Raw genomic sequence first — 72,089 nt, 5'->3', positions numbered from 1 at the left:
TGTAATGACCGTGGGTAAGTGTTAGCCTGTAAACTCAGATGTGTGCTACGAAAATGTCCCATCCAGGTCATATGAAAAGGTGGCAACCCTACCAATGGTCAGAGCATTCGCCCAATATCTGCCCATTCGTGGTCCTAGTTGTCCTTGCCAGGATGGCCCATAGATGAATGAGTATTACCCGGGTCTACCTACCATGTCATGAAAGATAAGTATTTGAGAGTACCTACGTGCATGAAATACAGCATGTGGATGACCTGAAATGTAAGTGTAGACCTCACAACCATATTGGTCCCAGAGATATGTAGTGTACGCAATGTGTTCTGTTGACTGTGCCACAGGCCATCAACTAGAGAAGGGATTAATGTTGTTTGTGGAATATGGGGGTGGGGGGTGGGGGGTAATGTAATAATTCGCCAAGGGGAGACTGGGTTGGATGCACAATAGGTGAACTGGAGTTCTACGAGGGAGCAGTGGGTGAATCAGGAAGATAACCAAAGAACAAATATACACATCAGCAATACAATCCCACAAACATGTGAACATTAAAATGTGCAATACACATGTACAGAAACGTTACCGGCACATACCCACATAATGGTCTGGCATGAACTGAGCCATCCAACCCTAACACACCTGGATACATAATTGAATACCCATCATCCCCTTCACAGCACACCACCCCCCCTTCCTGAACGTCCACCAAAACCAGCCATACTCTGGCTGCTAGATAGGCGCGGCCATATCTGCACATAGTGACTCCTACCCATATCTAGTAGGCAGTCTCACCCTAGGCATTCTCAGGGTTGCAAACTATGTATCCCTTGCATGTATAACCCTACCTTACAGCCGTAAAGCAAAGATGGTCATCGGTCCCCACAATTTTTGGATATCCCTCATGGGATATGTATCTGTTCTAAACATTAGACTTGGTGTCACGAAATGATGTCCAGTCCTGTATACAACTGGACACAAGTTGTATGAGCAGTAGTTGTCCACAAGACTGCTCAGCCTCCAGCCGGTCCTGCAGAACCTATGACCCGGGATTAAACACCTGACAGTGATGCACGTCTCCCCATGTGCATTATCGGGAATATATACCTTACACATTCACATAGTGGCAGTCAGATATAGGGTGCTTAAGGCACTGTAAAGCAGACATAAGTAGGATTACCACCTGCCCCACCTTGTGAGGGACAGTCCCTTTTTGGGTAGTTGTGTCCAGACCAAATATAATGCAATGGCAAATGTCCTGTGATTGTAGGAAATATGTCCCATATTTCATGTAACAGTGGCATAAAACAGTTATTTATGTAAAATACTCAAAGTTACAAGAAACAGATGAAGCAAACAAACCGCTACAAGAATAAGCGATCATTTAGGCAAATAAGTAAAGTTCTAACCTTTGTAATGACCATGGGTATGTGTCGGCCTGTGAAGTCTGATGTGTGTCCCGAAAATGCTCTGCTTTGGCCATATGAAAAGGTGGCAACCCGAGACGTAAGCGGGTATGCAAGCATCAACGGTATGTGAAATGTAAATGAACATGTAGGTGTATATGCATGTGTATGTATAGACTGATACACACACACACACACACACACACACACACACACACACACATATATGTATATATATATATATATATATATATATATATATATATATATATATATATATATATATATATATATATATATAAATATATGTAGATATGAAGAATGAACATGGTCACAATATAGGAAATCCCTGTAATAGTTAGTGCTGTTATATATACCAGGATGGCCATAGGTGAGCACACCTCTGCATCCCCAACCACAGGTAGGACACTAAAAGTGGAACGAACAATCTCCCCTTGCTAAGTCTGACTTTCAACTAAGTACAGGGCAGTCCTGGTCCCCAGTCGGACAAGCCTAAACCCAGAAGACCATATGAACACGCTGACAATTAAACACATGTATGTGCCAGGACTATAGGCTGTAGAGGTCTGAATATCCTCGGAGTGAGTCAACATGCAGCACGAGTCCAGAGCAATAATGAATAGGGAATGTTGCATGTGTGGTAGTGCATTTTTCCCAACAGGTAAATGGATGCCTGCTGTGTAAGTGAAGTGATGAGGTGTGTGTTCGGGTACTATGCACCATGGGTATACATATAAATGAAGCAGAACACCAATAGTGTAGTGGTTAGAGCATCCACCTAATGAAAAGGCATTCACGGTTCAAGGTCGACAATAGCACATATCATTTTCCTTGTGGAATGAATGTTGCTCTGCTGTAAAGCCGACATTTTAACATGTAAAGGTGAACGTGTGTATCGCATGGGACTATTAACCAGATCCTTTCAATCAAAGTGGTACTGTCATAATGTATAAGACACAAATAAGCATAAATAAGTGAGAGTAAACATATGTAACGCACAGTAAGCATAGGTGAGTGCGCCTGCGCAGGTGTAAGCAGCTCCTAGCATAGGAAATGTATGTTTGTATGTACAGATGTAATATATATACACACGCATATAAATATATATATATATGTATATATATATATATATATATATCTATATATATATATACATATATATATATATATATATATATATATATATATATATATATATATATATATATATATATATATATATATATATATATATATATATATATATACACACACATATCTACACGCACACACACATGTGTGTGTATAGATATATATCTACATACATGAGAAATATATATATATATATATATATATATATATATATATATATATATATATAAATATCTATAAAGAATGGATGTTGTAACAGTAAAGCATACACAAGGGATGTGAAGCAAATCAAGAGCAATGTAGCTATTATAAAGTGCTTTCAGCGTATGTCATAAAAAGCTGCCCAGGAGTGAGCAGAGCACCGCTACTCACACCACAGGCAAGGTATTACCAGTGGGAGTAACATTGTTGAAATACTAGGTCTACTTTACACACAGACAGAATGTAGTCCCATGCTGGGACCTCCAAAAATTGAAACCGCAAATGGCCGTATTCCATAACCCCAGGAAAGACACATATGTGCAAATATACATGGCGGGAAACCCTGTGAATACACAAGGTGGGACAGAATGTGTGTAGGGCCCCAAAAGCTCTGGAGAGGGAAATGTGTAAAGGTGTGTCATGGCTGCGATAACAAGTGGATAATGGATGTCACGCATGTGAATTTAACACGGGTGGGGTGGAGGAACTATGGGTATGCAATTATGGATCCAGGCGTGCCAGGGTTGGATGGGCCGGTTCTAATGGACCCCCCTGTGGAAGTCAGCTAGGTCGTAATATTTATATATGCATACTCACATGCAGACAACAATATAAGTTGAAATACAAATTCTGTAACACTTGTATTCCATTTGTTGACATAAATGATAGGAATGTGCCCATACAAACATCGACAGTACATGGAATAATAGGCTGTGCAGAAGAGGGACGGGTCGAATCACACTATCACATTCCAGTTACCATCGGTAATCCGTTCATGAACATATAGCGACATCTGTCCGCTGTATAACGTGCTACATACCGATTACAAGATAACTGGAGTGTGTCAGCGTTATAATGAATAAGGCACTAGTATGCTGGTGAAGCTTATAAACACCATTACGCATGTGTAAGTGCATATGAGCGGGGAATGTATTGACACACTGATGTACGTATATATAATCATATATATATATATATATATATATATATATATATATATATATATATATATACATACATATATATATATATATATATATATATATATATATACATAAAACAGCAAGAAATGAATATACATGTATGAATACATATGCAGATATGTCTGTATATATTAATGTAAATATATATATATATATATATATATATATATATATATATATATATATATATATATATATATGTTACAGTGAAATACACATGTATATACCTAGATTATGTTACAGCAGTTACGGGTAATATGTTCAAACGTGGCATATGTTAGTGGGAGGTCCACTCAACAAACGTCTACTTACCACCCCCCCCAGCTAAGCCGGTGAGACATACAGACACGCAATAAAGGTAAATACAACACTGGTTCCAAGACCACCGGCAGGAAACTACCAGTGGGAGAGATCTACTAGGTCTACACTTTAAACATGGACAGCGACGCCCCTTGCGGGACACCAAAAATTTGGTGCCTTCAGCCAATGGGAGTAACACAGTTAAGACCAGGATGTAGCTGTACCTGATAACACATGAATTGACACAACATACGACATGTGTCCCGACACGGGGAAAGTGGGCAGTGTGTAGGATTGTGTTCATATCCCACCTGCATCCACCTGCGTCCACAGTAAGGATGAGTGCTGTAGAGTAGTGGCAGGTGGGGGAACTATGGGTATGCAATTATGGATCCAGGCTTACCAGGGTTGGATGGGCCGGTTCTAATGGACCATCCCGTGGAGGTCAGCTAGGTCATAATAGGTATATATGCATACTCACATGCAGACAACAATATATGTTGAAGTATAAATTCTGTAACACATGCATTCCATTTGTTGACATAAATAATAGGAATGTGCCCATACAAACATCAACAGTACATGGAATAATAGGCTGTGCAGAAGAGGGACGGGTCGAATCACACTATCACATTCCAATTACCATCGGTAATCCGTACATGAACATATAGCAACATCTGTCCACTGTATAACGTGCTACATACCAATTACAAGATAACTGGAGTGTGTCGGCATTATACTGAATAAGGCACTAGTATGCTGGTGAAGCTTATAAACATCATTACGCATGTGTAAGTGCGTATGAGCGGGGAATGTACTGACACACTGATGTACATATATGTAATTTTATATATATATATATATATATATATATATATATACATACACACACACACACACACACACACACACACACACACACACACACATATATATATATATATATATATATATATATATATATAACAGCAAGATATGAATATACATGTATGAATACATATGTAGATATGTCTGTATATATTAATGTAAATATATATATATATATATATATATATATATATATATATATATATATATATATATATATATATATATATATATATATATACATATGTTACAGTAAATATACACATGTATATACCTAGGTTATGTTACAGCAGTGACAGGTACCATGTTTAGACCGGGCATATGTTGGTGGGAGGTCCACTCAACAAACGTCTACTTATCACCCCCCCCAGCTAGGCCGGTGAGACATACAGACAAGCAATAAAGGTAAATACAACACTTCTTCCCAGACCACCGGCAGGAAACTACCAGTGGGAGAGATCTACAAGGTCTACACTTTAAACATGGACAGCGACGTCCCTTGCGGGACACCAAAAATTTGGTACCTTCATCCAATGGGGGAACACTATTACGACCAGGATGTAGCTGTACACAGAACAGTAGGTTGTGCAAGCCTGATAACACATGGGTTGACACCACATACGATATGTGTCCCAACACGGGGAGAGTGGGCAGTGTGTAGGGGTGTGTTCATATCCCACCTGCGTCCACCTGCGCCCACAGTAAGGATGAGTGCTGTAGAGTAATGGCAGGTGGGGGAACTATGGGTGTGCGATTATGGTGCTAGGCGTGCAGATGTTGGCTGGCAGACACGTATTAGGACCGCCCCGTGGGTGTAAGTAATATTCCGATGTGGGTATAGCAGATGCCCATACCTCCCAAACTGTAAGAGCACATCTACTGGACAGTCTGTAAACCATTGTGGGAATACATAGGGACCATATCATTGAACTGTCCCCGATTACCAGGGACGTCCGTGATTACGAATCAGAATCTTAACACAGTCTCAACTAAACCATCCTAGAACTAGTGATATTAGGAGGAAAGGTGGCGGAATACACCTAATGAATAATGACAACATGTAAGAGTCATAAATTGCATGCACCTCAGACAATGTGTATGAATACATATGTGCTCTGTGTCCGTCAATGTGTCAGGTTAATAGCACCTACCTTCTAAATGTGTCCCTGAGGTCATTATGCAGTGTCCCTGATTCAGTGTTTATTCTTCCCCATTCGTATGAGAGGTCTGATAGTGAGAGAAAGAACATGTTCCGCCGACTACCTTATAAGGTTGATAGAATAATAGGTTTGGGGTTACCACCTGTCCACCTTTGTGAGGGACACTCCCCTGTGGGCAGTTGTGTCCTGCATAATAACTGTAATTAAGACAAATGTCCTGTGATTTAGGGCAAAGACTACCTATATTGTCTGTAGTAGTAGCATAAAACAATTATGTTCCTTTGAAACACCTAAATGTTATAGGTAACAGTATAAGCAACTATAATGCTACAAGAGTAACCTTTTACTTAGGCGAAACAGTGAAGTCCACCCCTTTCTACTGGCTGTGGGTGTGTTGCCCTGCAAAATCTGATGTCTCTACATACAGGTCCTATAGGGTTGCCACCTTTCCAAATGGCCAGAGTGGGACATATTCTGCAGAAATGTCAGACATTCCAGGAATAAACATACCTACAGCCGTGCATAGTACAGGATTTCACTTATCTGCACAAATAAAAGCTTAATCTAGTTGCATTTGAATTGCTTATGCTACTTCACATAACATATAGAAGTGTCATATATAAAATAACTGCTGTATGCAATTATTAATGAAACGTAGAATATAATAATGTCCTGTAATCTGGACATGTGCTATGTCTTGATTATTTTGGCACTGTCCCTCGCAAAGTGGGACAGGTGGTAACCCTAAAGTCCTACCTTGGCCAATTGAGAAGGTGGCAAACCTATAATAGGTATGTGGTAGCATGACCCATCTGACGGATGTGGCTACCACAACCCAACTACTCATTTGTAATGCAGGGTCTTGGTTCCCATGTATCAGCCAGATGGGAGCAGAGTGTATGCAGAGCACACAAATATGATTAATTCACTGGATAGGCGGCTGATTCCGTACAGTCGAACGCCATGCCATTGCCTAATGGGCAGCCATTCCCGATACTGTAGTCATGTAGTCCGATGTGATAGGCATTACAAGGTTGGAGCAGATTGTAAGAGGAACACACAATTATTAATGATTCACTGGACAGGCCACTGATTCCATACAGTTGAACGCCATGCGGTCGTCTAATGGGAAGCCATTCCCAATACTGTAGTCAGGAGTGGTCTTTGGTCAACTGGTGCCCTAGGCATAGGGCACATTGGCACCCCCCACTACACTACCCAGTGCCCTCATCCTGGTCTACTGACACCAAATAAATACTCGTAAAGTGCACCCACTAAAGTGGTGCCCTAGGCAGCCACTTAGTTGGCCTATGTCTAAGGCCGGCTATGACTGTAGTCATGTAGTCCAATGTGATAGGCATCACAAGGTATGCCTAAAAGGAACACACAAATATGAATGATTCTCTGGTCAGGCCACTGATTCTGTACAGTCAAACGCCATGCCGTCGCCCAATAGGCAGCCGTTTCCGATACTGTATTCATGTATTCTAATGTAATAGGCATCACAAGGTTGGAGCACATTGTATGAGGTACACACAAATATGATTGTGTCACTGGACAGGCCGCTGATTCTGTACAGTCGAACGCGATGCGGTCGCCTAATGGGGGGCCAATCCTGATACTGGAGTCATGTAGTACAATGTAATAGGCATCACAAGGTAATATTGTGGTCCTCGCTCACACCCAGAGGTGTGAGTGACAGATGCAAGCACCAATGCCGGTGCATTAGCTAGTGCGGGATCGAGCGGGTGTAAGCGTGTTTGGCTACCAGTATGTGAGTATGGCATTGGTTAAGCAATGTAAAGGCTAATCGAGCGTAAGAGGCTGTAACCAGAAGATATCATACAGTGCAGTCATTCAACAGTATAGGAAAGTATCCCATCATGTAGATGCACATGTGAGTGTTTATGTCCAGCATATAGGTGCATACATATATAGAGATGTATCAGGGACATGTCATGTGGCAACAAAGCATTACAAACAAATGAAACGGGAAACACCAGTGACGCCTGTATTATGTAGTGGTGTTGCTCTATGTGATCACAAGACTCCCTCAGACAGACAATAGTTGTACATTGGCCGTATACATCACTCTTTGCATGCAATGTACATTAACACAACAGTACCTGTCCAATCATTATGTGTGAACAGTACTCCTGCAATGTGCTGTGTGCAACATCATCATAATGATAAAGGTAAATCGGGTAATCATAGAGGGACCGGTAGTGTTTTGCGTACAATGGGATCATCCTCCTCACGTGTACCTGAACCGCATAGGAGTGATGTGCATACCAGGACCATGCACCTGAGGGACAGTGGTAAGGATAACAGTAGTATGTAATGATGCATATTACAAGGGTTTCATGTGTCCAGTGGGTACGTGTGTGTAATGGACAGCTATGTATAGGGCAGATGGTGTCCTAGGAGCTAAATGGCCTTATGTGTCCGTAGGTGAGTGTCAGATGTTGGGGAAAGAGTGTAGGTATGGCCATGGAGGATAGGTAGGAGCACAGAAATGACAGCATACAGGGTTGGTATATGACACATGTGGGGAGGGATACACCCTGGATGGGGATGGGTCTTCAGCATTCAAAAGCCCATGGGAACAGTGGGACGGAGGTCTCCAGCCATGGGCAACTGCCACTGCACCTACACAGCTGCAAAGGAGGCAGTGCTGGGGGCTGTCCAGGAGGAGCAGCATCACCCTGTAAATGTGACACTCCACCCTTGAACTGGCATATCTGGCTTCATAACCCCTTAGGGAGCCACCTACGCAACATGTCCGGGACCGCACGACAGCAGATATGTACCTATCTGGTCCCACCCTCAAGGGGGACATGCTCCATCCTCAGTGGGGTAGAGCCAACAGAGGTTGATGTTAACGTCTGGGCCCCAGATGTGCTTGCACCCGGTGCCATGGTCAGCTGAAGTGGGACAGGAGGATCTGCCGGGACCTACCAACCCATTTGGCCTATGGTGTTGCATTTTAAACCCACATATGGCTTAGTGATAGACAACAGCATACAGGATTACCTACAACAGTATGCATAGATATCACCAGCAACCCAGCACAAAAGATGGTATACATTTGCAGAGGGAGCACAACACATGCATATATACCGCATGGCAACTGTACAATGTGTAGTAGACGTGTGACCGCAGCTATGAACAGTTGCCCATCATTGGCTTGTCACTGGGAATCCCACACAGTGTCAGTCATACCACTGTCTCATGTGACACATGTCCAGTCAGGGATACGATGGCAGTAACACATCCCTTTCATCATGTACTGTCTGCAATCCCCACACCATGCTTCTACTGTGCACAGTAGTTTGTTCAGTGTGTAACACAGGAAACAAATGGTTGCACACACTGACCTGTTCACAGATGGCCCTACAGATGGGGTTCCCTCATGAACAGAATATTGTCATGTCTGTATTTTAACATGCAGAATAGCCATTACCACACACATGTTAAACAGGCAGTAGTCTCAATGCAGCATAGCTACACTTACATGCTGTAGTTGTGTGGCACATCACCCTCCTGTCATTACGCTATTTCCCACTGTTGAAAATGATTGAGGTACATCCAGATATCATCTGTGATGCCGTATCAGAACATCACATCCAGGTACCACTCACAGCGACTGTCATGGCCAGATAATAACATGTTTCCCTAGATAGTGTACTGTGTTTATCATGCGGATGGCTATGGGAACACCATCACAGCTGTACCACATGCAATCAGCTAGAGGAGGACTGCAATAGGTGCAGAGGCCATCACCTGACCATTTCCATCTGTTACAATACACATGCTGCTGCTGTGCATTTGTACACCTTCACATCCACCAGACAGTGTGTCTGCAGGACAGGCAATGTACACCAGGGAAGGGCTTGGAGACTTAACCATAATCTGCCACACGCTGAATAGTACAGGGGCAAACCCTTGACTACTCATTACTATTACATGTGCATGACGTTACTACATGTGCCACAGAGGCGGCATGTTGCAGTGCTGTAAGAACATGTGTGTAGGTGAGTGAGTGCCATCTGCAACAGATATAGTAGACATACATTAGGTGTGGCACACGTCAGTCCACGTGAACAGATGCCATTGTTACCACAACCACACTCTAATGGACATGCATTGACATCTTTGCCAGGGTGGCAAATACACAATGTAACTACTAATTTGCCACACCGCAGTAATGCACAGGACCACATGCACCACAGGGGATATCTGGAGGGTCTATGGGCTAGGCCATGTGAAAGTGCTTGACAACTGTTGGTATGCCAACAAGGTTTATACTGGGAGTGACTGTGGTTGGGAGCATCACAACCCACACACAGACACAGGGTGCCAGTACTGTCATGCAGGTATGCATTGCTCCATGGGTGTGTAGTGTTTGGCTGTGCAAGATGGCTGTACAAGGCAGGGTGAGAGGTAATCTTTGCCATTGCATCACCTGACAATGGTGTGCAGTGCAGGGGTGTAGTGTCTGCAATGTCCCACACAGATGGGTACTGCATTATCTGGTCTGACATCCTGGTTACCAATGTGTAGGTCCATAGCTTTGCAATGCATGCTATGTCTGTGTTTGATAGTCCTTCACATGGACATTGCCTGGGATGTGCCTGTCCCACAATACTGTGCAGTGACATGTGCAGGTGTACCTGGTTTGGAAGACACATGTAATGTATACAGCCTGTTATACCCCAATATGCCAAGCCTGGTGTGGCGAAACCTGCTTATAGCGAGCAGGTCGGCCCTGCACCTGCATGGACAGAATGGACAGGTATTCCGTGGTGTCAGTGGCATGGGTCCATACAGGGCACGTGTACAACATTGTCTGGCCTTAGTGGATCACATATGATGGCACCACATATGTTGCAGCCATTCAGTGTGGAACAAAGTGAAGGCACAATGTCCGCATATATGTGCCTATTGTACCACTGTACAGGGTGCCATGTCCTCTGCAGGCCACTGCGGTCACACCATGCCAACTATCTGTCCTCAATGTGCATGTTACTAGCAACATAGTGGGATATCCTAGGCAAGGTTGTATGTGCATGGCACATGGGTGTGGGACATATACCGAGTACTAGTAGGGCTGCATACTTAGTTCACCAGCCTTTTTGCCAGATGCATGGGTATGGCTTGCCAACACAGTGCCATGGCTGACTGACAGCTGTACTCCTCGTGAGGTGGCCAATGTGTCATAAGACGGATACTATATAGGAAAACTACAAAACCCCCTCCCAAACATGTCCAATGGTAAGATTATCACGGCCACCTCTACACAGGCTCTGACAGACAAACACACACTTGCCATGTCCTGTATACAGCCCCCTACCATATTACACTGCAGCAACACGTGTTTAGGGCACACACTACAGAGCACTGTATTTGTCTCATGCAGGCATACACACACACACACACACACACACACACACACACACACACACACACACACACACACACACCTGGCATGTCTGGGATTAGAACACCGACCTAACTACTTTACTATACTACAGCATTACAGAGTTACAGAACACGCTACCGATATTACTGGGACACAGCCCTCCCAGAGGTGTATTAGTAGATAGGTGACATCATCGGCCTTGCTAACGGTGGGTATAAGAAATGTATGGAGTGTGAGCAGTATAAAAGCATTACTCAGTCCTCAGGCAAACGGGGACACACACACGCACAGCAAGTGTGGGACTAGAACACTGACCTAACTACTTTATTATACTACAGCATTACACAGTTACAGAACGCGCTACCGAGATTACTGGGACACAGCACTCCCAGAGCCAGAGGTGTATTTGTAGATGGGTGACATCATCGGCCTTGCTAACGGTGGGTATAAGAAATGTATGGAGTGTAAGCAGTATAAAAGCATTACTCATTCCTCAGAGATACACACACACATGGCAAGTGTGAGACTAGAACACCAACCTAACTACTTTATTACACTACAGCATTACGCAGTTACAGAACACGCTACCGAGATTACTGGGACACAGCACTCCCAGAGGTGTATTTGTAGATGGGTGACATCATCGGCCTTGCTAATGGTGGGTATAAGAAATGTATGGAGTGTGAGCAGTATAAAAGCATTACTCAGTCCTCAGACAAAAAGGGACACACACACACACACACACACACACACACACACACACACACACACACACACGGCAAGTGTGGGACTAGAACACCGACCTAACTACTTTATTACACTACAGCATTACGCAGTTACAGAACATGTTACCGAGATTACAGGGACACAGCACTCCCAGAGGTGTATTTGTAGATGGGTGACATCATCGGCCTTGCTAACGGTGGGTATAAGAAATTTATGGAGTGTGAGCAGTATAAAGGTATTACTCAGTCCTCAGGCAAATGGGGAGACACGCACACACACGGCAAGTGTGGGACTAGAACACTGACCTAACTACTTTATTACACTACAGCATTATGCAGTTACAGAATGCGCTACCAAGATTACTGGGACGCAGCACTCCCAGAGGTGTATTTATAGATGGGTGACATCATCGGCCTTGCTAACAGTCAGTATAAGAAATGTATGGAGTGTGGGCAGTCTAAAAGCAATTTAGAGTCCACTGGCAAATGGGGACAGACATACACACACACACACACACACACACACTCACACTCCAGTGTCGGGTACGGAACACCTGCCTATTTACAGATTACTATTACAATACTACATACTTATGAATCGAGCCACACAGACTACACATGTCAAGGCTGTCATTATGACCGTCTGGGAATGCAGACATCAACAGGGATGCTGGCAGTTAAGATGTACATACCTGTGAACCTGTGTGTTTAAGGTAGGAATCCATCCTGACCTGAAGTATGCCCATCTGTGGAGTGGACAACTACTACCACTATACAGGGTTACAATGGCCATACCCATACACAGAGGCACATAACCGACACAAGGTGTCACTGGGCATGCTCACACACTTAGTAGCACAGGGCTGTTCGGAATGCACTATGTGTCCATCTACACAAGGATATACTGGGCATGCTCATACACTTAGTAGCACAGGGGGCATGCTCACACACTTAGTAGCACAGGGCTGGTCAGAATGTACTACTATGTGTCCATCTACACAAGGATATACTGGACATGCTCATACTCCTAGTAGCACAGGACTGACTGGGATGCACTCTGATGCTAAACACGGAGGGCCACAGTGGCCATGCTATTATAGGTAGACGTAAAGAACACATTGTAATGGGCTCTGGTGTTAGTAGTTGTCATTGTTAGCGGGAACCCTGCTCTACATATATTTGACACCAGTCTTTTACACAACATCAGCTGTCATTCTGGGATGACATGGTTGACAGTAGGCAGGCCTTTGTCACATATCACATGCATCCATGATACAAGGGAGTGTGGATATTACCCAAGTCGCATCCGCCCACACAGTGCCATTCCAAGGCAAATGTCCTAAACACAGGTTAACTCCCATACACCTACAGGACAACTGCATTGTTTTCTTATGCTAACCAGTGTTAGATGTGTAGCATCCATATTCACAGCTGGCCACTATAGATCCAACAATGGGGAGTACTGACATCTGTGCAGTGAGGAACACCTGGCTGATGTCTCTGTAGTGCACCATAGCACTACCACCATATACCTCAGAACCTAGCACTACCACCATATACCTCAGAACCAGACATGTGGGCCATAACACAGGTACGGACCGCTCCATGTGGTGTACCCACATACATAAAGGCCACTCACATGTACTGACCGGTCCCCCCATGAAAGGCATCACAGATGAGCCATGTGCAGAGCACAGTGTCACATGCTGCATTCTAGGATGTAAACTGCAGACACCACCATGCCCTTGGAACACCAACACGCAACCATACATGTTGTATAACAGACGAGTACATCACCATGTGACCCTTGACCTGTGTACTGTACTAAGCTCTACATCAACTGTAGACAGTACACATGTACTGACACAGTTGCATCATGTGTTATGCAATGCAATGATACAACTGTCTGTGACCAGGTCAGCTGTACACATACCAAGGGCCCTCAGTACTTTCCGCCATTAGCAGATGTCTGTTGCTGTACATCAGTGCACACCCTCATGTATGGATATGACATACATGTACCTGCCCTGGGTATGTACATGCCACACACACACAACATACCTGTAAATAGCATAGCTGTTGTAGTCCTTTGTGCAAGCAGGTGGCTATAGCCATTACACACATGCACATGGAATGTAGGTCCATGGCTGCTGAATGCTAAAAGTACATAAGGTGTGATATCAGTGTTGACAGAGGTAACATCCCCTCTGTACTGGTCACCCATCATATCATACAACAGTCCATGTGTCATGTATGTCATTACACATATCCACCAATTGCAATGCCTACAAACATGACCAAATGTCAGGATTGTAGGACCTTCACATCTGTACACGTAGTGTTGTGTGTTCAGATAACATGCGTGTGCAGTTGCTGATGTACGCAGGTGGCGTGTATCCTAGTACATCATGTAGCTGCAATGCAGCCTCAACATTGCCAACTGTATATGGTGATATGCTGAATGTACAGAAAGATGTACTACAGGTATGGACAGATGTGTTGAAATAACTAAGTGGCAGGGCATCTTTGCAGACAGATGTTTGCTGTGGACAGCTCACAGGTGTGTCACAAGTGGTACTACAATACCCTGTGTAACCGGTAAGCAATAGTTTCATTAAGTGAAGGACATAACACACAACTTAGACAGTGGTCAGGGTGACAGCGAAGATAAATCACTTGACATCTGTTAATAGATATGATGTCCCTAGTGCATATATCAGCACTGTTGGCACAAGAAGCATCAGTACAGTTTGTAACATGTGCAATACTGCTATACGTCTGACATACATAACATGAGCTAGGCAGGTCTGAGATTCACAGTACTGGCATGTGTGGTTGCGTGTGTGTCCCTATATGTCACGTATTGTGGGGAATACATCTCAGTTGTTACTCACTCTCCTGTACACTAGTGTACACATCTGTACAGACTGCAATGTAGAAAGCAGGGCATAGGCAGGGGCGTGTATCTCACACATGTGAGGTATCTGTATGTGCATGACATAAGTGTATTAATTACTGAATGCCACAGTGTGTGTATGTAGGGCTGACTGGTCCCTGAAAATGTATGTTACACACTGAACTGATAAGACCCCTCCCACCATCCAGGCGATGCATTCAACTATCCGTGTTGATGCCCCCGATCTTAGGCCGTACTGACTACCTGTACATGTGTATTCTCTGTGGCGCGTCATGTAGGTGCACAGTACTGTAATGATGATTTGCACATATGCAAGGGTCCTCATCCCACCAGTAGCAACTGTGTGCGAGTGTGTATTACTGTGTTGGTGAAGTCATGAGTGTGTGTGTGTGTGTGTGTGTGTGTGTGTGTGTGTGTGTGTGTGTGTGTGTGTGTGTGTGTGTGTGTTACAGTGTCACTGAATACATGTGTGTCAATACCTGAGTGTGTGGGTGCAGTTGTGTGTTGGCATCCTGTCATGGGAACGTGTACTACTAATTCCCACTGAGGCATCACACTTCCCACTGGCCTCTACCCTTGTAATCAGCTAGGCCACTCTCTTACCTTACCACTCCATGTAACTGTACCTGTGATGCCACCCTTTATGGATGTCATGTCTGTGGCCACACTAGCTTAATACACAGCTATCATGCTCTTGGAATGGTAGATGTGTTTGTAACGTGGGACATTCTCACTGGTATGTGGCAGCTACATGGTGCATGCTGGTATATTCATACATACCTGTGAGTAGTCCACATTGACATATGGGACACTTAACTGCAAACACTGACATCCACCAACATGTGCAATTAGACCTGAAGAAGGACAGCAGAACATCATGACCAACATGCATTTACTGTTGTTGCACAAGACACATACTGTTAACAGTATTGTACACCTGTACTACATGGTATATCTGCTGCCTGTCAACAGTCCTCAACATTTGTAAACTACACATATCATCCTAGTCTGTTCACCCTGTGCATCAGACCATATGAGTATGTCCCTGCACTGATGGTGTGGATGTCAGGGATGCGGCACAGGCATCATCATATGCACAGGGTATTAATGTTTGCCAGAGGCCTAGACTGCACTGTTGTTACACAAGACACATACTGTTAACAGTATTGTACACCTGTACTACATGGTATATCTGCTGCCTGTCAACAGTCCTCAACATTTGTAAACTACACATATCATCCTAGTCTGTTCACCCTGTACATCAGACCATATGAGCATATCCCTGCACCGATGGTGTGGATGTCAGGGATGTGGCACAGGCATCATCATATGCACAGGGTGTTAATGTTTGCCGGAGGCCTAGGTTGCACTGTTGTTACACAAGACACATACTGTTAACAGTATTGTACACCTGTACTACATGGTATATCTGCTGCTTGTCAACAGTCCTCAACATTTCTAAACTACACGTATCATCCTAGTCTGTTCACCCTGTGCATCAGACCATATGAACATGTCCCTGCGCCAATGGTGTGGATGTCAGGGATGCGGCACAGGCATCATCATATGCACAGGGTGTTAATGTTTGCCAGAGGCCTAGGCTGCACTATCGGATGACATCATGTGTGTGGGTTTGGGCCTTTGATCTAATTGGGAGTGTGTGGATGTTATGCATGTGTGTGTTGCAGTGCCCTACATATGTGTCCATTGTGTTCATGTACGTCTGCACACAGTTCTCCCATATGTCTGGCCTACACAGGGGTATTATTGACAGCTGCTGACTGTACAGGCAAGATTTTACAGTTCATGGTGTCTGGACACGGACATGTGACCTGTCCCTGCCAGGGGTTGCACGGGCACTACTAGACAGAGGTGCAGATTGGGTACTGTCTGATGTCACTAGTCCACTGGAACCATGTCCTTGTTGTGACCATCCTAGGCCATGTGCACGTGGCCTGCTGTGTCGTGGTGTGGACAGCACAGCACCAGATGCACTGCTTCTGCTACCGCCACTATGGGAGTGGGCATGTGAGGTAGCTTGTACACGTAGACCTGACACAGGTGATGTAGCAGGCCTACGTCCACGTGCCCGATGCCTCATTCCTACCAGATGTTCCAACACAGACAGCTCACACTCGCAAATTGTCATTGCCACGGTCAAGGACCATAACCATGTCACCCAAGCGTCTATCCAAAGCATCAGTAATCTGCTGTTGAGCATTTACCATTGCCTGGATGCTGTTGTTTAAAGAATGGACAGCAGTCCTCTGTAGCCTCTGATCTTCTCTGTTGCACCATTCAGCACTTGCCTGTGCCTCCATTACAGCCTGAAACATGCATCTAGTGAAACCAGCTGCTGTGCTCTATCATGCAGGAGCATGTTGGCCAGAGGTCCTCCTACAAGCAGCACTGGCCACGTGCCTGTGTGGGGCACCACCAGTAGTTTGGCTGACACCATGGTGTGCAGGCTCACCTTCCATAGCCCCCACACTTTCCTGTTCCAAGCTACCACATGCCAACTGTCCTTCCTCTATGGCCACTGGTGATGGGGTATGTGCAGGTATGGGATCTGTGTGTGGGGATGAGGTGGATATAGATGGAATGGCAACCAATGGCACAGTTTCACCCCTGACAACTCTGCCTGTGTCCCAATCATACTTTCATCATCACTGCTAGAGTCTGTGGGGACACTAACATCTGATGTACCACAGGAGGGCAATGCACCTACATCACCCGTGAGGGCAGACAAGAACTGCATATTACAATCTATACAATAGACACACCCACACATGCATGTGATATGACAGAAAGCATGCAACATGCATGTGATATGGCAGATGGCATGCAGCGCAGACAATAATAGTGGTAGTTATCATACATCCCTAGGTTGCACACAACAGCATGCATGTGTCATAGCAGACGGCATGCAAATTACACAATCATAGTAGTGGTTAGCATACATCCCTGTGTTACACCATGTGGACCAGCACAGGGTAACAGTACACCTGCCTGATGTGTGGCATATGACCTTGATAATCACATGTAGTATGACATGTGATCTGCTGATGTGTGCAATGACATGCATACATGTTTAACACAATGGTGCCCTGTGAAATATACAGTGGGGCAATGGTGTACAATTTCAGTGTTGTCTGTCCACCCTACAGATATACTGCAAATTTAGCTGATGTGCATGGCCATTGCAGGGAATCGTGAGGCGTCTCTAGTGCTATACAGTGTCAGTTACAGACAGGGTTCATAACCATGACTGTGTTCAGATACAATACATATATACTGTGGAATGTGACCCACTTCACTGAGGTGTATACACACTAAACCATGATGTGGAAATTGTGACACAGGTCACTGATGGGTATACATATGACACCCCTGCACATCTGCAACCATATTGCTGCAGCCTGGCAACTATGGCCAGACATGGCGAGCTCGTAGATACACCATGTCCCACATGACATCTGTGTACCACACACACACACACACACACACACACACACACACACACACACACACACACACACACACACACACACACACACACACACACACACACACACACGAGGAGCTATTATGGAATTTATGTCCATCACCAGCAACAGGAATGTACTGTATCTGTGGCCTGATGTGGATACTGTACAGGTGACTGCTGTCATGTTGCAACACCCTCATGATGTTCAACACATCTTATGTGGTGGATTGATGTTACGCCTACATAAGATGTGCACAGGGCTGTAGGATGTCTAGTGTTCCACATCTACATTATGACCATTATACAAAAGCCATGGCCGAACCATGTGTAGCCATTGTATGACAGGGTGTACACACAAGCACAACACATCTACTGTGTGTGTTGCTTCGTGTCTCTGGCCATCCTCCATGGCCATGTGTGTACATGTGTTGTCCATATTATTGTGATGGGCATCTATTTCACATGTCTGTGTTGCCCCATATGACATATATGCTCCACTGACAACAGGGTTATGCAGATAAAGGATGGTATGTGGGATATGTTTTAAGGTTAGGTAGGCAGTGTAGCAGCCAGGTCAATAGATGTCATGGACATGTCAAGATAACACATCACATTGTGTGTCATTCATAGCAGGGTTATGATCCACACCAGTGAAACCTATGTGCTGGTCATACTCCAGCCCACTGTGTAGTACTGCTTGTATTCACCACATGTGTAGATCAGATCTGTTGTATGTTCCTAAAGCGAACAGCACCTCCACCATTGTATGCACAGCTGTCAACACATCTGGCTATAAAGTTTGTGAGGATTCATGTTGATGAGATGATTCACATAGTTTGCAAGTGTTGCACATGGATAGTCATTGTGATGCATTGCAGGTCCAGCCTGTATATTGTGACAGAATCATACATTATGTGTACATGTTGTGAATGGCCACATGGCAGATAAATTTGTGCATTACAGTTCCTGATAAATAATAACACTCTCACCTGCAAAAAGCTGCTGTCGCAGCGGAACGCCAGAGGTACCTAAATAGGAGTAACACAGCAGTATGAGCATAATCCACCCCTGTATAAAGGCTACAGGGAGCAATGTGCATAACACATACACCAGTACATTAGACTATACTATGGTGTATGCATGTGTGCATACACAGAGTAGCATACTATAGTATGTGGCATGTGTGCATACATGTCTTGCATATGATGTTACATTACATATTGTACAGTGACACATGCAGCTATATGGAATATAGCTGTTATAGGTGCAGTACTGACTTACCAGGCAACTACAGTCTCAGTGGTTGAGAGACACCCACCTCCACAATATCGACTAAGGCTTGTGGATGTGGTTCTGAAGGTGTCCCCAGGTTGGCCAGTAGCTCCTCGGTAAGTGTGAGTGGGGGCTAGGTTGGTGGCCCACCACCTGTTGCACCTTGTTCCCTGGCGATTGCATGTACATGCTGTTTCGCCCATCTAATGAGGTCTGTACAGTGTCTGCACACCTGCTGGTGTGTGTGGTTGTGGCCACCCACATCATTAACCCTCCTGCGAAGTTCCATCCACAGGGCATCCCGCTGCTGTGCAACCTGTGGCACATGGCTGAACAGGATATCGTGATTGTCGATTAGGTATGGGATGAGGGCCTCATCCTCCATGTGAGTAAAAGGGGGAAGCCTTGCACGTGGCATACCTGGAAGACATAATGATGGAGGCAGGTCACAGCACCTCAGAGACATACAGAGCTACAGCCGAACATACATGTGTATCGCATTAATTCAGTTTAAATAGTTGTATTTGCAAACCTACATGACACTGACGTGTTTGTGTCACACACATGTGACACTCAATGTTGAATGGATATTATCACCATATATGTGTGTGGTGTGTCACCTGATTACATTGCTCATACTCCATGTGGTTACTGTCTTGATGTGGGCATGACTGTTTGCCTGTACTGGAGTTCCTACCTATCAGCACATGGCTGGATGTGTCCACATTAATGCAGTCGACCTTGATGCAGTGTATATGTCACATATAAGGACTTACACTGCCTTAAAAGACATGACCTGTGACCCTGCAGACATGCTCACATAAGGTTTTACATGTATGTGTTCTGCCATATACATCTACATGGTGCTGTACAGTGATTCAACATCCTGCCATGTACCACCTGTGTTGCACATGTGATACACATAGGATACTGGCTAGCCAGATGGTATTTGCAGGGATGGATATCAACTATAGCATGTACAGTCAAAGTCAACTAGTGGGCTATATGCCAGGGGCCATGTATGCATCTAGGATGAAAGGTTACCTGGCAGTAGCTGGCAGGTGGGTCTGTGGGGCCAGGTGGAGCAGTGCCACATTACTGATCCACAGGGTTAATGATACATATACCATGCGTTACCATGCGGTCATCACACCATGTCTGAGTGGGGAGTGATGTGCAGCTTTGATGGACAGGAATGCATAGTATGGCAGGACTATGTCAAGTGTATGGGACAAGGATCTGTCCAGCATGTGGTAAATGGATGTCCATGAAGTATGTGTTCGAGATCAGGATGAGTATGTGTAACATGTCTGACATCACTGGGTTGGACATGGATTTATTCAGGGTATGCATCATGCTACATAGTGGAGATGGGGAATGGGAAGGCTGGTGTAGGCCATCTGCACATGGCCAAAACCCCTTAAAGGAAATATGTGATCTGATATGGGTCACTTGAGTGTTCTGTATGGCTGGACATTGATCTCTATATTCATGAATGGCACCCTATCATTATTAGGGTTGCCACATATGACTCCCTGACAGGTGTGGTGATGTAGCTATCACAGGAAAGACAACTTCCCAGCTGCATCCCTCACACACAAGTGTCCATTATGTTGACCATTGCCTAGGTAGTAGTTCATGGGTACAGGGTTATTAACATAGGGATGACAATGCGAGTCAGCTATTGCTCCTAGGTCATAGTCATTCACATACTTCAATAGGCAGATGCTTTCTGTTTGTCTGTGAGGTATGGATTACAATGAGGAGGGAATAGAATTCATTAACCCTGACATACTGTAGTTGCCACTGGTGTGATGACCACGTATTATTCAGACACCTTCTGTAGTGTTGGTTCTGCCAGCAGTCCTGTTGCAAAACACTCTGTGACATAGGAATGTATATCTAGTATACCGAGTGTAGGTGGTACACAGTATGGGTGATGATGTCCTATGACCTGGCAAGGTTATGATATGCAGTGTGACATCAACCATACTGTCATCTACATCTGTACTGCTGACATCACTTAAGTGATCAAGGTTCATGGCCTTCCAGACCAGACTCAGCAGGGTAGTAGTGCAGTACTTCCCATTATCAGTGGTGTCTCCCTCTTTGTGGGTTGTGATACCTGTTGGTGTGCACCATTCAGTGTGTACACAACCTGACATGGAGCTATGTTTTACATGATGTATACGTGGAGAGCATCTTGTTTTGACATATGTGTATGATAGAACCTGTGATGTGGGCAGGTCCCATGCAGACTGAGTGCAGCTTGTACCTGCATAGTTGTGGTTACAGGGACCCTGTGGTGTACATGGATATATGCTTGTGTACCTGTTGGGGGGAGGGGGCCGTGTGTTTATATTATCCAAGACCCTATCTGGATTGCTTATTCATGCTAAGCACTTGTTCAGGACTTGTAAACTCTATGTAAGCTAATAATTACTATAGCACTCAATCTTCCACATCACCTACAGGTAAGGGTGAACAGGTTTTGTACATAACTTTCTCACTTGTAGAGTAATGTAGCTCTTGTACTCACTTTCCTCACTTATCTGAGGAGGATGGGAGGATGGCATAATGGAGGGTGGGAGGATGGCATAATGGTTAAGGTGTTTACCTTATGAACACAAAGTGCAAGGTTTGATTCTCACATGGGGTAATTGGCTAGGCTTGAAATGACCCACAAGGGTAGTTAGCCTAGTACTAACCTATGAACCTATGAATCTAGGTGAATGTAGTTCTATATTCAGGCATGTCCAAGAGTCAACTGCCAGTGTTCTCACCTGTCTATCTGATGAATCTGGACATCTTGAGGCAATGTACACATTGCCTCATGTACACAGACAAGCCTCTCCGCCTACCACACAACACTACAACCTGTGAGAGATGCACTCATCTATCCAAACTGGAGTTAAAGGTCTCTCCAACCAAGCCTGACCCTGACTGTCATGTGGAGAAGGTACACAGTTGCACACCACACTCATCACATAAGTATCACTGAATCAACCCCACCATTAACTGGGAAAACTACTCGTGTACCAACACATTAGCTCAATGGTTTCTGGAATTCATGAACACCAATGTCCTGGTTCAACATATCCACACACCCACCAGGGGAAACAATATCCTAGACTTAGTCATTACCAACATGAGTGACTGGTGCTCCACATGTGAAGCCAACTCCTCGTTGATCTGATCAGACCATGTGCTGAACACCATTGATATCCACATCCTGCACCTACCCCCCATTAAGGGAACCACAGTATAATATGTCTACAAGGCCAACTACATGCTTCTTAAGACAGATGTGGTGGACGCCATGACACCCATGCAGATGGACAGTACCATTACAACTGCTGAATCCTACACAAATGCACTCTATAAGCACTTACAGGAGTGCATGGCTTGTGCTATCCCAAACAGAACCAGGATGCTATACTCCTAATTAACTAAACCAATCTGGTGGTCCCCTGCCATAAACATATTGTACTACAGGAGGAAGACATTGCTACAAACAAGAGTACAATACCATGCATGGAGGAGATCCCTGGCCAGCCTCAGTAAGAAGGTGAGATCCCTTATAAGATCCTCCAAAGCTAGCTATGAAAACTATAACGCAACTAATACCAAAAACAACCACAAAGCATTCTATAGCTATGTTACATATCTCAATGTCAACAACCAGATCTGCTCTGAGTTACAGCACAAAGGCACGAACATTACAGAAACAATTGATATTGGCAACATCCTGGCAGATCCCTCTCAAAGCTGTACACTCTAAAGGCAATATCACAGCATCCATGGGACTGGACAACATCCCAGGCTGCATTTTACATGAACTTCAGATCGTACTGTCTCCCCACCTATGCACCATGTTCAATAATAGCCTCACATCGGGCATAGTGCCCCCTGAATGGCACACAACAACAGTTATCCCACTCCACAAAGGTGGCACCACAATGGACCACGGGACCTATTTCCTTATAGGCCTGACTAGCCTGGTCTGCAAGGCTATGGTGCACATCATGGATCACTGTCACAGAGACATTGGGTACCTCCCAACCTATGACCCCTCCCTGTTTGGCATTGTTAAGGCCGGACCATGCCTCCTAAACCTGGTGGACTTCTTAGAGACAGTTACCAAAGCATTAGATGAGAGTAAGGAGGTCCACATAGCTGACCTAGATCTCTCATAGGCTTTCAACACCATTCCTCCTTCTGGTATTATCAACATACCCATCTGCCTGAACATTAACCCCTACGTCATGTGATGGTTTGCAAAGTGGCTCACGGACAGAACCCACACAGTGGGAGTTGCATACCTTAGGTCCGACTGTATACCAGTTACAACTGGCGTCCCCCAGGGCTCAGTCCTAGGACCCCCTCATGTTCGGTATATACTTCTCTGACGTACAGACAAGCACAGGAGGGCTTTGGCTGAAAAGGTTTGCAGATGACTGCAAACTAGGGGACATAATTGTTTCTCCAGCTGTTACAGACACCCCCTGGAAGGGTTGCACTAAGACGGATACCTGGTGTTAATATCATGGCATCAAGCTGAATGCCTAAAAGCGCATAGTCATCCCCTTTGGATATAACTAGTTACCTACTGACTACACATAGGTGCTAGTCCCCTACATACAGAAAAGGTAATACGGGATTCAGAAACCCCAGTAGATAGCAATCTCTCCTTCGATACCCATAATGACAAGGTGGTTAGAATATCCTTCTACATGGCCTCCCTAATCTCTAATGGGTTCACATCCAGATCAGATGGGCCATTGTGACTCTACACATGTCATATTAGACCCAGTAAAGGATACAACACCCCATTTGGGATATACCTTACAAGACAACTGCAACAGCTTGGAAGACCACACCAGTACCACACCAAGAGGATTACTGACCTCAAACAGATGACCTATGCAGCCCAACCTACGAAACTCCAGCTGTACTCAGTTGCATACTGCATACTCACAGGTGATCTCTGCTTGACATACAAAGCCCATGTCCAACCCTATATTGCTGGATATGCTCCACCTAAACAGAAGCCCCTGAGAGCCACATGCTCTAGGGATATACACCTAACCACAATGATGAGTAGGACATGCTGGATGGATAGATTCCTGACCCGGACACTCCCTATGCTTTGGAACATGATTCCAATGTACATCAGGCAGGGCCCCTCATGAGCACTCTTCAAGGGAAACCTTGACGTGTGGATGGGAGACAGAAATGTACCCCGGGGATCACTGCAGTGGCTCTGCTGGACAGAGGCACAGGGAACTATTGGCTCTGCCGTTTATAGGCACAGAGAACCAACCTATGGGGGTGGCAAAAGCCAACACACGCTAGCTAGGCTTACGGATACCCTTGGTAAGACAGCCTAGTACCTACCTTTGCACATATTACATGTCTTATGTGCATGGATAGTTAAATAGCTCTTCCATTTTAGTTTGCTATCATGCTGATAAACTGTCGGCTCACTAAAAGACATATGTATCCTGTTATTGTGTATTGTAAATGACAATTGACATTAGGCCTTCCTCTTTTCCTGTTACCTGGTAGCTTCATCCTTAGCATCTTTTTCCCAATGTACTCAGCATCCCTCCTCAGCACATGTCCAAACCAACGTAATCATGCCTCTCTGGCTTTGTCTCCAAACCTTACAACCTGGGCTGACCCTCTAATATACTTATTCCTAATCCTGTCCACCCTCATCACACCCAATGCAAATCTTAACATCTTTAATTGTGCCACATCCAGCTCAAACTCCTGCCTTTTTGTCAATGCCACTGTCTCCAACCCATATAACATAGCTGGTCTCACTACCCTCTTGTAGACCTTCCCTTTCACTCTTACAGGTACTCGTCTGTCACAAATCACTCCTGACACTCTTCTCCACCCACTCCATCCTGCCTGTACTCTCTTCTTCACCTCTCTTGCACACTCACCGTTACTCTGAACTATTGACCCCAAGTATTTAAACTCATCCACCTTCGCCACCTCTACTCCTTGCATCCTCACCATTCCTCTATCCTCCCTCTCATTCACACACATATATTCTGTCTTAGTCCTGCTGACCTTCATTCCTCTTCTCTCTAGAGCATATCTCCATCTCTCCAGGGTCTCCTCCATCTGTTCTATGCTCAACAATACATCACTACAAGATAACTGTTTCCACTATATGGATTGCGTGCACTTTAAATACTACAGAATAGTACTCCATACACAGACATACTGACTGTTCTACATACCTTATTAGTAACCCGAGGTGTTGTTAACTGTTGATTCAATCCTTTTCAGTTTGTGTTTCAATGTTCTTTGTAATGTTCCGCTGGTATATACGGATGGTTTGAATGTGTGATAACACATCCTTTTCTAGTTACATATTGGTAACATGTGGTATCCTGTCCACCAATTGCTGTTCCAAAGTAGTTAACTGGATGCACATCAGGTGTGCAGCTACTCCATTAGCTGATACCATGGCAACAGTGGTCTATAAGTGAGTACTCCTTTTGGGCATTGTCCTTTTGCCTTACTTTCGAGGGAGACAGCCTAGATGTATTATTGCGATACATTTCAACAGCTATATGGAGACACACAGAGATATATTAGCTTCATGACTCCCGTGGACTGTGTGCAATGGCTAAATGATTTAGTTTTACACGTGAGTACAGCTGTTATATTTCGGAAAAGTGCTACTTATGCAGGGTTTGTTTGTACCTGATACTTCTGCAGATGTTTAAGTTTGGCAAGGATGTTTGGCCAGCTCAAGGCCGTATGACTATGCATGAACTGTTATGCGGTGTACAGTGTAGCATACTGTGCTGTTACTCACTAATTCCTAACACATCCCAGTGTATGCACAGCCCTCTGAAACAGGATTAGTGCAAACAAACCCTATTACATCAGCAGCTGTTCCATTGTATAACAGCAGCTATTTCATATAGGGCCATGTTAGTGTGTCTCTGACAAGGTATGTTAAGGCTTCTGCAGGTGTCGTACATTGTGTGAATGATTTGTGATGTTATTACAGTTTGTATTGTAATATGTTTGGGTGTGGGGGTGATGTTGGTGGGTGTGCTTAGCAGATGCAGGTGTGTAGGAACTGCTTTTATACATAATCGCTATTTGCATGAGGGTTCCTTCCCTATTTGAACACCTATCCTTTTGTGGACTAATACAATGGTAATTGCAGGCTGATTCATTAAGGCACTGTTATGTGGTTCCTGTATAGCATGCAGGTGATGTTAGTCCTTGAATCCCTTGGGTAATACATCTGAATGTAATAATGTGTTGCTACATGATAGCTGTGTATTTCTGTCATAGGTATTTGCAGTCATCGTAGTTGTGTTGGTGACTGACCCTCTTTGGCTAGGGTTGCCACCTTTTCATATGGCCATAGTGGGTCCTTTTCGGGACACACATCTGATTTTACAGGCCAACACAAACCCATGGTCAGTACAAGGGATAGAGCTTTCCTTTCTTGCCTAATTATAAGCTTATTCTTGTAGCAGTTTAGTTGCTTATTCTGTTTCCTGTACCACGTAGGTATTTTAGATACAGAAATAACTATTGTATGCAACTATTACAGTACATATGGGACATAATTATGTCCTACAATCCCAGGACATTTGCCACATTTAATATATTTGGTCAGGACACAACCACCCAAAGAGAGAGTGTCCCTCGCAAAGTGGGACAGGTGGTAACACTATCATTGGCTCATGTCCATAGCACATATTTGTAATGGTGTATAGGCATATACTCTCCATATCCTTTGTTCATAAAGGTTGGTAGTGGCGGAATGTGTGATTGCTATGGTCTATGTTGTACACATATGTGAACACTTCAATTGCTGTATAAGGGAGACCTACAGAATCCCGAAACCACAGTGTTCCAATGCACACAGTACCGGGACCAGACTCCCATACCCCACATTACCAACATCGACAGTAACTCGCGAAGGTAACACGAACATGGAACACACACATGCACACACAGACACACTGCTACCCAACACATCCAAACAAACCATCCTACACTACGTATGAGCAGGTGGCCAAGCCCCCCTACACCCCCATGTAGGTGTCTGCACCCTCCACACCACCCCCTACTTTAATATTCTACATCCTAGGTCACGCAAACAGACGCACAAAGCTAACCCACAACCACACATTACAGTCCCCCAAGAACACACACCACACACAGAACACACACTTACACACACTACAGCCCTAAGAAACACACGTACACACAGTAACCTACCCAAACTGCAACACCAGAAGCACTGACTAACTGTCCATTAACATGGTGAGATTACACCTCGTGCATCTGGTGTTTCGGTACTATGTTCTTTTGGACCTTAAGCCTCGGGATTATGCGCATCGGTATGTAAAGCAGTCGGTATGTGGTAGGTATCCCATTTATATGTACCTCCATGGTTATGTAGATGTTGTTAACCTATCTATATATCTACATATATATGTATATCCCCATATATTGACATATCTCTCTCTCTCTCTCTCTCTCTCTCTCTCTCTCGATATATATGATGGTGTGTGTGTATATATATATATATATATATATATATATATATATATATATATATAAAACATACACCTTTCATTGTGTGCATGCCGGTTTGTCCTATTTCAACACATTCCTACCTTTTGTGTTTTATCCTGTCAGTATACACAACTGCCATTGGTACATCTCAGGTAGATTAGTGGTATTTTATTGTGATGAATGTGTACATGGTTGTGTGTTCTAATCCTGGCAGTGATATCTTACGTCTCAGAGCAGGCACTGGTAGTGCAAGGGTGATTAATGCACATTTCAGCAGTTGTGTGTTACACATGTTTATTATTCTGTGGAGAACTACCTATATATGCAAGCTGTGTTTAAGGTATACTATGTAACATGTACACATCTGTGAAGATTCTTGTCAGGGATACTCCCCATTATTTGGAACTACATCCCTGATTACATTATACAAAACCCCTCACTGACACTCTGGGGAATCCTTGCAGAGAGGGTGGTGAACAGTAGCTACACCCCAGGGATTCCGCAAGTGGCACTGCTCCACAGAGGGACAGTTAGTTGATTGATGGGGTGGTGACAGCAGACATGTTTTGGCTTTGCTTATGAGTGGTCTCAGCGGTTGGGCATGTACCTACCTATGTATCTATGAACCTATACATACAGTATGGACACATGCTGATAGCTTAATTTACTGTTCCGGTATTGACTTACCTTGTGCCAATGGCGGTTATGTGTACAATAGTTGAGGGCTACCTATGTAGAATGCACACAGTAGACCACCTATACATGACAATTTACAGGTGGTCGTGTGTGTGTGCCATCCATGTTTGCTGTGTGTGCAGGTGGAGAAGGGTGTCAGTCCATGAGTGCCTAAACTGTCAGTGTGTGTGCTATACGTTCCCTCTTTGCCAAGGCATAGGCATACTGGGCACGCCTCTGTCTGCCTACTGGGGCTAGCACAGGGTGTTCATGGTCTGAGTCCCCCTGTGCCTGTGGGTCCCTTGGCAATGGTGGTGGGCTGTGAGAGCCTTCACCATTCTGTCCCTGCTGCAGCTGTTTCCGCAGGATCATAATGTGTAGCATGGCACATACTATGAAAATGTGGGCACACGTTCCTGGAGAGTATTGCAAGGCTCCACCAGATATGTCCAAGCAATGGAACCCTGATTTCAGCATCCCAAACATGCAATCTATGATGATTCTGGTTTCTGCGTGTGCCTCATTATGGCGTTCTTGCGTGGCTGTGTGTGTATTTCTGATGGGAGTCATCATCCACGGTTCCAGTGCATAGCTAGCATCCCCCACCAGGTGGCCATATGGGATGTCCCCCCTGGCAAATACCTGATACAGCTGTGAGGCATGCCAGATGTGGGAGTCGTGATAGCTTCCAGGACTGCCAGCACATACATCCATGATAATGCCCTGAGCATTGCACACGACCTGGCAATTGATGGAGGGGAATCCCTTGCGGTTTATGTAGTGCCTACCCTGCTCACCGGGTGGTGACTTGATGTGTATGTGCATGCAGTCTATTGCACCCAGTACCTCTAGGTAGTCCGCCACACGGTGGAAGAGACGCATATTGCTGGCCAACTCCTGCATTCGGGGGAAGTATATGTGCTCATTGGCATGTGGTAACATGGCATCCAGGAACTGGTGGAGTAACCTGGATGCTGATGCCTGTGAGATCCCCATGACATTCCCAGTTGGCCTTTGGAAGGTACCTGTGGCTAGTATTCTCAAGCTTACACATACATTCATGTCCACTGGGATGGGTTCCCCTCTGTTACTTCTGGTTCTGAGGCATGGCCGGCACAGCTCAACAAGTTGCTGTATGATGTCCCTGTCCACCCTGTAATGCTCTACTATCTCCAGATCATGTAGCTCCTGGTAGGTTACCCAGGGTCTGAACACTCGTCTCCTCCTCCGGTGCCTGAGATGGTTGTCAGCATCATCCTCCATACCACCGTCAGTCTCCAACACATGCTGGTGAATCAAAGCTATGGCAGCCCCTAACATATACATATTAAAAGTTCCCCGTCTGTATACACCAATGGTGCAGTGTGTCTGGGAATACACAAGTGTGTGTGGGGGGCTTTCACGCCTTATACTATTGTGCAATGGATGATGCTGGTGTAATTGGGTGTGTTTGCACTATTCCAGCTGCAGGGTATCTTAATTATTGGTTTTACAGCAGGTACTGCTATTGTGGGGCCTTTGGTGTTGACATACGCTTGTCTGCTGTGATTCATCTATTGCTTTTTACTTCTATTTTCAACCCGATTCACCTCCCATTGTCAGGCATGCAGCCAGCTGCCGCCTTTCTTGTTTTGTGCTTTCACAACCCACTATTATGTTGGAAAATGTGTTATGTAGCTGATCTACAGCAAGTTTGCTTTGTTCTACTGTGACAGTTCTCTTTTCTTTGCTGTACGGCACCTCCCCTTTCCTGTTCTGCAGGTAGCTGCTAGCAGCCTTGTTAGTTGTTGTCTATGGCCCACTGTGAGTTTCTAGGTGTTAATTACTCATTTGTACTCCAATTACCATGCTGCAGCATTTCCTTATTGTCTTCTCATATCCTTCCTGTTTCAGCTGTGGTGCGCGCCGCGCACATCCGTTAACCGGGTTTCGTGCGCGTTTTCATCCACGTTCACATGAACTTTCAGTTACCTTGTGTGCTCTCAGCTAAGCAAAGCTATGGCTACTTCCACACCCCTATCCTGCGGCTTTGCTTAGCAACACGCAAAACGGACTAGCAATGATCCAACGTGCTTACAGCTATGGTGACGCACCCCTCTCTTGATGTCATGTTTACTTCTAGGCCACTCCTCGGTGTTGTAATGCTACACCGTGTGGTACATCCTTACACTGGCGGGGCATTTGCTATTCAGTATTACTTGACTCATTTGCATGGCATTGACTGCTAATTCCTAGTTACCGCATGGAACACTGTCACAGACCCTTAGCAACCCTTGCACCATGGTTGTGGTGTAGCATACATGCCATTGACTATTATGGGGATATCATGAATTGCTTTACATTACAGTTTTATGACATCTAAATATATTTTCCTTATGATCCCATTTGCGCACCGATGCACTGCGGTTTTACTTTGCGTTGGTGTGGCCATGAAATTAAATGTTATTTTTTATATGTTGTGCATGTTGTTTTATGCCATTGGCTATATATTTAGCCATTGGCATATATTAACATTATAATACGTAAGTTTGGTCTGCTTTCATGGCTCCGATTTTATGTTTGACAAAATGTAAACTGTTTTTTTTGGTTTACATTTCTACATACTTACGCTATGCCTGCACAACTTCATGAATCGCTATATACCTTCATTTGCATGCTACACTGCTGCACTTGGGGTAATTAGCATACATGCACCGGGAGCTGCGCAGCTCTGGCATATGCTGGTAATGCACGTGGAAACAGCTCTTACCTGAATCGCTCGACGCCCATATTTAACTGTCTGCGAACAGCTAAAGTTAACTTTGAACCTAACACCACTCTTAAGTATTCAACTGCGGTACCACCTTTGTCATTCTTATAAGAAAAGTGCAGTCCGGGTCTGAACTGTCTGCAAACAGCTAAAGTTAACTTTGAGTATATGTCTACCTGTTTGAGCCAATATTTATTTTCCCCTGGAGAGCACCCTGCTTTGGCTTGTAAGCAGCCCCCCCACACACACACACACACTCATCTTCCACTTTCTCTCTTATTCCCTTCTATTAGCAAATAGTATCCATAACTGATCAATACTGTGTATTTGTTAATTTAAACTGAGACCACAGTAGCCTACTGATACAAGGTTATCCTGTTTTTCCACCTGCAAATGGTTAAGAAATGAATTACAGTTTCACAGCCATCATTGCTCAATTGTGATTGTTTCTTAAACACAAACTTGTCTTTGCTTTGGCTCATTAGCAGCAGTACAAAGAACTGCCTGCTCACACCCTTGTTCTCCCCTCCCCCTTCCCTGTTTATTACCTTAAGACAATCCCAAAGTTAATAAATATTACCTGTGGCAGGCATCATTTTTACAACTACAACCACCCTTGTCACTATCATATGTTCATTTATCAGTTAACTCTGTTACCTGATTGTTTCGAGCCCCCTCATAAGAGCAACTAACAGGGTCTCTACCCGCTTCACTCCCCACCCTGCCCCCTATTCCCTCCTGCCCCCAGTGGTCCCACCTTTATTACACTCACAAACCCCTCCCATCTTTCCAGTAGCCAACCACAGCACTAACCCAACACTACCTCCTCCATCTTCCCACTACTATCACTCCTCCTCATCTAACATGTACAAGCATACCTTACATATGCTCACTGCATGCACTCTCCTTGCATATCTTACATCCTACCAAAGCTCCATCATTCCCCCACTCAACCACTACCACTGTACTACTACTCACACCACCACTCGTCTCACCCTCACTTAGCTCCCCTCCCACCAACTCAAGAAATATCCCTATGCACCCCCACATATTCTACCAACTATATTACTCAAGCATAAAGCATCCCTACAACTTTACACATTAACCCTCCCACCATACCTATTACCCAAAGAGCACAATCATAAAGTTTCCCTTATAAACAAACACATTCAAAAACTGAGAAAACTAATAACCTCATGCATATCTAAACTAGCCCTATGTGGAGATATCCACCCCAACCCTGGCCCTACCATCTCCAACCCCAATCCTCATAATCAGACTAGAAACCACAACTTCTCCCATATTACAGCCAATAGAAAGCCAAGTGACTTCCTTCTACTAAGCCTAAATATTAGAGGTATATCCAACAAAGTCCATGAACTCCATGCCACCATAGACTTGTACTCCCCAGATATAGTCATCCTGACAGAAACCTGGCTAAAACCTCACATTACCAGTGAGCAAATACTCCCCACAGGTTACGGCATACTAAGAGTAGACCGGCTAAACAAGAAAGGAGGCGGTGTAGCTATAATATTTAAACAGCATCTAAACATCCAGATCTTAAAATCATCAGCTCCACAAATAGGCAATGAAGAAATAATATATACCAACCTCAAAATAAACCAAAACAAAACCATCAACATAATTGGATGCTACTTCCCACCTGGCCAAAACATCCCTCCACTAGAAAACCTCCTCAGCTGGTCTACCCACCATCTCCCACAAGAAACTATCATTTAAGGTGATTTCAATATTGACTGGCAATCCTGTTCTGGCAACCATCCAACCCATCATGTAAACCTTCATGGCTTCACCCAACTAGTCCAGTCGCCAACCAGGATAAATAAAAACTCCAGCAAGCACACTACCCTGGACTGGATACTAGTCAGTAAGAGCCCCCAGTCATATATAACAGGCTGCTTATCAGATAGCCTCAGTGATCACTCCCCAACATTCCTACTCAAAAAATACCTATACCAAGCTAAACCTGTCATCTACCGTCAAATACTAAAAAAACTAAACTTTAACCCACTCACATTCATCTCATCCCTCAAAGAATGTAACTGGCATCCTCTAAAGTACCTCAGCCTTGATGACGCAGTTGAATTTTTTAATACTACCTTCCTGAGCATCCTTAATTACCATGCCCCCATAAGACTTTCCAGAATCAAAGCACAACCCTCCCCATGGCTACAGAAAACCACATAGTCAGAAATGAAAAACAGGAATAAAGCCTGGGAGCACTGGCGCAAAACCAAAACCCCCTCAACTAGCCAGAAATTCCTAGAACTACGCAATAGAGTCAAAAAGCTAATAAAACAGGACAAATTCCAATACTACCAGTCTGCCCTAGACTCCTCTCAACACAGCCCCAAACAATTCTGGTCCTCCATAAACTCCATCCTCCACCCAGGTAAAGTCAGTACCCCTCCTCCTAACATCCCTCACTCCTCAGAAAATATTGCTACCTCATTCAGCACACACTTCACACAAACCATACTATCACTAGCTAAACAACACAACCCCCCCTCCAACCCACACCTTCAACTAGTAATCTCCCCACTGCCTTCTCTTTTCTCCTGTACCTACCTCCAACATAAAAAAAACTCTTAACTAAACTTAAGCCCACCAGATTAGCAGCAGACAACCTCCCAAGTGAATACCTACAAATCGCAGCTGATGCTCTGGCCTACCCAGTATCCATCTTGATTAACCGATCTCTGTCAGAAAGTTACGTTCCCACACTGTGGAAAGTATCACATATCCCTCCACAAAGGCGGACCCTCCACAGAACTAACCAATTACCGCCCCATAGCTATTCTCTCTCCACTCTCCAAAATACTAGAGAGATGCATACACTCTCAGGTCTCAGACTACCTCCTTACTAACAACCTCCTTTCCAATAGTCAGCATGGTTTCCGACCAAACCATAGCACCACCACTGCCTTACTCTCCTTTACTAACACTATCCTTCAGCATAAAAACAATGGCTATCTCTCGTCTGCTACTTTCCTAGACCTATCTAAAGCATTTGACATGGTCCCACACAAACAACTTATCTCTGTCCTCAATAACCTATCCTTCTCACAATCGGTCACCAACTGGTTTCAGAGTTACCTGTCTGACCGCCAACAATCCGTTGTATGGCAGAATGACATATCTCCCCAACTACCTGTCTCCACAGGGGTTCCCCAAGGATCCATCCTTGGACCCCTACTCTTCTCTGTTTTCACCAGTAATCTAGCCTCTGCCACCAAACATGGCACACTCATACAATACGCAGATGACTCAACCATCATCTGCTCAGCCCAGTCCCTACCCAAACTGCAAAAAGTCACACAGGAAGCCTTTTCCTCTGTTGAAACTTGGTTATCCGATGCCCAATTAATACTCAACCCAAACAAAACTAAACTACTCATCTTCCAACCCACCAAACATACTCAAAACAACTCTCACTTTAACATCACAGCAAAAGACAACACCACTATATACCCAACTGAACACGCCAAATTGCTAGGAGTGGAAATAGACAATAAACTAAAATTTGACATTCACATATCCTTGACCATAAAAAAAGTCCACAATAAACTAGGAGCGCTATACAGAAATAAGCAACTTCTCACCAAAGCAGCAAAGATTTCAGTAGCAAATTCCCACCTTATCTCCACCCTACTTTATGCCTGTCCAATATATACCAACCTAAGGCAATGCGATTTAAACAAGCTAGAGACCTGCTACAACAAAATTGCCAAATTCGCCATAGGGGCATCCTACCGTAGTCACCATTGTCTCTCACTTGCTGAACTGGGCTGGCTTGAACTCCCTCACCTCCTTCAATGGTATCAAGTCTCACTTGCCCACAAACTAGTAAATCATCCACTAAATGTCCCATCCCTCCAGAATTTACTCCAACCCTATCGCACCACCAGACCACTAAGATCCAGCAACAAAAATCACTTGCAGATCACTAAAGCCAATAACTCTGCTGGTGAAGCACTATTCTCTTGCACCATAGCCAAATTATGGAACTCCCTTCCACACACAATTACCTCCATACCATCATGCACCCACTTCAAAACTTTACTAAAAGCGCACCTAAAAACATGCTGGCTATGCCCTTGCAACTCCCACTCTAATATCACCCTCCCCATCCAACCACTACCTTTCTTTCCACTCCACTAACTACCTTGATTATAGCAAGCTCAGATGCTCATAAGCCAGTACTTATTATACAGCAGGAACTTCTCATTGTAACATTTGTTAATGTCTGTTATGTACTTCACAGATAAAGATTCTAGTTGTCTACTGATGTACTATGTTCTACATCTGTAAATATGTTGCAAGTAATTGCTATGTAAATTGTTAATCGCTATGTAATCCAATGTAACTACTGTCTGTTTATTTTAACTGTGGAGCTTTTCTCCCAGGGCCTCCGCTGAAAATGGACCTACATCCAGTAGGACACTCCCGGTCAACAAATATAAATAAATAAATAAATAAATAAATAAATAAATAATATTTGACGCTAGATCGCCGACACTACTCCGGTGCATGGCGCAAGCTTCATGAATCCCGGTGACAATTCATTCTTTTATTCATGCCACAAAATAAACATATTGTCAGGTATATCAAAATAAGTTTGAATATATTCTTAAAAACTTGAATTATAAACAGTACCATTCTTGTAACTGCTGTGTCTGTTAAGCATCGATACTACCTTATTTTTATTTACTTTTTTTTCATATTTGTAATCAGCTTGCACAAATTCTATTCACCATCACTACTAATGCAAAATTTTGATGACTTAGTTATGATCTGCTCATAAAATAAAAAGAGGCTATTGGATTCAGACGCATGCCTAACATGGCCATGTAAGGGCTACTGCAGTGATACCAAGCTGCACAACACAGCTTAAAGATAATTATCAGTTAAGAAGGAGACATTTAAATTTTTGACTATTAGCTAATTAAGAAATCTCCCTGAATAAATGACATTGCCAGCTTATAGAGAAGTGCAATGGGGTGCAGTCACACAATGCATGAACTGATCCAAAGCAGGCATTTTGCATGTATACAGAAATGCATGTCCTCATGTGCAACTCTGCAATACTTGCAGCAAGCCATGATACGTGGCTCACATCAAGGTCTCTACTAAGTTTATCCATTTAAATGAGGAGGAAAAGGTAGTATAGGAAAATCAGAAAGGAGAAAGAGCAAGCAGAGGAACACATACAGGAAAGGAAGGTGTGGGAATGGGTAGGGAGTGCAAAGATATTTTTTGAAGGACAGGTGCACCTTTTTGCAGCAAGGGTAGATAGGGAAGGATGTAAGGGGATGTCAGGGAGTGGAAAAGGGTATAGTGATGGAAGTAGGGCTGCATAAACAAACATAAAACACAAATACCAACAGGTGAGGTGCTGACACAAAGTTAGGGTTAACAATGACTGCATGTGCATACTGATAAAGGGAGGAGTAGCAGTGATGGGAAGATTTGGACAACAAAATGGTTATGGAGGTGGCATACTAGTAAGGGGAACACTAACACAACACAAGGACACAGGCAGGGATCAGTCATATCTGTGGCACACTAGTAAGGAGAACACCAACACAACACAGGGATCAGTTGCATCTGTAATACGCTAGTAAGGGGAACACCGACACAACACAAGGACACAGACAGAGATCAGTCACATCTGTGGCACACTAGTAAGGGGAACACCGATACAACACAAGGACACAGGCAGGGATCAGTCACATCTGTGGCACACTAGTAAGGGGAACACTAACACAAAACAAAGACACAGGCAGGCATCAGTCACATCTGTAACACTCTAGTAAGGGGAACACTGATATGACACAAGGACACAAGCAGGGAACAGTCACATCTGTGGTACACTAGTAAGAGGAACACCGACACAACACAAGGACATGGGAATGTATGTGTTTGGTGTGTGTGTGTGTGTGTGTGTGTGTGTGTGTGTGTGTGTGTGTGTGTGTGTGTGTGTGTGTGTGTGTGTGATTGACCAAGACTGGACATGGAGTGCAAGAAACTCTTAAAAGCATCCCTACAGATTTGTTTGGAACACGCTCGTTCTTAATGTTCTAGATATAAAATGACAGTATTTAATCTTTTGGAAAAGTGGAGCAACTCTCCGTATCTGAGTTGTTTCTTTCATTTGAATGAGGTATTTAATTTTAGTACATGATAAGTTGATATTATACTGGATATAAACCAAAAAAGATTTTTTTTCACTCTTTAAGCAGTCTGGATACTGGACAGGTTTAAATTGGCTTACTTGAGCTCCCTTTACTTGTATTTAGCTTACTTAAAGTGGTATTTTCCCCGTATTTGATTCCCTGCCACTTCTTATTACAATGATGTGTCAATGCTCAATGTGCTGGAACTTGTATTATGAGATGGTGACATAACAGAAAAAGACAGGTCATTATTGGGATAAGATCAATATCAGCATTGTAGACATCTGATACAGTTAAAATTACCTTATGCGATTAAATTTAACTTTTGAAAAAGTTGACATTTTTATTTAGAATGAGAAGAGATAAGATAGGCCTCAACCCAAACTACGATTCTAAGTTTGTTCTTATATTCCATCATAAAGCTAAACCTCCATTGGCATCATGCATTATATCTAAAATCTAGAGTTGAATCATAAAGGAAAAAATGTCCTGGTTATTCCTTCTATAGGAGTATGAAGTTAACTCCACAAAATTAAAACTAATTGTATTAAGTTTGTCATTTTTCTTGTGTTTATTGCAGGAATAAATGTTCACTTTAGTATAAATCTTAATAAAAGAAAATAATGTAGAACATTTTGTGAAGATGTGGAACACATTTACATTAAATCAGTGGATAAACATTCTGGATGTCTAACTAAGGAAAAGTAGAATATATATGGTGTAATGATAACTACAACTTATAATTTATTGTGTGCTTAGCTGATTGGCCTTAGGGCATAGTTAGTGTAAAACTTGCTTTTTCCGATCATCTGTAAGCCTTGCATTTGTCCTGGCTCATTATCCAGAGCTGCTCATCATTTGCTGATAGTGCCAGAGGACTAGCTGCTCCAGGGCATTTTAATTAGCAAAGTCAAGGAATGTTTGGTCTGCATGTTAGTGGTCATGTATGCTTCCCAATTAATGGAGAGGTAGTTAAATGCATCAATGAATGTGTATTGGGCTGGATGGGGAGTGACTCTAGTAACTTCAGGTATGATGTATGGGTTTTCTGACTCATTGAGGGAGACCTGTAGCTAGCAAGGATATGGTAATGGATTTTCCCTTTGGTTAGTTGGACATGGAGTAGCTCAAGCATGTCATACTGCTTAACCAGTCTTGACGTGTGCTTATAGGTTATGCAAATAGGTACACCTCCACCTTTTGCTCTTTCATGTTCTGTCGGTGGTTGGAATGTATGAAAGGTGTTTTAGCCATGCACTACCAAAGTGTGTTCCATGGCTTTGAACCATGTTTCAATAACTGCACAGACATCAGTTTTCTCCAGGGTGGGAAGTGCTTCCAGGAGTACAGTTTCTTTTTGAGGCTCCTGGCATTGAGCAGTAACACCTTTAGCTTGTCCTGAGAAGCTTTTGTTATGTTGGAAAGTCTGTCTGTTTGGCAATGCCTAAAAAGGCTCTATAGGAGTAGATAATGTTTTGGCCAACATCTGAAAGCCTAGAGGTCACAGGTGAGGACCACACCTGGGAAAGCAGTGTGGCCTATCAATCATGTCCTCCCAGACTGACAAGTATTGGACCCGTTTGGAATGATACCAGTAGCTAAGTCAATTGTTAAAGTTGATAATTTTCTGCTGGTATTGTAGCATCATCCTTGGAGATGTTAGAACGCTGCTCAGTGCTAGGCTCATACCTGTCTGGGACACATATTCTGAGAGCTCAATCATTTCTCCCTTCATTTAGTCCAAGGAGGTATGCCTCTGGTCATTCATGCCCACAAGGACTATGACGGAGTCATACTGGTACTTATGGGTAAGTGAACTGGGTGCTTGAATGATCTGGCAAATCCTGGACCACAATAGGAAACTAACTGTAACCATCCCCTTATCCAGCTTGGTAAGAAGGACATCAATGTTTCTCACAATGGAGTCTCTTATGACCTGAATATTGGGTTGTGGAGTATTTCGTTTTATGGGCTTGGTAGTTGAGGCACAATAAAATGTGGCTTTATGTGTTGTGATGGGAATTGTTTTGTTTGTGTATATGGTGAGTTTCTGAGGACTGTGCCTGAGAGGCCTTGTTTGGGTAAGTTACATGTGAGCACCATCTATATGTGTGGTCCTTTGTGGTTGCAGAGAGTGATATGTGTGTGTGTGTGTGTGTGTGTGTGTGTGTGTGTGTGTGTGTGTGTGTGTGTGTGTGTGTGTGTGTGTGTGTGTGTGAGTTGCTGACAGCCTGTTTATTGATTTTTTGTGCTTGAATGTGAGAGTCTAGCCTCCAACATCAATGTATTGGTCTGTTCAAGAATTAAGTGTTTGTCAGTATACATAAGGCAGTTATTACATTGTGTCAGGATGCCCATGTCCACCAACCTGGATGCAGAGAGAGCAGGAAAGTGCCCATCTATGCTTACAAGTCCTAATGTGTACTTGAATGGATAGGAGTGGAGTGTGTTTGTAACCTGATGAGGGAAAGGTGCTTACTTGGTGTAATCTTCAGCTAACCTAACCGGTGATGCTGCCCAGTGCCAAACCAGATGCACTCTGAGCAGCAAAAGTCCTTAGTACTACAATAAAGTAAATAGAGCAGTAAACATTTACAGTATAATGAAAATAAGCAAAGTTTCCAGATGTTTGCATCTTTATAGTGCACTGGCACAGCACCATGAAAATATGCCAAATTTATACCAGCACTGGAAATACAGAAAAATGGCTACTGAGTCCTCTGGCCAATAAAACAACTACACTTAAAAGCTATTTTGTGTGTTTCCCAACTCATATAGACCAGGTAGACACCTACTGCCACTATATTAATAATCCCAATCCTCCTAATGTAAAAGCATAGTAGAAAAAGAGTCCAGAGTGAAATGCTACAACAAACTTACAGATACAGATACAGCAGTGTGCTTTAAACAGCCTATAAAAGTGTGATTATTCCATAAAAGTACTTCACTTTGTAGAAATGAGTCAAGCGCCACTCAATTGTGCAGAATTTGCAAAGGCACTAAAAACAAGGTAAGCTGATTAATAAATCATCCAGCCAATAAAACAACTACATGCAGAAATTCCTAGTGTGTTTCCCCACCCTATACATCCCTGGCTACCACCCACTGCCATTAGATGGAACATCCAATGTCCTCTTGATGTAAAAACACAGAAAGGTGTTTGCTAGAGTGTAAAAATAGACTATTTTATCCAACAGCTGTCTAGATAATGAATTAAGAGCAAGTAAATTAGTAGAAAAAACAAAGAGAGGCAAAACACACTTTTTTTCAAAATAAGCACAAGGAAAGGCAAATACATAATTCAAGATATAAACAGTAGTGTAGAATGGAAGGCGCTTATAAAACTCAATTTACAGTAAGAGTTGGTAGCTTAAAATCAACAAGTTTAAAAATCATGTCAAGGAATAAGATTGCGGGTGAGAAAAAATAATCAGCAGGGAGTCACCAGCAGTGCAGATATTAAGTCTTATCAGAAAAGACAAAGACCCAGAAGTTCTCTGTATATTTAAGTATCACTCAATAAACAAATTAACCAGTGGAAAAAAACATGTGAAATGTGCAGCCTGGGTAATTTGTCTATCTGTGACATAGAACAAAAACTCCAGGCTAAGCAGATTTCTTAAAACGGAAAACAAAATGGAGTGGATAAAACAGAAAACAGTTCTATCAGTTTAAGTAACTCACAGTAAATCTGCTGGCTAATAAATTCAGCTCAAATTTCACCTTTCCATCACCCCCAGTTCTCCTCTAAGAAATACCCTCCACCACTATCCCATCAGTTATCACTAAAGAACAAGTTTTCACTGCACTCTCCAAAGCTAAAGGCACAACTTCAGTGGGGCCTGACAATATACCAGGTTGCCTCACAAACAGCTTAAATCAGGCCCTGTCATACTGGACAGAAAAACATGTGCCACAGGGATTACCCCTTCTTTGGAACAGGCTTCCTATTCATATTAAAGAGATCCTTTCTATAGCCCTCTTCAAAAACAGTTTGGATCAATGAATGGGGAATTGGAAATTCACACTTGGAGTAGTGCCTATGTCCCTTATGGACAGGGGAAATCTGTAAGATACTCGAGGCATATGCACAAATGTATGCCATCTTCTTGCCCCTAGGGGCCACATATTGGGTAAACTTGGGTTATACTGGATAGGTTTGTAAGGGTTCATAAGTCGTTAGCCTAGTAAACTCCTATGAACCGATGAACCTATATCTGGAAGACTGTGCATGCCACGGGAAGGTAAATTAGAAAATAAAAAGGTGAGTATTCAAATCCTTAGATATAAAAGGAAAAGGAGGATGAAGTGGTAAGAGAGAGGAAGGGAGAAGAATATGCACAGATATAGTGCTATATATAAATACCTATATTAATTTGAAATGAGTGCATGCATTGAACGGCAAGTACATGAATCCAAGATTATGGAGTTTAATTCCCAATCTAGACCAGTCAGAAGAATTAGTTAACTTGTGGAATGGCCAGTACGATCCATTAAGTGAAAGGAGTGGCCCCTCATTTTCTATGGAATAGCAGACTACAATTTGTTGAACAAGAATACAGTTTATACATTCAATTTAATTACATTTTCACATTTTTGTGAAGTACTGAGCAGATGGAAAATACAACATAATATAGATATATAAAATATATTAGCAAAATCAGTAGAGAAAAGGCAGGCAATGTGAAAAATGTTTCTTGAGCTTCTTAGACTAACATCTCACAATATCTCTAATAAACCAGTTATTCATTAAGCTAAGATACACTTGGACTTGAATGATATCTAGGAGTGTAGGAAAAGATCCTCAATGACAAGTCCAGTCATTAATGAAGAAACACTATTACATAATCTGGTAGCAGTGTATAAACTAATTTGTTATACACTGGTGTCATTCTGCACATTATTCTCCTGCTAATTATAACATCCTGGCCAACCAGTGCTTCATGTCCCTGCCCAAGTAGCTCACACACACACACACACACACACACACACACACACACACACACACACACACACACACACACACACACTTTGGGTTTTGATTTATACAAACACATACATCTGGTAAAGGCTGGTACACATTTACTAGCTATGCTCCCTTCCACCCAGACAATAAGGTAGTTTCTACTGCCACCAGCCACTACTTATCAGCTACTTTAAGGCCCTTAGCAAAGGGTTCCAATCTTACTGTGTAATGTTGCTATTAATCTAAATGGTAGTTTGGCCAAGAGCCAGGCTATTAGGAATAGCCTGTTCAGTGTCACCAAACAGATATGCAAGTAATCTAAGAGCTTAAATATCTCTGAATAGACCAGTCACGATTGAAAAGATTAAAATATTTAATAATAATTAATAAAAGAACAAGACAACACTAAATATGTATTCACCATGACATCAGAGTTCAAAATCACAGGAAAATATTTAAAACAACATTGCAGGACAGTCTCAAATAAATACAGGAAACATCTAAATTAATATTTACTATGTTTCTAACTGAATCTAAGAGAAATTACTGTACCCTAGTTAACTAACTTACAGCAAGGCAAGTGCAGAGGTGGTGAGTCAGGTCAAAGACAAATACAAAATGCCCTGTCTCTCTCTGTCTCAGAGAGTTCTTAAATTAATATCTCAAATATTCCTGCTGGGATGCTTGCAGCATGACATCACTTTTTGTCACCTGACTTCAGTTCCCAGGCTCACAAACAACCCCTACTGATGCATCTCGGATCTCCCCATAAAAATGCATAGCCTTCAGATGTTTGCAGCTGCTAGAAGACATAAAACAATAAAACACTTACAGTACAATGCAGAAGACACCCTAGTTCTAGACAGCCTCTCTCCTTGCTGCATCAAAACTAACTTTTATAGCACAATTATAAAACAATTTAATTCTGACTATTTTCTTGAAGTTTTGCAAGTTAAACCTCCATGTTCTAGTTCCCACTGTTAAAACATATACAGTTACACAGGTACAATAGCTTATATGCATTTCTGTTCTTTCCCAGTAGGGTACACTGTGAACACACCCTTCAGCTCAGTACTTTACACACACACTTCTGTACCAGCAGCTTGATATACAGACAACATACAGTTCTAATATAGTGGTAACACAAGCAGTTGCATCCTGCTGATATTCACAAATGACATATAACTATTTACAAAATTCCAGATAGCTGGGCTGGCAGTATCTCTCTTTGTGACACTGCTTTCTGACTTGATGACAACAGAATTTCTCATAAGATTTAAAAATATTAAAATATATTAAATTTCAGTCATTTTTGAGGAAGACATTTAACAATGAATGTAGTTAAATTGCAATAGATAATAGTGATTCTTGTATATCAGCCTACAGCCTGGGACAGACTTGGAAAGTATTTATAGACCAGATCCACAGCTCATAGTTAAGTCTACCATAACTCATGTCATGTAAAGTAATGAATGGTTTGGGGTGACAGTCTTATTTGCATGTTGCAGTCCATGTGAGATCATACTAAAGTATGAGACAGTGAAATACCTCCTTTACTTTAGGTGTTACCTCACATAATAACTAATGAAATCATTTGGTACATATAGGTAGATGTCAATATGTAATCATGACTATACATTCAAATTTCATTCTATTTATTCTTTTTGCAATTGCCAAACAGTGCCTAGGGAGCTGGGTGTGGGGTGTTCACTAGAAACAGATTGATAACAATGAAATTTAGTGTTAATAATATAATACTGCAAATAAAACTAACATGACATGATGATACAGTACATAACAGAATGTTTTTCAGTGTCACAGACAGCAGTATAAAGCCATGGCAGGCAATGACAGGTAGCAAAGTGTTCTGGTTCGTGTCAGCACAGACTGACAATTAAATTTCTTTTACAGATGTATAAATAAACAAGCAATGCAACGTAATACTCAGAATTTCAGAGAAAGCTAACAAAAGGGCACATGCTTAATTTTTTAATTCCATACATGTCTCCTGAAGTAAGTTACAAAAATAACATTTAAAATTAATTAGCACAAAAATAAATGAATTGGAAGATTCCATGGCAGATAGACTAGGGAAGAATATTTTGGTTCTCTTGGGACACAGCTGTTATATATTTCTGTGGATTACACTTACAGAAGGTTGTCTTAGTTAAATAGCTACTCCTCTCTGTGCAGTGCTGTAATATATCACTGTACTACTCTAGTGGGTCATGCCAGAAAACAGACATTGCTATGGTAAGTATATTTGCCAAGTTAATAAATAAATTGAGGGGCAGCTGCTATGTCAGAAATTCCTTGTAGGAAGAAATGAAAAAAAATTACAATAGTTTATTACCAGAAACTATTCTTAAAATGCAGCATTGCAATGCAAGCATTTGCAAATGTTAGTTAAGCCAGTGAGAAATAAAAATAATAAATGTGTATATATATATATATATATATATATATATATATATATATATATATATATATATATATACATACACATACATATATATATATATATATATATATATATATATATATATATATATATATATATATGGATTCACTTCAGAAGCTCGAATTTACAAAATCTCGAACTTCAAATAACCGAAACCAAAACATCGAGTTTTGTAAACTCGAACTTCTGAAATGAAATCAAAAAAAAAAAAACCCCCCTACTTAAATATACCAACTCCAAGATCGCGCTACAGTGAGGAAATGGGAAATCTCCCGTCTCGCGCTGTATGCGGAAGCACAAAACGGGAGATTTCTCATTTCCTGTCAACACCACACAAAAAAATAAAACATTACGTACACACAGAGCGTACAAGAATCCTTGCCTATGTGTGTACGCAATGTATTAAGGTAAGTAAACTTTTATTTTTCAACACTACACATATTCGATTTACTGAAATCTCGATCATATGGTCTCGACCATACAAAATTCGAGATTTCAGTAATTCGATTATGTGAAGTGTACCCATATATATATATATATATATATATATATATATATATATATATAGCTGTATAGGTAGATAAATAGACATATGACTAACTAGTTACCCATTAGAGACAGAGAAAGAAAGAGAGTGAGAGAAAGAGACCAACATATAAGCATGTAGAGCCAGTTTTTGATTGTGGCAGTCTTACAGTTTTGTATACAAAATGTAATGAAATTATAACATATTACATGGTTTAACTAGTTTTACCTAAATATATGCCAAGGGGTAGAAGTGATTTTTTTAAGTTAAAATGTATTTGAAAAGTACTTTATTCAAAAGTCTTTCTCCAAACTTTCTCCAGCTTGCTGGATCTCTCTTCCTGAACCTATCAAGCAAGCTGAATATATTATTTCTTTTAAGAAGCCCCTCCATTATCACTTGCTAGAGGAAAACAGATGTAGGTGCTTCAAGGATTCTGGCTAGTGCACTACTTTGCCCCTTCCCCCTTCCTAAACCTGATTATTATAGATGTTCCTTGATGTGAACCCTCCATCCTGCTCCTCTTCTCACTTTAAAACATCTCTCCATCTCCATACTGGGAATATAATATTCCAAGAGGTGTCAGGGCTCTAATTCTTTATATATCTAAATTTCTTTTTACTAAGTTTTATACCTATTTTTTGTTTGTTTTATTATTTGCATTATAGTTTCCTTTATGACAACTTCTCCACTTTTACTGCACTGTACACTATAGAGCACAACACCATGCTTCTGTATGCCCTCTTGTGATGCTCCTGTGAATCAAATTACACACTAATGAATCACACTTCTCAAAATAAGTAAATCACTTTTGAATTTTTGGGAGGGAGATATGCCTAGTACCATCTTTATATGAAACGACTGCATAATGTGTAATATATTCTTTATTAATCAATATACTTTATTCCATATGTATTGTTTAATCTGTTTGCATTTTACTATACAATAATCCTATTTGCTAGCCAGGTTGGCCAAGTGGATATAGTCCCTTTTCAGGTGCAAGCTAGGAGCAATGGCTGGTTAGGTGACTTGCTCAAGGTTACACAATAAGCAAATGAGTCCTGAGGGAATCAAACTTAGTACTAGAGAAATAACAGCTTGCAACCTTAACCTTTGTACCAACTGCCAGATGATATATAATAACCATATTCTTTTACATGTGTATTGTCATTGTCTACTTGACCCAGATCATGGTTGAAAAGTGTCCCTGCACCAGTTCATCTACCTCGTTAACAAGCATCAAATAAATAAATAAGTAAACAGGATGTTTTCATCCAGTGGCTGAAATACATGCATCTTCCTCCTAGAATGTAATCAGGTTATTGAGCTAAGAATAAATTATCAAAAAATCAGCAATGGCCTAAAGGATAAATATCATGTATTATTTTAGATCCATTTTCAAAAAAGGGTGCACATCCTCACTGATCTGATTTGTCTGTAATAAAACTAGTAATTAAAAGGGCCACTGAACCCTTCATGATCTGATCATTGCAAAGGACTTTATACAGTAGCTTGGAATTATTTCTAAGTTGAAGAAAATGAAGTACATGACTCAAATGATGTCACCAACCGGCTTATCAATGGACTTCACCTATACTGATACATAAGCTCACTTACAAATGCTGTGGAAACTAAAGGGAAACTGATGTATCAGCACTTGTTTGGCTTTGTATAAATTTGATGAGACAGCATTGATGGCATTGGCATGCCCATATGTGTGGGCTGATTTTCCTTCTCACTGCCACTGTATTTCTTAAATTAATGTTGACTGTGACTTGGCCGGTACACATGGCACTGACTTCAGTGATCACCCTATGAAAGCTATTATATAGTGTTTTGTAGGGCTTTAAGAAAATATGTTTTTTGCACTTTGTTTTACACAGGGTTCACCTTAGAGATTATCCAGAAGGTAGAAGATAGGGACTAATAGGGCTATTCTTCTTCCTTTTTTTGGTAAGCACTACTAGCCCTGTATAAATCCAACATTGGGCATCCATTGCTGAGAGTATACACATTTGCTTCAGGATTGTTTGATTGGCTTTGATTTCAGGTCTAGAGATTTTGGCAACCATGAATGATTAACAGGGTTTTTTTTAAGTCCTAGGTCTAGATCACAGGCATGGACCATATTATTAATCTTAATATGGTATGAATGGTTTGCCCGTGATGCTTCGCGGCATCCCTCTCAAGGGTCTATATTAAATCAGCGAACACTTAAAAAAGTGAACACTGATGTCTCTACCCATGTAATCAAAAGCTTACAATGCCGAACACTCGGAACAGCGTTTTTTTTTCCCAGGGAAAAAAAATCGCTGTTCCACAAAAAATAAATAAATAAAAATAAAAACTTCAAAAGATTACATAACGTGGGAGGCTTCACCCCCACACTCTCTGATGTGGGGGTCTGTGTACCCCACACCCCCCTACTTAAATATACCAACTCCGAGATTGCACTACAATGACGAAAATGGCAAAGTAATGGAGGCGGCCAAGCAATTTCTTTCCCAGGGAAAGAAATCGCTTATATGCTGTTTCGCTATTTTGCTGTTTCATGCTTTCAAGTTTAATCAAGACACATTCAAAGAATTACATCTCCAATTATATAATAGGAACCCCCCTCTCAACTTCTTTGCTCAAGAATTCTGGATAAAATAAAAGTAATGGGAGGACAATGATGAAAAATCAGGCACAAGTTGTAAATATTACTCAAATTCATTTTTAAAGTTAATAGAACAGGTTCTGCATCAAAATGCATTTTCTGAACAATATGAAACATGAAACTATGCCTGACATTAATAGCTTACTGTAATCTTCAGGATTTATTATAAAATCTAAAATGTTATAAAAGACTTAGCCCAAACCTGATGCAAAATCAGGGCCATTCTGCAAAATTCTGCACAACTGAAAGGTGTACTCAGTGCCTCTGCTTTTTCCTAGTTTTTTGTGATCTCTCACCTCCATCTTTTGTCAACCCCATGGCTAGGGCTGTCCCACCCTTCCTCCTTTCTACTATATTCATAAAAAAGACTCCGTCCCCTCCTTCAATGCTCCTCCAAACTCCTTTTCAACTTGCACTTTGCTATTCTCACCACGTTTGTTTTGTCTTTGTGTTAGCATTACAGTTCCATGCTTTCTCCTCTTCCCCATCCTCCTCCTTTTTGTCTCTTGTATGTCCTGAGTTTTACCTTAAGTGAGAATATCACATTGATCTGTAGCCACATTGGCCTTCTTCTTCTGTGTTTGCCTCATACCAATATCATATGTCCGTGTACTCCACCATGACTCATTCTGATAGCTTATTTGCTCCCTCAGTTTATTTGCACCCTCCAAATACATCTTTCACCTTTTTTTCTCAACTCGTCATACTTCATTCCTTTATAGCCCCATACCTCTATCTTTAACTTTGTATTTTTACCCTTCTCCCACTATTAAGCCACACAGTGGCATGTTCAGTGTCAGGTAATGGTGCTGTCCCCCTGTACATCCATTATACCTCTGCCTTGCTTAAGATCACATTCAGCCTTCTGTATAATCTGTCACACCCTGGCTGAATGACTTATGATCCAGTATTTTAACCAACTCCTTGTCACTCTCCATAGTGAAACTACAAATTATCCATCCAGTCCAGGCAGATTTGTATTACCCCATGAATGCTGCTCTTCATCTTACCTCCTCCCTTGTTTTCTCCCCTACGATGTCATTATCCTCCCTTGATGTATACGTAGAAGGCACACAAGGAAAACACCAGCACTTATCTCATTCTTGTTACTTTTACTGCCAGGTTACTTAACCTGGGATCTGAGAACATCTTCTTCCTTGTTCCTTTCATGGTGTGGTGCGGTGTTCATCTTCATAGCTGTCCTCACTTTTACTGTCCTCCTCTATGTGGACTGCTACTCCACCTCTACCACTTCTACCTCTGTCACTCCTGAACATTCTAGAACAAGGCACCTCCATAGATCATTCCCTCCTATTACTGGCCCATACTTTTGTAATAGCAGTGTTGTCCTCACTCTTCTCCTGCCTCGCTGCTCACTGCTCCCCATATTCCTACCCAGATCTCTTGCACTGCAAATAAATACTGGTCAGTCCTATTTTAAGCCACTCTTGATTATTCTTCTGCTATGTTCTGCTTCCTTGATTCCCTTCTGTTTCTTGCCTGAAAAATCTACCTCTCTGTCCTGCACCTATGACATACCCTTCATCTTTCACCTAAGTTTAAAAATGTGATCACTGAGATGTAGTTTTCCATTGCAGCACAATGCACTAGTGTTACATCAGGGATTAGATAGGGTCTGTCCTTGGTTTCTCTTTCATGTATTCTCCATGTTACCAGTTCCAAGCCCTGCCAGACTGCACCCCTTTTAATCCCGCCATCTCTCTTTCTCACTCTTCTTATCTTGCTAGGGATCCTTTACCTGTCGAGTTATCATATCCATCTGCCTATAACGCTTTTTGGATAATGAACAAAACAGCAAAAAAATAAATAAATAATTGTACAGGACTTTAAGCTTTTTTTTGCAGTTGAGCAAACCACCCATATCCCTAACCTATACATAACAACTCCACTGTTGCATAACAGTGTAGAAAGGACAACACCATCCCTTAGCTGAAAGTGGTGTTAGTGATAAAGCTATTGCTCTCTTGCCAATCAAACAAACAGCATTTGGCACAAACATATGACCCCTATCATCTATCTATCTATCTATCTATCTATCTATCTATCTATCTATCTATCTATCTATCTATCTATCTATCATCTATCTATACCTATCTATATGTCTGTCTTCATGCCTACCTGTCTGTTTATCATCAACCAGTCTATTTATGTATTAATCTTATTTCTGTAGTCAATAATGTTTGTACCTAGCTTAGCCTTTTCCATTTCATGTTTTATCCTCAACCTACTAAGCAAAAGGGTATAAGAAAAGAGACAAATATAATCAGGAGATTTCAGAGAATCAGATCTAAATGATCTTGGAAAGGTTAAAGATAAGTTAGGATACCAAAGGCAAATAAAGGGCACAAAAAGACTCTAGAGGTGAATCAAATAGAACATTCTAAAAATAAGAACAAGATTTTAAGGAAAGGTCAAAAACTGAAAAAAATCAACTGTGGCTCCACTGGACTATAAATTTAGAGATTAGGAAAAAAGAAGGTATAAATAAGGTAGAAGACTAGGGGTATAAAAAGGTAAAAGACTGGGGATGAAAAGAAAGATGACACATAATATGATGAAGTAAGCTGAAGGTTATTAAAGATAATAAGGGCAGCAAACTAGGGTCTATATCACTTCAGGAAGTGACACCATCAAAATCCACTCTTGTGAGGGGCTGCACCCCACACACACACCCCCGCTAATTATATATATCAACTTCGAGATCACACTACAGTGGTGAAAGGGCAAATTTCCTAATCTTCACTGTACAGCGATCTCATATGAACAGTTCAACGGCATGTTCAATGTAAGTGAAATGAAAATGCCATTCGCTGAACTGAATTTTCGCTGACGTAATATAGACCCACAAAATGACATCTGAAAGTAATTTGGCAAAATGGCAGTAAAAAGGGGAAGAATGACTTTTAGATACACTGCAGAAAAGAGAATAGGAAGAAGAGATATGGGGAGGTTGAGTACGCATGGGAGTGTTGTCACAGGGGACCAGGAACTAACAGATGTATTAAATGAATACATTGCCTAGTTCTTCACAAAAGATTGAAAAAGAAGTCATGCTGTAATAGACTAGGAACAGATGGCGGAGATCAGTATATGGATCACAATGAAGAATGTGAGGGGTTGCATGGAGAGCATGCCACGCTGAGATAGGATGTGACATAAGAAATCCCAGTCCCTTAGAGCCACACGCTCCAGGGATCTAAACCTGGTCATCACAATGAACAAAACATGCTGGAGGAATAGGTTCCTGACCCACAGACTCCCCATACTTTGGAATAAACTGCCCATACATGTCAGGCTGAGCACCTCTTTGGCCCTCTTCAAAAGGAACCTTGACAATTGGATGGGAGATAAGAAATTCACCCCGGGGGTCATGTCAGTCACCCTGCTAGACAGGGGACCAGGGAAGTAACTATTCTGGGAAGAAATAGCGAGGGAATTGTTATGGCTAGGCTTGTATAGGCCCTAGGGCCAATAGCCTAGTACCAACCCATGAAACTATAATAACCAGATGGGTTACATTAGAGCAGCATGTTTTGTTCATTGTGATGACCAGGTTTAGATCCCTGGAGCATGTGGCTTTAAGGGATTGGGATTTCTTATGTCACATCCTATTTCAGCCTGTCCTGTGTATTGGCAGATCTGTTGATGGACATCTTCAAACCTTCATTGTCCAGAGCAACAGTACCATAAAAATGTAAAATGGCAGATATGAGACTTGTGTACAAAGGTGGCACAGAGAAGTCTTGGGGACAATATGGCCTATTAGCCATACAGCAGTTGCAAGGAAGGTACTAGACAAAATTCCAAGAATATTGTTTGAATTTTTAGAAGAAAGTATTCAAGAAAATAGGTAATGAGAGTTATTTCTTGAAAGCAGATCTTCTTCATATTTTAAATTGCACATTAGTTACTTCATTATAGGATTATTTGATAACATGTTATTGTTTACATCTCTCATTCATACAAATCTTCGTTGAATATAACTGCTCTTGGAAGGCCTGTATCATAATTAGAATTTCCTTATCACTGTTCACATTCTTTATTATTACCATGTGGACATTTTATTTATTTATTTATTTATTTATTTATTTACCTATCCTTTGTTAATTGAGATAGTCCCACTAGGCTAATAGCCTCTTTTCACGGGAGACCTTTGACTAATGCAGTTTAAATGACTGGGTAAGAGATGAACATGCCAGGGGACTGCCGATTATCATGATATAACATACTCTGTAGTAATTCTGTCATCCTAATTTTACAGAGATGATTGTTGTGAAAGTTGTGGAACTGGTGGTTGGACCTATACAAAGGAATCATATCTGGAGAGTAGAATACCAACTGCTATGGTGAGCTAGATGTTATGAGAAGTAAAACGTGTGGTTGGAAATGCACTACTGTTATCAGATCTAGGTCCAGTACTCTTCAATGTCTGCATTCCCAGCCTATCTGATACTATAAAAATAAAAAGCATCCTCTTTACTGATGACAAAACTTGGAAATGTTCAAGACTGGAAAGAACTTTGGGAAAAGTCTTGGAAAACTTGCCAAAGTTGTCATAAAGATGGAAGGTGAGCGCCAGAGAAAAGCAATGCAAAGACCTCTACTCAGATTGTAATGACTGTTGTTAAATATTAATTAAGATGACTGGACCTAATCATATGAATATGGGAAAAGGATCTTTAGTGATTATATCACCCAGATTTGACCACAGGTGCAGAGGCAAATGGCAGCTGCAACAGAAAACCAAATCCCTGGGTGCATACTAAAAAAAAAACCTAACTGAAGAAACAAAAAAAAATGCTGTAACTCAGCTCCGGTATATTGGGTAAGCTATGGCTCCCTATTGAAATGTCATCATTCAAAATGATGACTGCCCACAGGCCAAAAAAAAAACATTGAAAATGTATTAGAAGAGTGCCTCTCGAATATCGCTCTTTTCCTTTAAACTTCTTTCGCACAGTGGGGCAAGCCCCTCCTGCATCCCACTATGTCTGGAGGGCAAACCCCACCCCTTAACTCTGAGATCATCATACCTCAGACAAAAGGGAATATTTCGAGAAATGGACATCTCAGACTTCATATTTGTAAGTCCATTTTTTGACCATTCCGTCTCCATGTTTTGGGACTCACACTACTAAGTCTTGGCATTTCAGATGGTTACCTCAAGGCATTAGCAATTTTAGCTGTTCTTCAGGAAGATAGCTATAAGGCTTTTGGAAGGAATACAGAGAAAAAACACCAGAAGGGTATGGAAGATGTATGAGACATAGTATGAAAAAAGACTAGAAGCACTGGATCTCTTCTCCCATGGGACTAGAAAAGTATGACTGATGTGATAGCAGTAAACAATATTACACTAAAGGGATTGTGAAGTAGTCACCTAGGAGCTCTCTTCTTAAACTCTAACATTGTTTATAAACTTTTCTTCATGAGTTACTGTCCCAGACTTACACCATCTTCAATTTTCTCTTATCTGTACTCAACAATGCTCTTTAACAAGCTTGCCACTAGAGATAGGGCCTGGTGTCTTCCTTGTTTTAGATTTTGTGGCTAATTTATTAGCATATGTAGTAATTTAAAACTTCATCTTCACTTAAAAGCCCATCATACCAAGAAATATGTAAGCAACAGATTTGGTCAAATAACCAGATGACTAGAAGTAACTTATGAGGAGTCAGTACACAGTTATACACTAAATGACCTTAATCTATTTCTATATTCAGTTATTCTTAACTTTTGTTTTAAACCTTGGGTGAAAAAAAATGCCAAATGCACTCAAGAAGATTTTGAATAAATACAACATTAGTCTAGATCAGGTTCTATGTTCAGAGTTACTCACATTATTGGGGTGTTGAACATAGCAGAATGTGACACAAAAACGTAAATAGTTGTAAAATACCACTTCCTGACTTTAGGACTGCTATCTGCATTTTATTGCTGCTTTATTTTGTCACATAGGTTTCTGTGACAGAAGACGAGGCTCTTATTTGTAAAAGATCACTTAGTCCAGATAACTGGAATGATTCCTGTGACTCTTATGACTATAAACTCACTGTTAGTTAAGATACAAGCGGGTGTGATGACAAGGTGAACCATTACTCTGCATGTTAGTTCTATTAAATTATGGATAAACCTCACTTAAACTTGCACTTTGAAATGCTAAGCACAGATAGATCATTTAAAAATGGTTGTATCTTCCATGGTTCAGTATCCTTTAAGGCTGAAGACAATAGCAGCTCATGTCAAGAGCCCACTTCCAAGCATTTTATCCTCATTACACTATTTTGAAAAAAAAATTGTCTAATTAAGATTTACATATTTTCATATTCTTTGATTGCCTTAAATTAATCAAAATCTTATTCCATAATTTCACCACCCTTACTTGGAAAAAGTTAGTTTTAATATTTGTGTTATGTTTCTTTATTCTCAGCCTAAATTAGTATGTTTTGTGTTCCTATCATGTTCTACCATTTCCATGCCCAGCATATTTCTTAAGGTTTAATCTCTTGTTGTTTTATACGCCCAGATCAAATCCCTGTTTAACAATATATATTAGACTGAAGGTAATCTCAGTGCCAGTAATCTTTAAATTAAATATTTGTTCCTTGTTCTTGTAATTAATTTTTAAAAATATTTCTAAACTTTATGTAATCTGTCAATGTCGTTATATGGGCATGCACATAAATCATTATCACATTCCAGCTTTGGCCTCTAGATAGATAGATAGATAGATAGATAGAAAGATACATGGGTAAAAGGACTTCTCTGTTTCTTAATGTTATTGTTATTATGTTTCTTGTTTTAAGAAAATATTTCTTTACCAATTCATTTATAATTAGTTGAACTGACTGGTTACTGTCATATCCAGATCTTTGTATCAGTTGCCTTTAACAAAATGCTACTGTTTATGACAAAATGGTATTATATATTTGATTCCCCAACATGGAACACTGCACATTTTCTTAAATTATACGCAATCTTATTCACTTCTGACCATAACTGATGTCAGTCCAAAATATTCTTGGAAGTGCTACTGGTCCTGGATAGTAGATATAATCTGACCAATCTTAGTTTCATCTGTAAATGTCTGTGTCCAGTACTGTTGACATATAAATACTGAACAGTGCCAGGCAAAGACCTGTGGAACTCCTGCCTATTTCAAAAAAATTGCACTCACATTCTCTTCCCTTAACATTGGACTGTCTTCCTGTTAATCAGTTCAAGATCTCTCACTTTATATTATAGTTTAGTTTCCATGTTTTCATCATATACAGAATCTCCTTATGTGGCATTGTATGAAATGTCTTTGCTATATCAAGATAACTTATGTCCATCTGTCCATTGTTATCCCATTGTCTAGTGCTTCAGTCACAGGTGTATAAAATATAATCATGTTTGTTTATTTATTTATTTATTTAACATTTGTTTACTGGGAAAGTCCAACTGGGTCAGGAACCCATTTTCATCAGAGGCCTGGGGAGAAAAGCTCCAAATGATACATGAAAGTTAAGGCAATTTACATGAACAAGATAGTATCTTGATTATAACAAGATAGTTTCTTGTATTACAAGATCTTCCCTGACAAAAGCCCGTCTTAATTTAACTCCTTTAAGTACCTTTCCAGATATATAGGTCCACCTTATTGGTCTATAATTTGACTGACCGGTGTATTTATTTATTTATTTATCGACATTTGATTACCAGGAAATTCCACCTGGATAGGAGAGTCCATTTTCAGCAGAGGCCTAGGAAGTAAAGCTCTAAAGTATTACAAAACAAAACATTTTAAGAAAAATAAGTTTATAGTCTTTAAAAATAATACAAAAAAAACTACATTTGGGAGGTTGGCATAATGGTTAAGGTATTTGCCTTATAAACCAAAGGAGCGGGGTTTGATTCTCACATGGGGTAATTGGCTAGGCTTAAAATGGCCCACAAAGGCAATTAGCCTAGTACTAACCTATGAACCAACTTAGACATAACTGGAAAACATTGGTTAAAAATAGATACAAGTTTTTACATTTGTAGTAGCATTAATATGAATGGGTACAATAACAGCTGTCTTCCATACCATACCTAGTTATAACATCCGCTATAACACAGACAACAAACACCCTAGTATTTGCTTACTGATTTTGGTTAAAAAATACCCATTTATGCCTTCTGACACATCTGTACAATCTACCTCCATTCTATTTAATACAGTAAGCACCAGGTCTTCTGTTACCGCTTGACAGCTCTTATGTTGATAGCCTAGCAACCACCTATGAATCTATGAATCTATAAACTTAAATAATTTCACACCAAACAGCCATCCAATCAAATTGTCAGATCTGTCCTGAGGCGTTTTCCTGTTCTGTGACAGACACAGTGTTGCCAATTTAGCACTTTTTGCACTAAATCTAACACTTTGTATGCACTTCATAGCTCGAATATTAGTTCCCTAGCACCTAGCGTGAAATCTAGTGTATTTCCATTGATCCTGGTGACAGCATGATGCCAAGCCACAAGCTGGCGAGTTGAGATGAGACTAAGCATTTAACCAATGAGTTTGCGCTTTAGGTATAGGTGGACGGGGCTCATGCACGTACATCACCTCTAGAGTCAAGTAGGAATAGCAGAGTCTCTGCATTCTCTCACAGCTGGATCGGCCTATGGGAGAACAAATGACTGCATACACTTAGGTACATCTCTCATTACACTACAATATATCTGTTAGTGAAAAGGTGATACATTGTAGGATACCCCTCCCAATTCAAAGCTAATTACCGATTGTCAAAATCATCAGCCTCCTTGTCACTTCGTAAAGGTTTCATCCTTATTTTCTTTCTTTATTTTTAGAAGACAGTTGGCATACATTTTTAGGGGAATACAACATTACCCAGTGGACTGCCATGTGAAAAAATACTAGTTGGCTCAGTCCTTGCATTATTCATTTTTCCAATTCACTGCCCCACTTTTCGCAGTACGAGTTTTGTACTTTCTCTTTTAATTATTGACAGTTATGTTCTATTTCTTTTTATATCTTAGTGCAAACAGACATTGTTTTACTATCCCTTATGTCCCTTAATAGAACGGATGTTAAAAAAAAGTAAATAACTCTCTTAATAGACTAAAACTGATGTCAGATAAATTAATGCCAGAGCAAAATAGTGTAATTTTAAGATGCTAGAGGTTGCAGTTCATCCAGCAAACAAGCACAGCAGCTCCCTGCCCTCTCGAGGAAGGCAGTGCTTTGGTAATGTGCATTCTGCGAGTTAACTAGCAAGGGATCACTGACAGACATTTCTTTCCCCCAAAAGCAATATCGTATCAACATCTATATAAACATAGGTGCACACGTGGTATTACTGAAGCTGGACTGCTTTGTAATGGAGAAGGTATAGGAAAGTTTTTATTGCTTGCAGGCTGGTAGGCACAAGACCTAGACATTACAGAAGAAGCAAAAGAGACAAGGAGACTGAACATTAAGAATTACAGGTTGAGTGCTTTTGCACTTCTGTTTTTGGTAATAAATTGCCATATTGATGGACAAGTGTCAACCTTAGACATATGCTTTCTAATAGCAGGCGATACACTGCTGTTGTTGTGCCATAGATTGGAATTATAGAAGACTATTTGTGCTGAGTGGCTTGAGATAGATGAAGCGTGATTTTCAAAGTTGTAACTGCAGCCAAAGGCAGAAAATTTGTATTAAGTGATTGACATATTCAGAAATAGTAAAGTTAAAGCAAAATTGCATTTGGGTTTTACTCTGGGATATTTTCTATTGTTTTGTTTTAAGTTAGTATGTTTACATGTACATTTTACTTTGTTTTAGGTATTTATCCTTATTTTAGTGGTGAAATAGTATATTTTTGGTTATCTTGGCCCATTCAAGAGAAGAAATTGATGTTGCAAAAAAGTAAGATATTGTCCTTTAATGAGGCAGAAAAACAAATCCGCATATTAGAGCTGTTAGCGCAGGACCATGCTTAGAATTAAGATTATTTAGAATTCTTGGTTGCATTTTTGGATTTTAGAAATATACACTTTTCGTAAGCATTGCTGCATTTTGTTATATTTTGTTTGTGATTCTCAGCCTGTTCACATACTGAGGACTATTAATGGAGGACAAATGTCATTATTTGGGCTAATTCTGGGGGCACATGCCTCATTAGTGTCAGTCCCTCCAGCATGGGGTTGGGGTTGGGCCATGGAGGTATGTAAACTTCAGTTTTGCATTGGCCTTTTTGAGAATGGAAAGCTGTCATTCACGGAAATTAGACTGACTTTTCAGTGGATTGTTAATCTGGATTCTTCTTCTTCTTTGTTTATGCCGTTATTGTTTTGTGTTAGAATGTATTTGTAATAGTTTTCTGCTTTGTTTCAGACTCGCAAATTATGCGGGAGGTATTTTAAACATTGATAAAACAACTAGGCCTTCGCTGAAGGGTTGCTTTTGGTTATTTAAAGAGCATGTAAAGTTACTGTAGTTGGAGCACTCCTGGGACTGTTTAGCTTTATTTGCCTTATCTTTCTTTGTACAATTGCAAAGATCACAGCAAAATCTGCTGTTGCAGCTGTTTTACTTGAGGGAAAGGTAGATGCTTAAACTTTTATAAAATGTCGATTAGTGTCTGTATTTTTTTGGTGCCAGTGGTTGCCCACAGTTATATAAACTGATAACTGGGTCGGTGAGGTGGTCCTGTAGCTGTCCTTCATTCTTGACTGTAGTCAAGTATGTACAGAGAGTGAAAGAATATGCATTAATAAGGATAGCTTTGTTTTATTTGTAATGGAAGATTATTCTGGTTTTGGGGGGGTGGGGGGCAGGGTCCCAAAATCTAGCACATTTTCATCTCTGACAGGTAGCAACACTGGACAGACAGTTAAGAGAATAGACAGAGATGTAAGAAGGGCAGGGGAAAATGTGCAGCTGCCTCAGTTACAAGCTACTAAGGGGTATGTTGCACAGCTGAAATGGTGCAGAAGTACGGAATTACAAGTAATTTCTCATGCCAGGAGAATATTACAGGCTTCAGAAATGAATGCCAATACCACATATGTATTTACAGCTTTGTGTGTGCTAAGTTGACTGTAGCAAGCTGACTTTCACATGCTTGCTACATTTTTTATTGGCCTTCAACTTTCAATAGACCTTTTCTTTACTCCTCAACTTAAAGTTGAGGGGTTGGGGAAATGCACAGGACACAAGATAAGCTCGACCTTTTCAGAAGACCCTTTGTAACATAATGAGCATTTGGTGGACAGAGTTTTCCAATTACTGCAGTGTGACTCAACACAGCAGTATATACATTTTACCCTTACCCTCTTTACACAGATCCCATACAACCAAGCAATTAGTGAGAAACATTTTAGTAATGTGGCCTTAGCAAATTAGAACCATCCCCACTCCTGATTTCAAAAAGGAAACAAATAATTCAAAATTCAGTCAACACTACCTAAAGCACCTCAAACAAGTACATTGCTTAAGAGACAAATGGTTATGTCCTTCTAGATTGCACTTATATTGGTTTATAGATGGTTACTAGGCTATCAGCCAAAGAACTATTTTACGATTAGCCAAGCTCCCCCCAAATTTATTAAAATGTGACTGACGTGAAAGTACCCCAAGGAGTGTTACGGTTATGATATAGGCTTAATAAACAAAAATAAAGAACCAGTCACATACTAAGACTTTGCCTTTTATTAAAAAGATATAAAAAATGTTAAATACAACAGATTAAGCACTTTTATCCTACTTAGCTAGGACTTCATCAGATTCTGATGAAGTCCTAGCTAAATAGGATGAAAGCGCTTAATCCGTTGGTTTTAACGTTTTTATATTTATTTAATAAAAGGCAGAGTTCTAGTACATGACTGGTTCTTCATTTTTGTTTATCAGTCATTGTTTGCACTACATTTTGGTTATGATATAGGCTTGTACACATCAAGTGTTCACAGGCTTCCTCCTGTCCTTTAGGACATAGGTGCCAAACCATGGGTAAATTTGTGATTTCTGATCTGTTGGTCCAAGTTATGCTTGAATAGGGTTAAGGATGAGCTTTGCTTCACAAGGATGGAAAACCTGTTCCAGAGAAGGGGTACCTGTCCCTCCAATATCTCCTGTTTATATCAAAGACAAGGTTTAGGTCCTAAGAACAGGTATTACTGATGCGAATTGTTTTTTGGATTTGCAAGAAACCCATCAGTGTGGGATCAGAGGATGCCTTGTAGAATAGGCATAGACCACCTCTCAGCACTCTGTAGGAGACAGAATAGAGGAAGAGGGCTTTGAATATTTGCAGAGTACTTGTTTACTCCCTGCATTCTTTTTGTAAGGAGCCTCTGTAGTCTCTCAAACGTTTGCAAGTGCCTAGTCAAGTGTATTCCAAAAGTATATTCCCTGTGGCAGTTGTAGGTATTGTGTTCATATAGATGGCACTAATGAATTTATACACCCTGTCTCTGGACAAACTATTTTCTTTAAAGTTAATGCTAATTGTAAGCCCAAAAACCTGGTTTATTTAGCTACCTGCAAAGATTGCAACAGTTACTATATAGGGAAAACAAATAGAATGCTCTTTGAGAGGTTTGTGAGCATCTTTATGCCATAAAAAAGTGTAATGCTACAAATGCTTTAGCTAAACATGTGTTAGAATCAGACTTGCAACATAGTTTTGTTTTTAAAGTAATGGAGGTAGTGTTTAACAATCCCAGAGGTGGTGATTTAAAGAATTATACTGAACAGAGAGAACTTCAGTGGATTTTGAGGTTTAGTGCTGAAAGGAAACATGGCCTCAATGACAGGGTTTCTTTAAAATCCATTTTAAAATCAAGGGATTTAGTTAAGTGCTAATTGCTCATTTTAATAATTGATGACTGCTATTTTACTATATAAATGTGTTTTGCTGTGATGCTATTTGTCTGAAGCAGCACTTCGGTGCGAAAGTGCTCACCATTTGCTGTCAAGGTTTGTTTTTATTAAAATAATTGTGCTACAGCTTTGTCTTCTGGGATTCCTTCTACTTTTTTACTTGAAGTATATTACAAAAGGTGCATTTACTCATTAAATGGTTGTTCTCAAATCCCTGACCACTGGATCTACTTTTAGTGGTGTATTATCAATGTGGTAAGTTCCAGAAGTGGCTGTCTTTCCAAAGGTACTATTATGTATTTTTTCACATTGAGTTTTAGTCAGTGGCACTGGCACCAGGTGTTTGTGTCAGGCCATCTTTAAGGATATTTTTGCCTTTAGTGGATTCAATCACCATGTCTAGTTTGCAGTCATCTGCATACTTGGTCAGGCAGAGGCCCTTGACATTTGTCTTGACTTCAGAGAAGTAGATCCAAAAAGTAGAGGCCCTGGCACTGATCACTGTAGAACTCTGCTAGTGATTGGCCTCTTTGTGAAGGTGGCTTCCCCTGTCCTAACTTCCTATGTCCTATCAGTGAGCCAGTTAGCTATCCATCAAGTGACATATAGGTTTATGGCTAGTTTTGTACGTTTATCTACAATGCCCAAGGGAGGTAGCATGTCAAATGCCTTTGCCAAGTCATGTTAGGCAGTATGCATTGTTATGCACTTGTTCATTGCTTTAGTGACCTTCTCAAACAAGTATACAAGGATAAGTAGGCATGACATGCCTTTGATAAAACTGATGTTGGTAGAGTCTAGAGTCTGCAGGTTTCCCATGCCGTTGTTTATCAGATCCATGATAATTCTTTCCATGGCTTTGCATATGCAGCTACTCAGACTTATGGGTATGTAGCCCCAGGGTTCATGTAAGCACACCCTTCTGTTAAGGGATAACCATTGCAGTCCTCCATTCATTTGGCATGAAGACTGTCTGAAGGCTATGTTTATATAGACATTATAGGAGGCCTGATAGGATATGTTTCATATTTAGGAGGCATTTTGGGATAGTTGTTATAGAATGGCCTTAGAGACAGACAGAATGTAATAAGGATCTACTCCCTAGTGATAGCTGCTGGAGAAATGGTGGGGGGTGACTGGGAGTGATAGTGGAAGTAAAGCTGGAGCTAAATATATCAGCCAGCAGATGTTCTATATCTTCTGGCTCCATATAGTCTGTTACATTCATCATTAGTTTGGCACATTGTTGGGTGTTGCATTTAATGTTGTGGACATAACTGAAGAAAATCTTATGGTTGTCCTTAGTTTGGGAGGCTATTTTTATCTCACGTTTGGCTTTGATGGACTTTATTAGTCCCCTCAGTTTTTTATTCAGCTTGATGAGGGAGTTTTTAACTTGTTGGGCAATGCACTTCCCATTTTTGGACATGATTTTGTTTCTTTTGTTATACAACCTATTTTTACTGGGATTCCATCAGAGTGGCTTGTTGGTGGACATTATCTAATGTTTATTTCTGGTAGCTACAGCGTCTCTATGAAGCTATATACATGATTGTACAGGGTCTCTGTGAATAATTCTGTATAAGCAGCTGTGTTCTAAGAGTTTGGAGTGGCTTGGAATTTTTCTTAACTGTTGCTTAGTAGAAGGTAGTTAGTGTTGGAATATTCTTTAAATGTTCGAGGGTTATCTGAGGTCCCAAGATGAATATTTATTTCAGAGGAGACAGATTTGTAGTCTAACCTGACCAATAAGGACTTTACTCTAGGGGGAGTGCATCATGTCCATGCTTGTGAGGAACAGATCAAGGATACTTGTGCCCATGGTGGGCATGCAGAATATCTCTTCCAGGGTGTTTGTATTAACAATGTCTAGGAGTCTCTGGGCCTGCATGTTTGAGGTCATGTACAATTCCTAGTTATGTTGCTAGTGAATATTGTGCTGGGTAGAATGGAGAGTCCCTCCAATTTGTTTAAATATGTGATATGGGCTTCCTTGGTCATGGAGGGAGACCTATAGCTTGCAAGGATATGGTATGGGACTTTGCTTATGGTAAGTTGGATGTGGAGAAGCTCAAGTGTGTCAGATTGCCTGACCAGCCTTCAGGTGTGTTCATGTTTGATGTAAATTGAAATTTCCTACGCATTTAGTCCTTACCTGTGCAGTATATGGTCTAAATGTGTGAAAAGCACTATACCCTGCACAGATGTCTATAATCTTCAGGATAAGTAGAGCTTGCAGGGGAGCTGAGTCTCCTGTTTAGTCTCCTGACATTTAGCAGTAACATTTTCATATTGTTCTAAAACTTATGCATTAGATTATAGTTACTGGTTTGCACAAAACCTAAAATAAGTTATCTATCACATCTCCGTATTCAGAAGGAATAATTAATTTGTAAACATGTACATATGTAAATACTTCAGTTGTTAGAGGACATATTTTGGCTCGTTATTCTATACCACCTCCTGTAATCTGTATGTTGAACTAGTGCAATAAATATTTTCATTTTGAAATGTGATAGGTTCATAGATGAATACTAGGCTAACTGCCCTAAATGACCATTTTAAGAGTAGCCAATAACCTAAGGACAGAATCAAACTCTGTGCCTTATGTTTATAAGGTAAAAACCTAAACCATTATGCCAAACACAAAACATGAGTTAAACTTAATGTTCTTTCCTCATTCTATAACAATCGTACATCATACAAATACTGTAAATCTTGTCATTCTGTAACAGTTTACTAAAGGAGCTGAACACAGATTTATATGTAATTGCCATCATGCTTCGGTGATCGCTGAAAATAGCTCTTGGACGCGTCCACCTACACAGATAACAAATGAATAAATTAATAGACAATGATTACAGTACATTTCCCCACAGTTGCATTAAGACTTAAAGAAAACCTGTTGGAGTTTGTATAGAGATTACACCAGAAATCTACATAATCATGGTGAAAGAGTTTGTCTTCTTTTATCATATGTTCCAAGGATATGATTAATGGAAATTGCTTTCTCGATATTTCTGGAACCACTGAGGAGCTGCATTATGGATGAGTGAAAAAAAAACAAAACAATAACTACACCTTTTGCTGGGTTGTGAGTCTCTTTTCTCTGCACTTTATATAATTGACTTCTTTCATCTAGTCCCAGTTAGATAATGCAGATAGTTTTATTTCAAGTAGCTAGAATGAAGACACAGAGACAGCATTTATATTTTACGACTTTATTGTGAGCAATGTCCTTTCCCAAATACAACCCAGCCAAACCACATATGCTCTCACATCATGCACTGACAATCTGCTGATTCCTTCTGTCAACAAAGTGATGCAAGCATCATGTGATGAGATATGGGTATCCCCTACCAAAATTATTTGCTTAGTGCTAAACTGGTATTGATAACATTTAGTATGCATTTTGTTATGGCTGTTACTATAGCATATTTCAACCATATACTTTAGTTTGAATGTATAAAGTACTTTCTGCTTTATGTCTTTCAAGAAATATGTTATATTTGCTTTAGGATCAATCTGTTTTCCTCACTTTCACATCTGATAACAGCTGGGATTATAGTTGCCAGTTTTCTGCTGATCACATAGTTTTGCTTGCACATGACATGTAGTTTCATGATGTAAGATGAATATTAGGCTTTCATACTGTTTTTCTTAAGCAACTGCTTCATAATATTCACTCTATTCCCAATTAGTCCATGGTCTAACAAAAACTAGTACTTGAGGTTACATCTTTGAAACCATACATTTTCATAAGCTTTCCAAATGCCATACTTCTGCTACAGTCTGTTATCATTTATTAGGTCATCTTATATGTCCCAAGGTGCAAAACATGATCTCTTGTGTACCATAAGATTACTAGCAGAGATCTCGTCTAACAGTTGCTTTTCAGGATAATACAGGTACTGTCTCCCATCCGATGTTGATAAGTCAAGGCTTGCTTTACCGCTTGGTCTCGGTACCTATGATTCATCACCCTGCATTGGTTTCTTGCTTTGCATCATTCTGTGTTTATAAAGCTTTTTAAAAATCTAATAATTTTTTGTGCAATCCATGCTTGATTACTATAGTGCCATATCTACCTTCCTTTTGTACTTTCTTTTGCAATGGTTCCCTTCATGTGTTTTCAGTAACATGCGTCACACAGATCTTGGAACTATTCTTGCTACCTTGGACATTGTTTCAACCAACATGGACAGAATGTGTCACCTTTAATCCTGTCCCCAAGTCTCAGTGTTGTAAATACTGCCACCATCTAATACAACCCTATCACCCTGTAGTTGTTCAAGAAACAAAAGAGGAACAGTGCAAAAGGAAGTCAGTCCAAAAGAAAGCTACCAACTGATCCATTTCTGCCAAATACAAATAGTGCCCTCAGTTTTGTATAAGGAGTAGTCCCTGATCATAGTCCATAGATTCCTTTTGAAAAGTAGAAGCTCATATTTATGTAACTGGTTTTCCACCATCCTTTATCACCTCATACTTTCTATTCCATATTTCTGGCAAATGCTCTGTTAGTTTCTGTCATCACTGCACAGTTTAATAAGAAACACAGGGCTTGGTTAAACATCTTGTTGCAAAGTATTGAACTGCAACCCCAGCATGGGCATATCATAGGAGGTCAGAGACCTCTAGATGCCCAAAGATATAGAAGGCAACCCCATCATGGGCATATCATAGGAAGAAAGAGACCTCTAGACCCCCAAAGATATAGAAGGCCATCTGTTTCTTAATAGATGCAATGGTACATTGTTCTTCCTACAAAAAAAAAAAAATAATATATATATATATATATATATATATATATACACACATATATATATATATATATATATATATATATATATATATATATATATATATGTGTGTGTGTGTGTGTGTTTTTCCAACCTGGCTTTGTGCTTGTTCCAATCTAGAGGATCTAGAGGAGTGGAATGTGTTTGGCCAGGTGCAAAGAAATGGGTAGCAGGAACATTTTAACATCATAAATCTTTGCTAAGAAAGGGTGGCATAGTTTTTTTCAGCTGTTTATTTTGTTTTTGACATCTGCAACAATCAGTTTCATGTTATTTATAACTATATTCATATATTCCTCTCCTATCAGGATGTCTAACTATTAATGAGTAGTTTCACCTCGCCCTTGAGATTAAGTTTTTTATGTCCTCATTTTAAGGTCTGTTTGCATGATCCGTACAGGAAAGACAGATGAATTTTCCTTTTTTTCTTAGTAACAGAGAAAAATTCCAAACCAATCCAGCACTCTACTCATTTTTCCAAATATGTGGGAGGGTCTGAAAAACTAAATGCATAGTTAATAGCAAACTACAATCTGTTAAAAGTTTTTGTCCGATCAATTATATGTCCTAATATGATTGGTTTTATTGTATGTGCAGACTTAAAATTTCAACAGCTAAAATAAACAGTAAAGCAGTCCTCGCATGTGCCTCATTGTAGTTGAAAATGCCAATCTAAGGACTGTTTCATAATACCAAAGCTCTCTGAAATCTTTCAAAGAAAGGGACATAATATTGAGTCAAAGACATTTCAAAGATCAATAAAGCCTGCTACCACCAATACTTCTTTTTTTCAGTTTAGTGAGTTGCTGCACATCACAACAAACATTTAATTCATTCTGGGCTTCCTTTGCTATACTTGACAAAACCTTGTTGTGATTGGGTCTATATTATATCAGCAAAAAATAAATACGAGTACCTTTTCATCGATCCATTTTCAGCGAAAGCAAAAATCCATGACTGAACGATTGTTACATCGAAAAGTTTCCCACTGTAAGTAACCAGTGGGCCATCTTTGGGAATTTGCCCTTTTCCCCACTGTAGTGTGATCTTGGAGTTGGTATACTTAGGTAGGGTGTGGGGGGCACAGACCCCCACCAGGGTGGATTTAAAATTTTTCTGTTTTTATATGTTCGTTACATTGGCCCACAGGTTACTTATTGTGGGAAGAATTTTAATATAACGATCATTCATGGAGTTTCAATTTCACTGAAAATGGGTCAGTTAACAGGTATTCAATGTACTTACTTTTTGCTTACATAATATAGACACATTGAGAGTCACTAGAAAGATGTGAGGTTATTTTTTTTCTATTCTGGTAAGCAGTATGCATGTCAATATTTTGATTTCAGTTAGTAGTAACAAGAACAGCCTATAAGTTTCAGTCAACTTAGTATCCTTCTCCTCCTTAAAAAGGGAACAATTGATACTGCTCTCAGGAAAAAAGTAGTCTGCTTTTACTTAGGACTTCTTGGCATAAATCAAGCAACCCCCCGTTTCATTCCAAACTTTGTAAAAATCTATCAGCAAGGCATCAGGAGCTGGTGCTTTTCACTGTTTAAGTGCAGCAAAGGCTAGGTATATTCCTGCAGTCAAGAAATGTTTATTGAGTTCATTCTTTTCTTTATTTTGGAGTGTGAGCAATTTTGCAGATCAAAAAAAATATTTATGTTGTTTGCTTCATTAGAAATGTGTAAAGTTCTTATAAAAACTCTTCATGGCATCATTATATGTCTGTGAGTAAAGTATGGAGAGCTGTGAGCTTTAAGGAACACACTAATAGTTTGCTCACATCTTCTTTCTTTTAACCTGTTTAACGAATGCTTGTTGGGAGGGTGGCTCAATGGCTAAGGTGTTTGCCTTACACACACAAGATGCAGGGTTTGAGTCTCATAAGGGATAATTGGCTAGGCTTAAAATGGCTTGCAAGGGCAGTTAGCTTAGTACTCAACTATGAACCTATGAACCTATGTTTACCAACAATTTGTCAGCCTTTAGGTACTGAGTTCAGTATAGTTCCCTAATTCTTGGACATCTGTCTGCAATATTCAATTATTGCAGGGTTTACATAAATTTTTGCATTCCTGCATCTGAGTCTTGATATAGTTATTCTTATAATTATTTAATTCCTCATCCAAAGTAGTTATTTCCATCTCAAGGTCTACAATTCTACCTTTCTTATGTGTACTATCAGTTCTACTTATCTGTATAAACATTTCTTTTAACACCCATTTAAATATCTCATTTGGATATTGTGGAACCTATGCCCCCTCTATGATCTTCCTAGAATGATATTATCCAGTTTTCCAGAATCTCCTTATGAGTGAGGTTCTTAAACCATAGCATTCTCAGTCCCCAACACTTCTGTAGCTTTATATTACCTAAGTCATTGAAATCCATTACAACCATGGAATGGCCCCTGTTATACAGTGACCCCCCTTTAATATTCCAAAACGTGCACGCTGATTGGTCGGCTGGACTTTTTCCATTAGTATAAGTCTTTTTTTTTTTTTTTACAGCAACGGAGAACACAAGATCTCCATTGCTTTTTAGAAACTGTCTCGCTATGTTAAAGGAGTTTAACATAGCGAGACAGCTTTAAAAAAAATAACAGAGATCTTCCTTTCTCCATTGCTCTTTTTAAAGCTGTCTTACTATGTTAAACTCCTTTAACATAGTGAGACACTTTCTAAAAATGAATGGAGATCTTGCTTTCTCTGTTGCTTCCACACACAGCTCTGATGTACCGTGTAAGCATACGCATGTGCAGTGCATCAGAACTGCTGCAGAATACCAGACAGCTGCGGAAGGGCAGCACAGAGGCATTATACAGTGCCATTATTTAAGAAAAATAAGTATTTTTTTCTTAAATAATGTCATTGTATAATAGCAATAACCCACTTCTGAGTGTGGGTAATGCTGGATTTACCCACGGTTGTCTTTGTTTGGCCACTTGGGCTTCGCCCTTGTGACCAAACCACACCAACCGTGGGTAAATCCAGCATTACCCACACCCAGGTGTGGGTTATTGCTTAAGTAGACCATAGTTGTTGACCTGCTTAAGTAAATTGGTCTTAATAAGTAAAATAAAAAAAGTTGATGGTTTTGGTGATGCACATGCTGGGTGCCATAACTGAGTATTCTCTTGTCCCTAAGTTCACAGCTCACAGTGCGTCAAGCAGAACATAAAAAAAACATTTTGAATTCTATCTTCTTCCTATGTTCAAATAACATGGGGCATCTTGAGGTAAATTAATTTAGGTGAGGGTGTCAAGCAATGTTGAAATCCTCCCCAGAAGGTACATTGATGTGCCTGATGCCTATTTCTTTCAAGGTCTTAGCAAAGTGACAACACATCTGTCTGAGTATTGTTTGTCTCACAGAAGCTGCCAATCAGAAGTTTATTACCACAAATCAAAACTTTCACTTCAGCTCTCTGACCTTCGTTGTCAGTCATGCTCCTAACATTTTGCCACTCTAAACTGTTTTTGACCAGTCGCTGTTCTACCACAAGTTCAATTGATGGAGGCTATTTCGCTCATTATCTCCAGGTTTTAATTAGATTGGTCAGCATTCCTTGTCGCAGTTTGGTCTCCTGTAGCAGCAGTATTTTTGTAATTAAATGGTACAGTCAGTATAATGCTGCATACCTTTTGATAGGTACTTTAATTTCCTGTAGATTTCATGTCACAAATGTTAAATTGCTTCCTTACTTGATAATGACTGAGCTTGTGTACTTGGAAACATTTGGTGTAACTTCTGTAATGTTAAGTTTGTTATAATAATAACCTACAGAGAAAGTAAAATGTGTTTTCAGGTACAAAGGAACAAAAGTGTGAGTCAAAGAATCTTTTGTCAGTAACAGTAAACAGTTGATAAAAATAAGCAGCAACCCCGTGCCACTCCTCAGAGTCCTCCTAATGCTTGATAAGCAGTAACCCCATGCCACTCCTCACAGTCCTCCTAATGCTTGATAAGCAGTAACCCCATGTCACTGTTCACAGTCCACCTAATACTTGATAAGCACTAACCCCGTGCCACTGCTCACAGTTCGTCTAATGCTTGATAAGCAGTTAACCCCGTGCCACTGATCACAGTTCTCCTAATGCATGATAAGCAGTGACCCCATGGCACTGCACACAGTTCTCCTAATGCTGGATAAGCAGTAACCCCATGCCATTGCTCACAGTCCACCTAATGCTTGATAAGCAGTAACCCCATGCCAGAACGCACAGTTCATCTAATGCATGATAAGCAGTAACCCCATGCCACTGCACACAGTTCTCCTAATGCATGATAAGCAGTAACCCCGTGCCACTGCTCACAGTTCTCCTAATGCTTGATAAGCAGTAACCCCATGCCAGTATGCACAGCTCTCCTAATGCTTGATAAGCAGTAACCCCATGCCACTGCTCATAGTCCACCTAATACTTGATAAGCAGTAACCCCACCCCACTGATCACAGTCCTCCTAATGCTTAATAAGCAGTAACCTCATGCCAGTACACACTGTTCTCCTAATGCTTAATAAGCAGTAACCCCATGCCACTGCTCACTGTCCACCTAGTGCTTGATAAGCAGTAACCCCATGTCACTGTGCACAGTTCTCCTAATGCTTGATAAGCAGTAACCCCATGCCAGTATGCACAGTTCTCCTAATGCTTGATAAGCAGTAACCCCATGCCACTTGTCGCAGTCCTCCTAATGCTTGATAAGCAGTAAACCCATGCTACTGATCACAGTCCTCCTAATGCTTAATAAGCAGTAACACCATGCCAGTATGCACAGTTCTCCTAATGCTTTATAAGCAGTAACCCCATGCCACTGCTTACAGTCCAGCTAATGCTTGATAAGCAGTAACCCTGTACCACTGCTCACAGTCCACCTAATGCTTGATAAGTAGTAACCCCATGCCACTGCTCACAGTCCACCTAATGACTGATAAACAGTAACCCCATGCCACTGATCACAGTCCTCCTAATGCTTAATAAGCAGTAACCCCATGCCAGTATGCACAGTTGTCCTAATGCTTGATAAGCGGTAACCCCATGCCACTGCTCACAGTTCTCCTAATGCTTGATAAGCAGTAACCCCATGCCACTGCTCAGAGTTCTCCTAATGCTTGATAAGCAGTGACCCCATGCCACTGCTCACAGTTCTCCTAATGCTTAATAAGCAGTAACCCCATGCCAGTACGAACAGTTCTCCTAATGCTTGATAAGCAGTAACCCCATGCCACTGCTCACAGTTCTCCTAATGCTTGCACTCTTTGGAGAACAATGCCTTTAGACTGCTATGATTCAGAGGTCTGCAATGAGTAAATTGGCTCTGTTATGGGCAAACAATGTCAAGATATCCAGTATCATATTACAGCAAAAAAGCTAACAGTTCTCCTATCAGATCATACTGCCCCATTCACAGAGTAGGAGATCATTCATAACGGTTACCATCTTTGCAAAACTCAAAGCCCCATGTGCTTTATAGCCCAGTTTTATTTTTGACAGAGTAAAGCAGGGGTGAAACAAATCCTGGTATAATGTGGTAAGTGAGCAAACATCAAAACTGGCAGACTATTTCTGGAAGTCCTTGCAAGCATCCCTGATCACTACTAAATGACACAAATGACTAGGGGTTACTAAACTTCAGATTTGCGGAACAGTTTGGTCTCCTGTACCAGCAGTATTTTGATAATTAAATGACATAATCAGTATAATGCTGCAT

The sequence above is a fragment of the Protopterus annectens genome, chromosome 1.part1 (genome assembly GCF_019279795.1).
Source record: "Protopterus annectens isolate FY-2018-M chromosome 1.part1, PAN1.0, whole genome shotgun sequence".
NCBI classification, from domain to species: domain Eukaryota; kingdom Metazoa; phylum Chordata; order Ceratodontiformes; family Protopteridae; genus Protopterus; species Protopterus annectens.
This window is presented reverse-complemented; position numbering follows the sequence as displayed.